This window comes from Elaeis guineensis, chromosome 3, assembly GCF_000442705.2.
Source record: "Elaeis guineensis isolate ETL-2024a chromosome 3, EG11, whole genome shotgun sequence".
In the NCBI taxonomy this organism is placed as follows: domain Eukaryota; kingdom Viridiplantae; phylum Streptophyta; class Magnoliopsida; order Arecales; family Arecaceae; genus Elaeis; species Elaeis guineensis.
The window spans coordinates 118,958,161-119,009,643 of record NC_025995.2 but is presented as its reverse complement, the minus strand read 5'-3'; the positions used below and the strand labels follow the sequence as shown (position 1 = coordinate 119,009,643).

Here is a 51,483-nt window from a genome sequence, read left to right as displayed (position 1 = left end):
TACACTCTTACTGCATTTCCTAGCTGTTATTTCTGCCAACTAATATTACGCTCCAAATCCGAAACATAACACGGCCATACTACCGTGGGATGGAGCCCACGATAACACGAAGCCAATCCATCATAATCATCTAAAATTCATCAAATAAAAAGATTCAATTCTATTATTCATCGAATAATCGAACCAATATTGGTTCAGAGCATCTAAATCCAAAGATGAAATAATTCAAGTCTTAAAATTCATAATGACTACAATCCATAAACATAAACTGAATTTCTAATGCAAAATTTTCAAGCTTGCTTTGCTGATCCTCAAGCCTGGATTCCCTTTCCATCAGTCCTAGCCTTATTTCTCTGTACATGAAAAAGAAAATAAAAAGAATATGAGCTACACCAGCTCAGTAAGTAGACTTCTACTTCCTTACCGGATCAAATATAAGTTTTCTATGATAATGCATCATTTAACAAATAACAATTATTGTAAAAATAAACATTTTATAGAACATATAATAAAACAAGTTATAAGCTCATCATGCATGCATAAATCATGTATATTTCACAATTATGAATCGTAAATCATTTTCATCATGTATTCATGTCATGTTTCAAAATATTGCTCATAAATATTCATGCTAAAGTCACTATTATACCTGTGACAGGGCCATGTTTCTTAATCGACAGAGTTCTTAATTCATGTGCCAACTTTATACCCGCTGGCAGGATCATATTTCGTGTGGATGCTAGCTCCGGATGTCGATCTTCCCGAAGAGATTCATTCATAGCCATCTGAGAGCCTTTAAAATCATTATATCTTTTTCTTAAAGCATACATATACATAGATGGAAAAATAATGAAATTCATACTTCATAATCATGCTATTTTCATAAGACATATTCATGAAATCAATGCTCATAATAAAACATACTTTTTCATATCACATATGCCGATCCTTATTTTATGAAAAATTATAATTTCATCAATAGCAATTCTTTACATAAAAATATGATCATTTAAAAATAAATAAGGAGCATAAGATCCACTTACCTCGATCATCCTGGACCTTTTAATCTTCCTTAAAAGAATCGAACAGTCCTATTTAAAATATTAAATCATCAATAAATTTTATTTCATATATTTAATAAAATTACATAATATAAGGAAATGACCGATTTGATGATCAGTCCAATAAATCTCTCCCTTCGGCTCTAAACCGATTTAAGGTCATAGGTCCCTAGGAGTGGAGAAGATGGCCTAATAGGAGATTCATAGGGCTTCTTAGAGAGAGAAAATGTTTAGAGAGAGAAAGTAGAGAGAGAAAGAGTCCGATTCTAGAGAGAGAAAGACTTTAGAGAGGGATGAGAGAAACTTCTTTCATGTGTATTATTAGTATTATTATTATTATTATATTTTTTTTATTATAATTATTATATAAATATATATTTTTCTTTTCTTTTCTTTTCTTTTTTTTTTCCTTTTTTTTTTCTTTTTCCTTTCCTTTTCTTTTTCTTTTCTTTTTCTTTTCTTTTTCTTTTTCCTTTCCTTTTCTTTTTTCTTTTTCTTTTTTTTTTTCCCGTGGCCTTCTTTGGCCGAAACAGGGGGGGTCCCCTTCCCTTTTGACCGGCTGTTCATAGCCACCCCCGATCATGATGGTGGCCGACGGCGAGGGGAGAGCTTTTTGAATTTGGAGGGGTCAAGGCCGGCGGTCGATGGTGACCGTCGGTGCCAGAAAATCAGAGAAAAAAAGAGGCTGAACAGGAATTTTTTTTTCCGACAAAATCCGACGACGCCTGTCGCCGGCAATCGTGCCTACAGGCACGGGAAAGAAGGGAGAGAAGAGAGGAAGAGGAAGGAAGGCTTACCACAGCCTCCGATGACCCCCACCAGCATGAAATCGCGGCCAGCACGAGTCGAGGGGCCGCGGCTTCAATCGGGAAAATCGGAGAAGAACTCCGACGATCGTCGGTGATTGATGGATCTACTCTTAGAGGAGAGGAGGGGGGTTCTTATAGAGCTCATCCTAGGGTCTTCTAATGGCCCTAGGACTTCGATTCCTGATCGAAACCGAAGAAGGGGAAGACTCCGATCGAGAGTCTTCCTCCTTATTTTCTCTCTTTTTTTTTTTATGGGCTTAGTGGGCTTTTGGCCCATCGGGCCGAGTTAACACATTCTACCCCCCTTAAAAAAATTTCGTCCTCGAAATTTAACATACCTTCATTTTCAAATAAGTATGGATATCTCGTCTTCATATCATCTTCAAGCTCCCATGTAGCCTCTCTCTCTTCATGATTACTCCAGTGAATCTTCACATACAGAATGATGCACCGTCTTAGAACTTGCTCTTTTCGATCAATAATTCGGAAGAAAAATTCTTCATAGGTTAAATCTTTATGAACTTGCAATGGCTCATACTTTATCACGTTATTTGAATCAGGTATAAACTTTCTCAGTAGTGAAACATGAAAGACATTGTGCACTTTGGATAAATCTGGTGGTAAAGCTAGTTCGTAAGCAACATCTCATACTCGACTCAAAATTTTAAAAGATCTAATATATCGCGGACTCAGCTTGCCATGTCTCCCAAACCTCATGACACTTTTTGTAGGTGATACTTTTAGAAAAATATGATCACCGAAGTGAAATTACAATTCTCTTCTTTTTCTATCTGCCCAACTCTTCTGTCTATCCTGTGCTGCTTTGAGTCTTTCTTTGATCAGATAGATTTTCTCTCTAGCATCCATTTATTGTCAGTAAAATCCTTCCTTATTTACAACTAACGTATATCATAATATCTTTTGATTTAAAGGATTAATATTTTTAATCAATTCAGACCATCACGCTTTTGCTGCGCACTCTGATCTCAACTTACCAAATTATCTAAGTCTATCAAAAATAAAAATATCTTTGTATATTAAATCAATCAAAGATAGATCTAACTTTCAGATTTTATATACAATTTAGGATAAAATTTAAGATTTCTTTGTTATTACTATCTCTTAGGCATAGCACATCAAAATTAAATCTTCATCCATCTTCTATGTTTGAACTTATTACATAAGCTTCACCACTCCTCAAGAATCCAATATGTCTAGAATTAATTTAAGTTAACCTTCGATTTACCTTACAATCATTTAGACAACTTTCAAACCAACTTTTCTTTGCAAAGAAATTAACATCAAAATCAGCAAAGTTATCATGTCCTTTATCCGTATAGGTTTAGCATTCTAATGTCATCAAATATACCTAACATAATATATCAATACCTCCCACTTCATTTTAGGGTCAACACTTCTCGTACTCAGGTCAACCTTGCTAATTGAAATCTAAGATATAACTCGTCAATTCTATTAGAGACATCATATGCCACTTATGCATAAATTTTATCATAATACCTATTGATTCGAAATCAAATTATTGAATCCTTTCTTTTATATCTATCATGTTTCTCATGATCTTAGCCTCAAGTTCAAATATCACTAAAGTCATAATCCCGAATAATGATAACCTTAAGTTCAAATACCACTTAAGTCATATTCTCTAGTGATCATAACCTAAACTTTATATCATTCTATCACGTCCTTAATGATCATAATCTTAAGCTACGATATTATCCATTATGCTCCACTCGGTCACATCCTATTGATCATACATAAAGTTTTGATATCACTTTATAATCTCAATGATCTTAAACCTAAGCTCTGATATTATTCTATCATATCCTAATCATTTATATCATTTATATCTCCAATGATTATAACCTAAGCTTTGATACCATAAAATGTCACGCCTCAAATTCGAGACATAACACGGTCATGCTACCGAGGGATGGAGCCCACGATAACACGAAGCCAATTCATCATAATCATCTAAAATCCGTCAAATAAAAAGATTCAATTCTATTATTCATCAAATAATCGAACCAATATTGGTTCAGAGCATCTAAATCCAAAGATGAAATAATCCAAGTCTTAAAATTCATAATGACTACAATCCATAAACATAAACTGAATTCCTAATGCAAAATTTTCAAGCTTGCTTTGCTGATCTCCAAGCCTGAATTTTCTTTCCATCAGTCCCAGCCTTATTTCTCTGTACATGAAAAAGAAAACAAAAAGAATATGAGCTACACCAGCTCGGTAAGTAGACTTCTACTTCCTTACCGGATCAAGCATAAGTTTTCTATGATAATGCATCATTTAACAAATAATAATTATTGTAAAAATAAATATTTCATAGAACATATAATAAAATAAGTTATAAGCTCATCATGCATGCATAAATCATGTATATTTCACAATTATGAATCGTAAATCATTTTCATCATGTATTCATGTCATGTTTCAAAATATTGCTCACAGATATTCGTGCTAAGGTCACTATTATACCCGTGACAGGGCCATGTTTCTTAATCGACAGAGTTCTTAATTTATGTGCCAACTTTATACCCGCTGGCAGGACCATGTTTCGTGTGGATGCTAGCTCCGGATGTCGATCTTCCCGAAGAGATTCATTCATAGCCATCTGAGAGCCTTTGAAATCATTATATCTTTTTCTTAAAGCATACATATACATAGATGGAAAAACAATGAAATTCATGCTTCATAATCATGCTATTTTCATAAGACATATTCATGAAATCAATGCTCATAATAAAACATACTTTTTCATATCACATATGCCAATCCTTATTTTATGAAAAATTATGATTTCATCAATAGCAATTCTTTACATAAAAATATGATCATTTAAAAATAAATAAGGAGCATAAGATCCACTTACCTCGATCATCCTGGACCTTTTAATCTTCCTTAAAAGAATCGAACAGTCCTATTTAAAATATTAAATCATCAATAAATTTTATTTCATATATTTAATAAAATTACATAATATAAGGAAATGACCGATTTGATGATCAGTCCAATAAATCTCTCCCTTCGGCTCTAAACCGATTTAAGGTCATAGGTCCCTAGGAGTGGAGAAGATGGCCTAATAGGCGATTCATAGGGCTTCTTAGAGAAAAATTTTTTTAGAGAGAGAAAGAGTCCAATTCTAGAGAGAGAAAGACTTTAGAGAGGGATGAGAGAAACTTCTTTCATGTGTATTATTAGTATTATTATTATTATTATATTTTTTATTATTATAATTATTATATAAATATATATTTTTCTTTTCTTTTCTTTTTTTTTCTTTTTTTCTTTTTTTTTCTTTTTCCTTTTCTTTTCTTTTTCTTTTTCTTTTCTTTTTCTTTTCTTTTTCTTTTCTTTTCTTTTTTCTTTCTCTTTTCTTTTTTTTTTTTCGCGTGGCCTTCTTTGGCCGAAATAGGGGGGGTCCCCTTCCCTTTTGACCGGCTGTTCATAGCCACCCCCGATCATGACGGTGGCCGGCGGCGAGGGGAGAGCTTTTCGAATTTGGAGGGGCCAAAGCCGGCGGTCGGTGGTGACCGTCGGTGCCGGAAAATCAGAGAAAAGAAGAGGTCGAACAGGGGTTTTCTTTTCCGACAAAATCTGACGACGTCTGTCGTCGGCAATCGTGCCCACAGGCACGGAAAAGAAGGGAGAGAAGAGAGGAAGAGGAAGGAAGGCTTACCACAGCCTCCGATGACCCCCACCGGCATGAAATTGCGGCGAGCACGAGTCGAGGGGCCGCGGCTTCAATCGAAAAAATCGGAGAAGAACTCCGGCGATCATCGGTGATTGATGGGTCTACTCTTAGAGGAGAGGAGGGGGGTTCTTATAGAGGTCGTCCTAGGGTCTTCTAATGGCCCTAGGACTCCGATTCCTGATCGGAACCGGAGAAGGGGAAGACTCCGATCGGGAGTCTTCCTCCCTGTTTTCTCTTTTTTTTTTTTTATGGGCTTAGTGGGCTTTTGGCCCATCGGGCCGAGTTATCACAACTAAGCTATACTGTTGGTAGCTATGATGAACAAACAAGAAATTCTTTAGTTAACCCGAAAGAAGATGAATTACAGCATAGACAGCTATTCAGAAACAAGTTATATTCCAGATCAATAAAGAATGAGAAAATAATAAGTATAATTGCAACTGCAGCAAAAGAAAGCCTATCTCTGGAAAAAGAATGAAGCATGTTCTAAATGCCATGTGATGTGAGTTTCTATGCGATGGTGATGTAAGTCCTGGATTAAGCCAATGCTTGCCTGTCTCATATAATAATATCTATTACCTATCCGGTTCGATGGACTTACATTAATACAATTTGGATTTGGTTTCAATAAATCATCTGTTCTTATTGGATTTGAGAAGTTAAGGTGCCTACTTGTTTAACGTTACATGCTGTAGTGCCATCTAAAGAAAAATGCCTGCTTGTCCAAGCAGTGGCTTTCCTCATTGACTGTGTTGCTTATGGTGTGATGACATATCACAAACTGGTCATTTCAAATGTACCCAGAGGATGATTCGTATATTGAATCCACTGCAGATTCATATAGAATTCTGAAGGTTTATCCAAATATTAGAAGATTTTGATTTTTTTTATTTTTGGTAGAAGAAGATTTTGATTTCTCAAGATATATCACCGCGAGTTCTCTCTCCTCAAGGGTCCAATGCCACAATCATCAAGCAGTCCCAACTGTTTGGAAGTTCTTCATATGCATCCTTATTGTTTAACGGAATACAGAGGTCATCTAGTGTAGTTTGTTTTTCCTCCTCCTTTTCTTTTCAAAACTTTAATTCATGATAACTTAGGTCCTTGCATGTAGTTTCCTAAACCTTTGTTGACATGGATCCTAGAAATCATTCTCATCATAGCCATCTCAAAATTTTGTTGCAATATGTCCTTGCCATCTCAATTAGTTAACAATTGAATTCTCTCACTCAATGCAAACTATCACATGGTTCTCTCCAGATCTTTCTGAACATTTGCATCTCTACTCCAATCATGTTAATTGCACAGACCACTGCAATATTCAGAAGAGAAGTAATGGATATATGCCAACTGCACAGAGAATTTTTCACAAATAATTCTAAACTAGATTCTATTGAAAAGACATCATCAAGTCTTGCAGTCCACTATTTTTCCCATCTCTGTTTACTTTTCACAAAATGAGCCAATATCAGCAGTATGTGAAGTTCACACAAGTTCTTGTGTAACAACAGTGCATAAGATATCATAAGCCGTGTTCAGCAAAAATACCAACATTACACTCTTCAGGTGAGTTTCAGCATGATATTTTGAAAGAGAGCCCAAGTATCATGAAGCTGATCACACTGGAACTATGTTGTTGGATTCTACCACATATCTTCCTCATTAATTGTTTAATATTTTGTTTGTGGACTCTCATGGATGTATTTACACTTATTTGGTTTAATTTATCCATTTTACCTCCCCAGAGAGAGAGAGAAAGAGACCAAATAGATAAACACCTACCTGAGGCAATTGGAATACATGAAAGTAGAACATCTATCTTTTCTTTTCTTTTTTCTTTTTTTTTTGAAAGTGTGCAACCGTACTACTACACTTCCAGAGGAGTAGAGTGAAGTCAAAAGAACAATAACCAAAGGAATAAATTCACAGGACTGTTTGCTCTCCAATAAGCAAATTTCAGACCATGAGAAAGTGCCCCATCTTTCACCAAAACAATGGTCTAAATGAAAAGTAGAGGAAAGAAATGATATTCAAGTTCTATGATCTCCTTTAGCATATTCCTTTGGAACTTCTTCTCGACAAGTCATGCCGGCGTTGCAAAGCCATTAGCCGACATGACTGCTCCTTTATCAGCCTATCAATTGATGGCCTCTCCCCAGGGATGAATCCAAAATCATCATTGTATTCTTCCATGCCTGGTACCAAGAATTGCCAGATGAAGGCACCTGCCCCAGCCCCATTCATCCTTGCAGATGCATATATGGTGTCAAAAATAGACTTGCAGAATGCTTCTCGGTGTGAGTGATCAAAGTTCTTGTTCCTGTTTGAAAGCCCGAATTCAGTGAACAAGACAGGCTTTTTTAGCTCTCTATCCCCATCTTCAATGTGAGAGGTCATCCATTTGGAAATGTACTCAAATTTTTCATCAAGTGCTGCTTCTAATAACCTGCAAAAGAACAGATTTTTCTAGCCTTAACTTTTGACAAGAATAAATGAGACCCAGCATATGAAACCTCCCATCAAAGATGCAAATGTTAAGTTTCATAGCTAGATCTAGTTATTTGCATAACAAATTCATTGTGACAAGTAATTCTTTCTCCATCAATGCAGACTGCTAAGTCCTATCAATGACAAAATGCTAAAAAAGAGAAATATTCAAGCATTTTGTTTGTTACCATTGGTCAGGATAAATGTGCACGGAGGCAAAGTCAATGGCTGAGATCTTCGAGTTACGGATGAAATCTGATCCTATAGTTTTGTACCATTCTCCAGGATTCATACTCAGCTTCTCTGGAGGGCTTGTAGGGCCATAAAAACCCTCGAGTCCAATTGTCAAAAGGTGCTTCTTGTCAATCGACTTCACATATTCTGCCATCTCTTCGATCCAATCCTGCAATTCTTTGCAGCCAATGAGTCAACTTTTTTATTTTTTTTTGGTGTAGAAAAAGCCAATGGATCAATGAAACCTTGTGATGCAACACAATTTAGAGTTAAGTTAGCCTTTGCTTTTGTACAAAAGTGCAAACACAATGTGACTGGAGGATAAAAACAGTCAATGTGGATGATCAATGCCTAGTAGCCTAAAACTGCAAATTAACTACAATCTGGAAAAATTACAAAGAAAATTTGCAGTGCTCTGTTATATTTTTGCACTTATTATTAGATATGCAGGTCTGTTCTGATTATTTATGTATGCACAAATGCATCGATAGACAGATATGTTCCATAAAGTTATTAGCAGCATCATCCTACTATGCTTTGGCCAATCATGAATGGCTGCGGCAAAAAGACCACTTAATTAATTCAAATGCAAAGACCTATTCATGCACAGTTCAGTCATTGACTGAGATCATCCTGATTATCCATTGATTGATCCTCATCACTTTGATTTACCCTTACTAGATGAGTAGATGCTGACAGCAAAATGATATACAAAACTAGGAAGCTGAGTTAGATCTCCCCTTTTTTCTCAATACAGCGACATAAGATCATCTACATCTGGATGTGTATCGACCATGTTTACTACAATGTAATTCTAGCCAAAATTTCAACTTTGACGATGGTCATAGAGAATGGTCTTTTCCAGTCTTAATTATATTAACAGAATAAGCATTTCACCAGTAAAAATCTAGATGCATGGAAATGGTAATGCCAATGCTTTTCTTCCTTCAATTGAAGGATATATATTTGTTTTGAAAAAGTTCTGATAGCTTGAATATCAGTTTCATATTTGATCATCCCTTTTCATTCCATTACTGACTAAAATGTGGAATTGCATCTTTCTAATAATGTCATCGGCAAAATAGAAATTGAAAAGCAGGTTTTGGAACAGGCTTGCCTGGAGAGTGTCACCAGATGCATCAGAAATACACTGTGGTTCATTCATCAACTCCCATGCGAAGATGGTGGGATCATCTCTGTATTCAATTCCAGTCAGGTGGTTCTTCCTTGCCAAGATAGTCTGCGAAAAGAAGAACCAGATCATAAATATAAACTTTTACAACAACTAGATTGAAACCCAGAAACTCCGGTTGTCGAGCTTTGTTTAAATGGAAGCTAAAAGGGGCACTTGCCATTGTTTTTCAGTATAGCAATCTGGGAAAACTTATGAAATAAATCCCCAACAACCAGCAGAATGGCCATCTGGAGGAACTGTTTAAATGAGTGAGCTTCTAAAGCAGTGAATATTACCTTCAGGTAAATCTTAAAATAGCGGCGAATGGTTGGATCAAAGAAGAAGGAATCATTCGAAAAGCTCAATCCAATGCCTTCCTCCCATGCCCATTTAACATACTGTGTCTTCCCACCATAATGCTCTAAATTATTGACCAGGCTGAGAAGCAGCCTAATTCCATGTTTACGGGCTTCCACAATGACATAATCCAATGCCTGCCATCTTTCCAGTTATCATTATAGAGAAACAAATCGCAGCAAATTATGAACAGAGAAAAAATACATATTGAAGTCACAACAAAATGAATGAAAAGCATAGTATCTTAGTTCAGCATGAAGACAATGATCACTAGTATAGATGCAAGACACATTGAACAGAACTACACTAGATCATGATTCAAACCACAGAGAAAGAATATGTTTTTGTTTTGGTATTTTTTCTACAAAGATCAAAGAGAACAACTCCAAATGATGGTTCTCATTTCGTTTTGCAGAGAAATAAGATGTATGCTCCTTCGGAAGACCAAATAGATAATGCTGTTGTGATTATAATGCCGCTGTAATTATAAGGGAAAAGAAAGGTGATCTGAATTTGATACCTTAAAGACCCTTTCATCGAAACGACCGAGAGAAACCTGCAGGGCATTGTGGGCACCATCATTAAAGGCCCAAGTTCTACAGACAGTGAGACCCATCTTTGCAGCAGTATGAAACATTTTCCTGACCCTAGGCCTGCTGAATTCCTCCACAGCCTGATCCATCAACCAGTAAGAATTCCAGCCATTCACATAAAATGCTCTCTCATCTATCATGAAGTTAGTCCCACTTCTTTTCACAAAGCTTATTTTGGATTCCCCAGAATGGAATTCCAGACCCCGAAAGGACATGCACATGAAGGCTATACAGCAAGCGAGGCCAAGAACAGGATACAGTGCCCCATTCTCTGCCTTCATTCTGCTGGGACCAACAAGACACTTGAACCAACTTCCGTGTAGCCAAAAGAATGTTGATGTGATTCCCTGAGAGAGTAATGCAAGGCTGACAGATGAAACTTGGAGGTATCTATAAGTTCTCTGGCACAAATCCTTTACCTTTGAATTCCTTGAATGCCAAAAGACTGCCCATGAAAGAACAAACTTCTTCTTTACGCCAAAAGACAAAGAACAGAAACTCTTATAACTTTGGAATCCAACCAAGATCACACAAATGGGTAGAAGGTTTCTTAACACATCACAGAGCTGCCCAACATCACAAGGAGTGCTCCACTTCCTCTATGCTGAAAGAACCAGAAGATCAATCGAAGAGAAGCGAAGTGTTCCGGTTTTAGGCACCGTTAAACTTGGAATTTTTGTGATGAGGAATGAATTCTGCTGCTTAAGGAGAGTGAAGAAGGGCAAAGTGTTTAAAGAGTAGGTTCTATCTAGTGAGTTTGGTGCAATGTTAGCATCAAGACATGCTAGCTCACCCCACCTGTTTTTGGGCCTTTCTTGCCAAATCATGTCAAAGAATACTACACCAACTCAGCAATGATGGTTGGGATCATTTATATATATATATAGACGAAGGGGGGAATAATCCACCCAAGTTTATTAGGAGGTTAAGGCTCATCAACATGATAGATCATGCAGGACAAATGGAAAGGGATGTGAGCGCAGATCAATGAGGAAAGTCATATGTATGCCCTCAGATAAGTGAGGGGAAGTGCATGAGGTTAGTTTCTTCTCTCTCAAACGATGTGTATTATCCAAGGACTGGCCTTGTTCATGCTGGTCCATCTAGCAACTAACTTATGAAAACCCAAAGAATGGTCTGTAACCTCAGCAAAGCCGAGGAAAGTACCAAATGGTTCACTGTTTATTTTATAGTTGGAGAGAAAGCCTGCTTATATACAACATTTCCCATAGAGACGTCTGATGGTCAACAGGAATATGAGGCATACGTATAAAAAGTTTGCGACTTGCTTTTGGGTTTTGGCCGGTGCTGGCAACATGCTTGCAAGTAGATTTTCTCAGACGAATGGTATCTTGTAATGCATGTCTTCGGCCTTTTGCTACTTCACAGGAATCGTTCCAGGTAGGAAATAGTAGGACAAAGAAAGTTTTGTTGCATAGTGTCTCAACTGGCATCTAACAGCAAATAAGTGTATAATATGATCTACTCAAGTTAAGCTAGTCCAACCAAGGGCACATCAAAGCCTTTATTTAATACGTAATAAACAATGATATGCTAACTAATGCTATAATTTATAGGATGGGATGGGGAGTGCCTACCTTCTCTTTCACCTTCCTGTCACATCTAGTGTATTGCTTCTATTTAGATTTCACCTTTCTTGATGACAAGCAAATTGAAAATGGAACGGAGAATGGTATCGGTCTCACAATTAAACCAAACTCTCTCTCTCTCTCTCTCTCTCTCTTTTTGGTGTGCTACTAGTGTCTAGTGTCGTTGATGTTGCTACTATCCAGAACTATAATACTTTATCCAGTATTTTAATTATATCATAGTAATATAGTGATAATACATTCTTGTTGCCATTATAACAATTAGTAGAAGCCATTAGGGCAGTGTAATATTTTAATTGATTGGTATATTCTTTTCAAACCTGCTGGTCCATCTCTTGATCGCCAACCTATAGGTTGGCTTGCCGCATTCTTCCAGCTCACAACAATTTAATGGGTGGGCTACCCTCCAAAGAGACCACCACCACCGACAGGAGACCATCAAATGCAACCACAAAACACGATCTCCTATTTTTTAATTAAAATTTAAAATATGCAGACCATGTCACTCCGATAATTGAAAAAAATGATCATTAAGATCAATTCTAGATGATTGTCTATGTATATTTTCTATATAATAAAAGTCCAGAATTGAATCACCATCCTGGAACGTTCCTGAGTTAAAAGAATTTCTATTATCTGTACATATTTTGATAAAAGAATCCACTTCTATTTCTCTTTTTTTTCCTCCTTAAAAAAACAAAGAATTGCTGTAAGATTTATTTATAAGATTGAGAACCAGGAAATGAAATTAAAAGAAAATAGGTGGGTTAAACTGCAAGCATCCATTTTATCTATTGATGGTAATGAATCTGCCAAAGTAACTCGACTTCGTGAAAGTCAGAAGGGATAAATTGTTACCGAACATAATAATAAAAGAAAAAACAAGTAGGATGGGGAAAAATATGATACTTGGAAGGAGTTTGTTTGTGGTATATTCAAAAAGAGCTAAGAACTATTTTTCTTTGCAGTACAAATTACATGACCTCTGGCTGAGGACAATTCAAGTTTGCCTAAGCACGCCCACCTTAACATCTGCAGCTCCATCCTCTCACCCTTTCCACACCTCGCTGCCTCCAGCGAAAGAAAACAAAAAATAAAAATAACAAACCTGTTTTCCTTTAATCAGCTTGTATGCAGTTTATTTTGAATCAGCTTATTACCAAAAAAAAAAAAAAAAAGATAAGATAATAACAATTCCACGCCTGCTGAAGTGCAATTGCCATGCACCTTGATCTGTGGTTAGGCACCCTGGAACATGAAAAAATGTATTGGAACAATCTACAATGTGTTGCTGCTGGGGTGTCGATGTCCCGAACGTGGTTTCTTATACCTCCCATTTCCAACTGGCTTCCTCTGTTGAAATCTTGTGGTCCTGTCTGATTGTGACTTACCAGATGATTCATTAGATGATACCGGTGGACGATGACTGCTTTTTTGTTGCATCACATCTTTATGATATACCTTACATGCCAACAATAAATTAATTAAATTAATTAAATAGAGAAAAGAACAAATAAACACCAATTTTTAGTATGTATCACATAAAAAGGAAGAAGTTTACCAATACAACACAGATTGTATTGTCTAGGATTACAGAGAATGATGAGAACCTGAAGATTGGGATTGAAAATGACCATGAAATTTCACTAAAATAACAAAAAGACTGTTGCTACCTGATTAACAAAGTTACGTCTTTGACAGTCATCAAACATGTTGAGCTTCAAATCTACTTTAGCCATTATTTTGTCCCTCACCGTGCTGAAACTAAGTTGATCCCTTGAAGTAAAACGGTCAACTTCATTGAACCAGAGGCATGTGAAGAGGTTGGTAATGGGGATATGTTCTCTGAGTATTACACAGCCTTCAGGGACATCTGCAAGCCTCAGAAGTCATAGAAAGAAGTCATCAGATGTAAATGAAAAGAAAATGCCAAAGCATGATCCTGCACTCACCACTTGTTATAGGAAGCTTGTCTGGAGAATAGTGAGTCAAACCCTCTCTTCTATAAAACTCGAGTTGTGCATCAATGGAGGCATTACCATATTTTTTAGCAGCTTTATTAGCCTTTCCTTCCTCAAAAACATCAAACCGTCTATAATGCCTAGAGATTGCAAAAGTGGCATTCTCACGCCACAAGAATCTGAAACAGAGAAATAACATCCTCAATTTATTTAAAACGAATAAATAAATAAATAAACAGGTCAGCATATTGAAATTGAGAAAACTGTAGGAGTAATAAGTTGCATAATTACTAAGGTCATGGTACAACAATATTCAAACTATAAATCCAGAAGTTTTAGTTCCATATCTCAACCAAACTAGTATGATAATACAACCAACAAACAGACATAAAATGCAATTTGAATAAACGAATAGCATTACAATCAGATGTTTTTTTTTGAAGGGCAACTATCAAAAGAAGCAGATGCCTATGTATATACTGTTGATTGTGCTGCAAGAGAAGCAAGCTTAGTAGTCATCATATTTCTTGATGAGAAATATAAAGAAAATCCATAAATCCACCCAACTCTGAGCACATTAGCTGGCCGGTGCACACCTAATCTGAGTCCAAAGATGGGGGATATCTCTCTTTTCTTGCTAAAGAGGGATCTTACAAGGGAAGCGCATCAGAAAAAATGATGTCCAGGGTTTGATGCACTCAAAACGTCATGGCAAAACATAAATAAATAAATAAATAATAAAGCTTGAGGACACTGATTTATCAATTGTTAATATTGAAAAAGATGATGAGGTAAAACTCATCATGCAAATGATCGATGACTATTTTAGGCTTTTAGCAGGCACGACACATATAGGCATGACATGTAACAGAAGTTACAATCAAAAGCCTTCTCCGATCTACTGAGACTTTAAAATTCTTGTAGTCATGCAGTCATTGAATTCTTATGAGAGATAAAGCTGCTAGCATATTGAGATTCATTTTACCCTTTCTGGAAGACTGCATCCATGCCATGACAGGCAAAAGATCCTTTTCACTGGGAGGCCCATGAACCCAGAATCCCACTTCAATTCCTTGGCCAGCATTTAGTTATCCATCATTTTTACACATAAGCATACCATGTCAGTTGGTTGTCCATCACATTATGCATGTAAGCTGAAGGCTCTAAGCATCTTCTAAGCTTCATCAATAAATTTTGTTTTTAATTTTCTTTTATGGTTTTACACAGAAATCTACCTCAACGTCCTAATCACTACTAAAACTATCTAAACCATTTCAACCCTTTTCTTTTTGCTATATCTTTCCATCATTGAAAAGCCAACTCATGTTATATCCTATCGAGTTCTGCTAGTAATGCAATTGGCATATGGTATACAAAGTGCGAAAACAAGCAACTGATGCAAAAGCTTAAAAATATAAGCCCATGCAAGCATGCCCCATTAACACATTCAAAGGAGCTGCATCCTTAAAAATCCTTATCCTTTAAAACTATCTAAAAGTGGATCCCAAAAATATCCTAATCAAATGACTCCATATAGGCTTCTACAGTAGAAGGGCTTCTAAAATTGCTGGAATTTGAGAATAAGAAAAGGAGAATAGTACATAGTAACAAAGCCACTCATGCTAACTTCAAAAACAACAGGTGAGAAATTTAATTTAGCAAGAAGAAAGAATTCAAAGACTAAAAAAGATATCTTAGCATATCTGGACTCTAATAACTTTTCAAGAAAGGAGGAGAATACTTCTTACCAGGAGGTGAAGATGAGACATTATGCATTAGAAAAAATGGCAATAAGTTCCAAGTTTATTTAACTTATCCTAAATCTTAGATCTTTAGCAGCCATGCGTCTACACATATTTTACGATATAATATCCTGTAATGTGACCATGCTTGAGGGTTTATCTAACCATCCAAGGCTCCCTACCCACATTTTTCTATCCTGCTTGCCATCTTTATTTCTCATCCCATGTTGGTTAGAGCACGTGGCTTTTTAACCACAAGGTGGAAGGCTCAAATCCTTCGTCTGGCATTTATTATTTATTTAGCTGAGCATAGTTTATCTTAAACAATTAAAAGCATATGTACATCGCATGTACTGCACTCTAGTGCATTACAACTAGTAGCAAGAAATGTTCCCTTTCTGTTAAATCTAGTCATTAACTTGAATTGAATTCTCAATTTAAAAATGCCTGCAATAAACTGCAACAGACCTATATATGCTTCAATGAAACTTTAAACATGTCTACAAGCATTCCATGAACATTTCTAGGTTGACACCGATCCCTTCTCAATTCATTCAATATAAATGTAGGAAAGATGGACACTAACTGAGGGCAAAAGTGATGGAGATGTATGACACAGGTGCTGTGGTCATGGTGGTGGTAAGTGCATTAACACCCCAGATACAATATAATGGAGGAGATCATACACCATGTGTTTGTCCAGGATAAGAAGTGTTGAATAGTAAGGAACTTTATAAAGAAATAAGGGAGTGGATGAGATGTAGAGTTTTGCATGATAACAGGCCTGACATTATTCTTGCCAGATCATATCAAGATTAACCCAAATTCAGTAATATAATATTAAAGCAAAAAAACATAAAACAACACTAACTTGTGAAAGTGTTTTGACTAGATCAATCGACATCAAGGACACAAATCAAGATACTTCTGTAAGGGACAAATAAAATGCATAACTAGAGTTACATATTCAAGTTAAAGTTTAGCATATATCTGAACCATAGGTTCTGAATTGTATGCATGAAGCATCAAACTTGGCACAAATGAAGTTTACCGCTCTAGTATAAGATAGGGATCCACAACAAGCTCAAGCTTTCCATCAATCCATATTGAATATCGTACATTAGGAAAAAGTCTGTGAAGTAGAAGCTTGGGAACCTGTTAAACATAAATAGTATCACCAGAATTATACATATAAGTATAATACATTTAGAGTTAATTTAACTTATTAATATGAAAAAGGTAGGATGATAATTTTCAGGTATTGATCCATCAGCAAGTCATTGGATGATAAAAGCTTTTTTAAAGCAATAAAGAATCCTCAAAGCATACATACAAAGAAACATTAGCTCTTTAAAGTAAAAATGACTATGAACTTCTACTAAGATATCAAAGTAGCATATACAAAGAAACTAGCTTTCATACTGCAATTGTTCATCCACCAAATTAACAATCTCAAAATCCAATTTTGCCAAAATATATCCCAGATCCACTATCTCAATTGGTGCCTTTTATTTCAGAGAATAACAGAGGGTGCATGACCAATCATCTGAAAGAAATGACACCTCCTCAAGGTTTGAAGTGCAACATTATTCAAATGGAGGAGGAATGTGACCGATAGCATTAAGCCTAATTCATTAACAATCTCCTTTGGCATCACTAGAGGCTTGTCGTAATACACACTTACTAGCAAAACCGCATCTCAAACACCAAGACTGGTAAATTCATAAGCAGCAAGAAATTTTTTCCCATCTCCCTCAAATGTGTACTTTGGTTACTCGACAAAAATCCAAGAGATTAGAGCTCCATACTCTGAAATAGTACTTAAGTCACAATTTTATGAATTCAGAAAGCAGGCTGCCTGGTTTTAAGCAGGCTAGTCTTTAGAAAAGTGGAAATGTGGAAGTTAGAACATAAGTCTTGGAGTAAAATTTTAGACCTTGCATCAAGTCAAATTCAACATATACGTCTTTGTTTTTTTTCAAAGAAAATGTTTCCTTAAATGGTTGCCCCTTGGTGCTACTAAAATAACTAAATGGAATCAGTTCCTTGTTGCTTTTATGAAAGTATAGTTACTATATTTTGACAGTCATTTTTTCTGTTTTCGCTTTATGTCTCATTTCCTGATAATTCCCCTCCTTTCTCTTTCCTCTAAACTCATTATCCTCCCCTTTCCAATGGTTATGGCATGCAAATATTTGCATAAAAAGATCTCTTTGTGCAAGTATGGTTTAAAGTATACCAAGACATTTTGTTTCAATCAACATGTTTCAGTTATTTACTTCTAAAATCCAGAAGAGTATAGCAACCATTTCCAATTTTGCACATTCCCAATGAAACCAAAATGCATTATCTTTGGGCAAGAATATCAACTTCTGCACGAAACAGCCTTAGGCTGAGCCTGCATTAAATACACTACTTCAGATTCATTCTTCATTATTTACATATGAGACTTTGGTGAAAATAAGGAGGAGAGGAAAACCTACATCTAGGGTGATTGGAGAACAGGCAATTAATTTTGAAATAAATGAGCTCAAGATGGTATCAACTTAATCCATGAGATTAAACGTATCAAAATCATATCAATTCAATCTGTACAAACTTGGACAGTCTATTTTAGTTTTGAGTTTTTCTTGTACTATAGTCTCAAAAGTGATATAAATAGACAGAATCAACAGAACTGCTTGCAAGTTGAACTATGGGTATTAAGAAAGGTTGAATTTCATAATTTAAAAAAAAAAAAAAAACATTGAAAGGCAAGATGTGGATAAATTGCTCAGAAAAAGGTAAAATTGTATTTTAAGCTTGCATTACCACTTATCCAACTTTATCCTAACGTTTGTTCTGTGATTATGGAGTGGAGGCTATATAGCTGACTTATAAAAGAAGACTATGAGAAGATGGCACCTTTCCATTACGCCTTGGATCAACATAGGGAAGGTTCCGGACAACAATCACTCTCCACAGCCCAACTCTTTTTGTCCTGTCCAGTTCTGTTGAGTTGTTTATGTAGGCCGCAGTCCGTTCATCCACAAACATGTAAAAGCATGCACTCATCTTTGAAGCTTCACTTATATTTTTGGGATGTTGCATTATATCATAATTTCCTGGTCAAAAGGATAGTCATGAGAGGAAACATATCATTTAGCATGAAGAAGAAGGTGAGTAGGATCAAGAAGAAAAAAATTGCTGCACAACTGGTACCAAATATAGCTGAGGCAACAACTATTCCATGACATTGCTCCATCTCAAGAAGATCAGCATCATTAATGTCAAACAGAGTACCACATCCAGGTTTTTTCCCTTAACAAATCTGATCGATGCCAGGAAATGTTGAGTGAGTTTGGGTATCAATGAAAAGAGTTTCTACATACTGTTCTAAGTTCTAACTAAGGTAAGAGTATTTTACCAATTAACTTAGGCAAGAGAAAAAAGTGAAGATACAAATAAACATACCCACAATGCACGGTCATTGACTCTTTTATATCAAAGGACTCATTCCGCTGCTGCAGAGTCGGATGTCCACCAAATGTGGAGCCTCCTTTCGATTCTTTTTGACTGAGTTTTCCTCAATGATATAATTTAGATCCTTAAGGACAGGTGATACTGATGATGAAGTTGGCATGGAATTCATTGCTTGTTCCACAGGAACATAACAAACAGGACAAGCTAAAGAAAGGTGATGAACAAAACGATCAGAATCTTAATATATTTTTACAACAATTTTTTTTTTTTTGAGTGAAACTTTACCACAACTTGGACAAGAAAAAATGCAGTATAATCATAGACAAGTTCAACTCACATCGTGGGCCAGTACGCTTCTTATCATGTGGTGGAGGAGGATATGAGAAATTTCCACAGGGATGTGGTGAGGGAATTGCCTTTGTCTGCCAGTATATCCCAGAATGCCGAATCCCAGGTTCATTACTTGCTGGGTGTTGATGAGCTGTGGATTCCATATCCATCCTAACTTGACCTGTCACAGCAAGCAAGAAAGCCCCCATGATAAAGAAGTGAGAATCTACTAGAAATGGGTTTAAGATATATGATAGTGGTCTCTTGTTTGGGAACAGAACAATCTTTCCATATATATAACAAGTCTTTTTTTTGGAGGGGGTTTTCGAAATAAAGATTTCGGGAGCCACAATGACTGGCCCAAAACAGATGCTTGACAGTGATCAATACATATAGTTTCTCTAACTATATGAACAAATGAAACATAAACATCTGGTTGCATGATTATATTCTACAAAGGAAAATGTGAATTTGCTGCAACCTTTCTTACTTCCCATTGATCGCAAAAAAAATACAAATAAAATACCCCCATTCACAACATTGCCATCATCACTGAAAAGCAAACAAAACATGATCAACTGGCCAAACCAAGGCATCAAGATAATCGGTATGTTCCAAGATTACATCTTTGAAAGTTAAAGACAGACATAAAACTCAGGAATTGACAGTGATGCAATTAAACTAATAGAATCAATGTAATACCCGTTCAAATCATGATCAACTGTTGAACTGAGGCATCAAGATTCAAGATAATGGATATCTTCCAAGATTACATCTTGAGTCAAAGAAGCGCATGAAACTATATAGTCAACAATAACTCAATCAAACTAACAGAACCAAAGTACTGCTACCTCTCAAATTATGATCGACTGATCAAAACAAGGCATCAAGTTAACAAGTTAACGGGAACGTACAAGATTACAAATTTGAGTTGAAGAAACATAAGAAAGATCAAGAATCAACAATAACCCAATTCAAGTAATATAATCAAAGAACTCCTGCTCTCAAATCACGACCAACCGGCCAAACCGAGCGATAAACATGATGGAAAAAAAAGCTCCAAGATTGCAACTTTGAGTTAAAGAAACGCACGAAAGATCAAGAATCAACAATAATGTAGTTAAACCAATATATTCAAAGTAGTATTAACTCAAAGCATGATCAACTGGCCAAACCGAGGCGTCTAGATAATGGATACGAATCCAAGATTACACCTTTGAGTTAAAAAGAAACAAAACGCATAAAAGAATCAAGAACGACCCAAGAAAGAACGACAAGAAGCAATGAAGAGAGAAGGAGGGACGGAAAAGGAGAGATGAAAAGGGCCAAAGTTTGAACCTTCGCTGAGGCGAAAGACAAAAGAGAAGAAGGCGGCGGCCAAGACGAAGAGCAGGAAGAAAAGCCCGACTTCTCTCCCTAAAAGGGTCCTCCAGATCCGCCGGAAGAAATTGGCCTCCTTCTCTCGCGACCCCGAGATTGACGCCCTCGGACGGCGTCGGACCGCCTTGATTGGCAATGCAGCGCCGCCGCCGTAGATCTCCGAGCGAAGCGCCGGTAGCCCCAACGTCATCGCCCCGCCACCGCTGCTGACCGCGATGACATCTCTCCCTTCTCTCTCTCCCCAGGCCACACGCGCGTATAAAAGGCGGATGAATTCCAAGGAAAGTGATATTTTATATGGAGGGGATTCTTTGCAGGTTGTCGAAGAGCCGAGGGAGGAAGCAGGAAGTCGAGTCCGGCCAGGACTCTGAAAATATGGAAACCGGCAACCTATGTGTAGGATTCATAAGCATCAAATCATTGCAATGACGGCAGCCCGTTTGACGGATTTCAGGAAACGGTTAGCCAAGACTAACCAGAGCGGGACGGACTATACTCCAACTGCGAGTAATTTTAAAATTATTGCACTCTTCTTTAATTTAGCAGGGAGAATTTTGCTTTCTGAATTTTTTTTTTTTGTCTGATCCATCTTCCTTAATTTGGTAGGAAGAGATCTCACTTCCTAAACTATTTATTTTTCTATACATGGTGATCTCTAACATATTTAAGATATATATAGCTTTTTTAAATATTTTTTCTAAATAACTTTTATTTTTTTTTTTAAATATGGATATTTCGTATGATTTTTTTTTTTTTTTTTTTGAATTTTAAAGAGGGTTTAAATTTTCTGTCTCCTTTCTATTGAATAGGTATATATAGATTTATCAGGAGGGGCTACTCTTCGTTTCTCAACGATCTAAGCGGCATGATGATATCATTGGAAATTTTTTTTCTTTTGATTGTAACTGAATTTGATTGGTCCAACTTGACAATATACCAATAGCCCAAAGGACATGGGAGAGTGGTTTTTATTAGGAAAAAAATAATTAGATTTTTAATCTCATGAAAAAAAATAGATTTTTTGGGAATTAATGATCCGATGTAAGGATCATGTTGTATAGTTTTCCACCCTCAATCTTCTATGTTAGCAGTTCTTTTTTATATTTGCCATCATCAACCTTCTGATAAGTATTTTTTTTGGTATATAAAGGATGGATTAACAAATTAAGACAAGTTTCTATCAAAAGAAAAAAAAACAAATTAAGACAAGAATGTATACATCCATAAAAAATCAAAAAATAAAATATCCAAAAATTGACATGAAGAATGTGTGGAAGAATCTCATATTATAGAGTATGATTAACCACTATAACGTATCATCTAATCTACAATACTATTACCTTCCTGGTAGATATGTAAAATTTCGATAGAAAACAAAATATGCATCATTCGCCGGTAATCATATAAAAAAAGATGGGTATTGGCATCAATAAATGGTGGAGCCAATAACCATCGAATAATTATAAAAAAAAAATCTTCCTCAAATGAATGTAAGAAACATTCAACTTTTGCATGGCATAAATCAATCTTTCCCGTAGAACTCATATTTCTATCAATGTAATGATAGTCTCAAAGATCTTAATGCCTCCAGCAGCTAATAAGTATATTTACTATTATATTTGTTTTGAGATTTTTTGATAATTTTTAAGTAAATCTGGTTGAGCCAAAATTTTAGAATGCACGTTGGTCAAGGATAGGTCTGCATCTAGGATAATATATGGTTTTTAGGTAAGTACTTTAAGAGTGTTTTATCATGTATCCTTACAAAAAATAGTTTGCATATTTATCTTCCAAAAATATACCCTCAACTTATGATGCTTTACGCCTCTTTTATTAGACTTTTGGCTAACAGCATTAAAAAAATAACCATTTTTTAGTTTCATTTCACACTAATGAATAGATGGATTTCATTCGGATTCCTTCCATATTATTCATGCACCAATTAAAGGAATTTAATGGACTTCTTTACCAAAAAAAAGGAATTTAATGGACTTTAATCAAACAAGTGAATTCTATAAACTTTATTATGAGAACAAATAATACTAGCAAATGTCCAACAGCACATGCTTCTAGTTTTGTGGCCTCGTGGGTCGGCACAGGCCTTTTCCTGTTCAGACCAGGTTCAGCATGCGTAGCAATTGTTCCATAGAAGGCCGAGTTTTCAGTGAACATGGTTCATTTGTGGTCATATTTTTTGTTATTTACTTTTTTTTTTTTTTTGAGTCTGAATTAAACTTACTTTTACGCGAGACACGCGGGGACCACAAGCATTGGGCACATACAACCACTTTGTCAAGCTCTTAACGATGTCGACAAGATCTCGAGACCTTCGTTGTTGACTCGTACAATTTTTTTTCTTTTTTTTTTCCCCTTGATAAATACAATGCAATCCGAGAAACTTTAACCCTTCAGGGCCTATTTTTTATGGATAAAAAAATTATTTTAAATTTATATTTTTTTGTTAAATATTTTTAGATAAATATTTCTTAGATAATATTTAGATAGAAAATTAATTTATTCATATTTTTTTATGTATAAAAAAATAGCTTCGAAATCTATTATCATTTTTCTGGATAAATTACTAAAATTTATTTATATTTTTTATAATATTTTTTTTATATTTGTAAAAAATTGATGTAGATAATTTTTTTCTCATTTCATAGATGAATACTATCCATAAAAAAGTAACTTATCTATTTTAAAAAATATAAGAATATAGATAAATCGATCAATTGAAAAGTTGATCAATTTTTTGAATAATATTTATCTATAAAAGAATGAGATCTTAAGAAAATTATTTCTGGATTTTCTAAGACCATCGTCTGGGTTTCAGATTATGTAAGTCAAATCTTGGATAGTCTAAACTATCTCCAAATCTGCAATCACGTCATATTTAATTCATGCACATAAAATTTTATATTATATTTTTCGCATGAAAGAATGATCGTTCTTCTTTTGTAGGGATGTGTTGGTGCGCAACCTACGTAGGTTTCAAAGTAATCCAAAGTCCAAAACTCTCTCAGCCACGTGCATACTTTAAAGCGGTTATTGCATGATTCAACAGTTGACTCGTATGAAGGTAGGTGAATCTTTCTTCTGCACGAAAGATACAATCCTTGCACTTTAGCTAATGGGTTAGCCCCTATTTATGTATAACTTAAAATTCACTTAGCCTAAGTTTTATGGTGGTGAGATCTTGGTTTTTGATGTTTTTTGTTTCCACCCAAATATTACATCCAAAACTCTCTCAGCCACTTGTGCATATTTTAAAGCAATTATTGCATGATTCAACAGTCGGTTCGTATGCAGGTAGGTGAATCCTTCTTCCACATGAAAGATGCAATCCTTGCACTTCAGCTAATGGGTTAGCTCCTATTTATGTCTAACTTAAAATTCACTTAGCCTAAGTTTTATGGTGGTGGGATCTTGGTTTTTGATGTTTTTTTGTTTCCACCCAAATATTACTGGCCTTTATCCCCAAGAAATAAAGCAGCCAAGCATCCTTTTGACGTTCAAATCTTGAATAGCTTATTCAAAATCATAGAAAAATGTTAGCCTTGGGATTAACTACTAATTATCCGAGAGCTCAATAAAATGATCAGACTCAAAGTACGTTATCAGGAAGAGAGGCATCCTAGACTTCCTTTTGGCTGCCTTTAAGATCGTTACCTACTACCAGAGGAAGATTAATAAAGGGGTTTCTATCCGAACTAGATTTTGTGAATGCATTTGACAAGCTAAAAGGTGACTTCATTCTTACGTCCCTTTACAAGAGAGGATTTGGACAAATTAAAATGGATCAACGACAGTGCTGCTTAATGGATAGTCAGTGAATTGGATTCGGTGCAAAAAAAAAACATCAAAATCCTATCGTCTGGTAAATCCAACTCCTCTCTGACCTCATTCGGTCAAGTAGAATGTTAAATGCAAAAATAGAAGAGGACAAGGAAGTTTGGACATGGTAGATTTCAAAAGAGCCCTGCTCTTGAGGTGTGCTTGGAGACCACTAATTAAATGGGAGAAACCTCGAAAAATAAATAAATAAGAATGGCCTACCATGATAGAAGTATCTTCCATAGCAATAGGAAAAGGAAAACGTATGGAGCATCAACAATATGGAAAAAAAACACTGGCAAAAATATGGAGGCACTCTCATTCTGGGAATCTCTGCCTTGCTGTTTCCAGACAAGCTTCTGACTTGTCACAATTCCTTTTTAAATATACCAAGAAACACAAGGAGAGGTTAATTATCCTTATACCAGTCTTTTCGTCTATCAACCCCCTAATGTAGAGGTTGTTTTGTACCACCACATATAATCCGGATAGCGCTTAACCCCACCCGGATAGCGTCCGAAAATTATACCAGCATCATCCGGCCACTTGTCGCCTCTGCCAACTTCAGTAGAGAAGACGACAAACGTTATGCTCAAAGTTTGAAGGCATTAATGGACGAGAAAGCATCCAACGGGAAAGAAAAAAAAAAAAAAAGGGAAGCATAGGTTTGCACGCCCATTGGCTGCTTTATTGTCTAAAATTACGGCAGCCAAGTACGGTTCATACTAGAAAGTGGACTGGGACAATTGCCTGCCCCCGGTCCGAAGGCGTCCGAACGCCAAATGGATAGAGAGGTATCCTTGCTGCTTTCTTGACCCAAAAACAACTCACGCTTCCATGCATTTGCTTGGAGGTCAAATAGAAGGGAAGCATTGCATGGCACGTGATCTCAGGGATAAGAAACAGAAGGGACTGCAGGCGAATCCACCCATGGCCTCGTGAGAAAATCTTTGGGAAGCAATACATCGCTTTCCCTGTTCAGAGGTCAATGAGGGAAGGACATTCTAAAACTCTGAGCACCGGCCATATGGACTGGGAGCAATCAAAATACTATATTTGTTTTAAATTGACTAGATTAGCATCTGCGTCAGGATTTATTTTCCCTCCTAGGTTTGAACCTGGTCATTGTGAAAGAATATCATGTGCAAAAAAAAAAAAAAAAAAACCTTGTTGCATATTCTATTTACGAATGGTTAAGAGAAAAGCTCAATTTGGTTGATGGAGATTTTGAGAAGACATTGCGATGACTATATGGAAAAATATGCGTCTATGCATTTCAAAGTGGATCAAATGGCACTTATTGTGAATAAAGATTCACATTCTCACTACCTATATATACCATCTTCTTTAGGTAACAAGAAGGAAAAAAAAAAAAAAAGTGGGGAAAGGGTGAGGGGTTAGGAAGAGATGGGATAGACATTCATATAATATACAAACTAGTATATAACCTGCGGTGCATGGAATGCAATTTTTTTTTTTTTTCTTTTCCACCTCATAAATAAAATATAACAAAGGAAGATATAAGAATCTAATTATTTTTTTAATTTTTGATATTAGTATTATAATATGCTATGACTATATAAAATTCTAATTCTAATGGTGTACATACATACATAGATTTGATAAAATAATATATTATCATAAAATAAGAAAATCATGATCCAATCTATATGTAATAATTAATAAGCAATATAAAATATTGCATTTAGTGCATATTTCAATATAACATAGTATGCTCATTAATTTCAAAAAACAAAGTATGTTCACTGATCACCGTACTTATACTTTAGATAAGATCATAATCATTAAAATAAAATAAAAATTATAAAAAATATAGTATAATCTAACGACATGCGGGCAAGGTTTAATATTAATAAAAAATATTTTTTATTAATATCACCGGATATTAAACAAATATAATTACTAATAATATTATTTTTTTCTATATTTTGATTTAGCAATACTAATGAAAAATTCTTTATTTAACACATTTTATTTTTCGACAAAGAACAATATGAAATAAGAGTCATGCCTAATATTGAAATTAAAGAGTTCTATTAATAATATTATCCATATATAATTTGGTATTACTCATAGAAATTTGTTATTTAATATTATTTATATTCTGATAAAGAATTGTATTAAATAAGAGTTCTATTTATAATTCAGATTAAAGAGTTCTATTAACAACCTTATTAATATAAACAAATGGATAGCTTTGAGAATCATTGCTTTAGTATGTATACTAGATATGCCCATTATAAAACGCATTCATTACATGCCTTGTAATATTAAATTGTATTTTTGTTATAAAATTTATAGTGCCTTGCCTAAAAAATATTGATGCACTAAGATAGTTTTTATTCACGTCAACAAAGAAAGGCACCACACACACCAACAACAAATGTATTCTAATCATAAAACAAGATATGAGGAATCCAATATCATTTTAAATATTTTTTTCAGTAAATTTATTCTTTAGAAACAGAGAGTAGAATCAAATCTCATGACCTACAGAAAAGTCCCGTCCCTGCCATGCGGTTATAGATTTTGGATAAGGTTATCTGGACCATTCCATTTTTATCGCCATTCAAAACTCAATAAATCCAAAAATATATATTTTGAATTATGTGGACTAGGAGCATCCAAATGAATAAAAACGGGACACGTGTACTTAACGGGAGTCCTGTGGGGTGGGGGGTGGGGGGTTTGAACTGGGCAAGTGGAATAGTTAAAATAAAACAATGTAGAACGCTTGCTTAGTGGACTATCAATAACGACCGGCCACGTTAATTCAACAGGGGATCTACGATTACGAAGAGAGACTTTCGAGTGAAAAAAATTAGAACAGAATAACGGAAAATATACGAGATTCGTTGTCTCTCCTTCGGAACTCTATTCCGCTGAGGCGGGGGAAAAACGGAAAGTTATTATTCTCCCACAAAGTCACTTGGTTTCGGCTGCCCTAGGAGCAGAGGTCGCAGATCCCCACTTCTTCCAGGAATCCAAAGACAAGAGAAGAGGAAACAGCCTAGAAAAAGCCTTTAGGGTTCCATGTCTCGCTGTTCTGATCCCCGTGCGTCTCGATAGAAGGGCGGGGGTTCGGCGTCTCTCTCCGCCGCGAATCGGATGGACGCAGCGGTGGACGAGGTGGTGGCGGGGGCGCCGATCGGGCGGCGGCAGGGGGCGTTCTTCTGTATTTAATTTGGGCGGTGGTGTTATCCGCTCTCGTTCTTGTAGAAGCCATGGGCTGCGTCTGTGGCAAGCCCTCCGCGATTGAGGACAGCAGGGAGAGCCCGAGGGGGAGGCCGTTGGCTCCGTATCCTGTCTCGGGGCCGGTGCTGGCGGTGGCGCCGGCGAAGCTCTCGTCGTCGGTGGAGCGAACGGCGGTCACGGTATCTTCTTTGAGGCGGGAGGAGGTGGTGACCGTTAGGGGAGATGGAGGCGCGGTGTTGGTCGCGGAGAAGAAGCACATGAGTGGTCCGATTAGGGTTAATGCACAGGATGGTGAGAGGAGGAGGGAGAGGCAGGTTTACTCCGGTCATCCCATGAGGGTGCCTGGCGGTGTTCCGAAAGCTATGGAAGGTGAGCAGGTTGCGGCTGGATGGCCGCCCTGGCTTGCAGCGGTGGCCGGAGAGGCCATTCGGGGTTGGGTGCCACGCCGTGCGGATTCCTTTGAAAAACTTGACAAAGTGAGTTCTTTTCTTTTCGCTTTGCTTTTCTTTGGAGGCGCTCCTTTGCTTCCCTTAACAAGGAAAAACATTACGGCAATCTTTTTCCTCTAATTAATTTTCTTGCAAAAGAAATTGTGACTCTAGAGTCTGTCACTTGATAATGTGTAGCCAAATTCAAACTTTCTTGGGTTAACATCCCACACTGCCGTTGTATTCCAAGAACTTACTAGTGGGTTGTCATAAGCCATTCGATTTGAACAGATAATTCTGTTGAATTAGCGATGAGCAATTGGGGATCCTTGATAGGTCGAACAAGCGTTGTTTGATGTAGTTCTTCTTTGTTTGTTGTATGGTGGATTTCTCCTATTTTTGTTTTGGAAAGAGCAGTTTCCAGGGTGTGTAGTTAGAAAGTTTGTTATGGCATTTGTTGGGTTCTTCTTCAAGACGGGGGAGGGACTGTTTTTAAGGAGAATGTGGCCAGTTGTGATGTTGAAAGAAATGGATGATCACATTTTTAAGGTTCTCTCATAAATTTCTGAAATACGCTCACTGCAAGCCTACTTTATTTGGATTTCATATCAGCTGAATCATTTTTCCTGTTAAAACTGATGAAGGGACTGTGGTGGAGGGACTTTTCTTGCGGAATGGTCATGCAAACTAGTATCTTTGAGTATCATGCTGAAATAAATAAATATAGTCGGTTACTTCTGGAGGGAACTGCAGTGGGAATTGGAAAGACGGGAGATCATAGACTGCAGAATTGAATTTTGGATGAGATCTTGCTAATTGCAAACAGTGGCGTCTGACCTTCAGTGAGTTTTCAGTGACCTGGGCCCATTCTTCCCAATCAATACAGTGGGGAAGCTAAAGGATTTTATTTTATTTTATCTTTTGGGGCAAGGAGTGGTGATGAATACCATCAATTTTTTTTTATATGCTTAGGAAAAAAGTAAGCAGGGAAATTTTCTTCTAAGAGTTTACTATGGAGGGTAAACATTTGTCTATTTGCAGAGGATGGTGGTATTCTTAAAGTTCTCTCTTATGAATATGAGTCCTCACATCTTGGTTAGATCCATTTGAGACAAAAGAATTATAGATGCAGTTTTTCAAGCAAGTGACTTGAGTTATGAAATTAGGGAAGGGCAGTGCTATTGGTGGTTGATGTCTGACAAGGATCTTTGCCTATTTTTGTTAGGAAAATCAAGATGGTAGTGGTGGCATTATTACTAATGGTTCTTTTTTTGTCAAACAGGGAAATCTCTACCATATGGAGGAGGTTAACTTTGTACAATTGAATGGAGATCCTGGCAGCTGTCTCTTTAAGGTGGAATTAAGAACGCAGTAGAGCTTGTGCATAGGATGTAATTTTGTTAATAGAAATAGACAATCTTCATCTTCAATGCAGGATCCAACATTCATTGGCATAGTTCTTCTTTTTTCTTTTTAAGGTGGGGCAATGTATTTCACACTAATTGCTAGGTTATGAAGCCTTTCCATGCAAATCACCTTGTTGATATTGCTGTGCCTGCTATAACTTTCATACGAATTTCTGAGGTCAGGGTTCTTTCCCTCTTTTTGGGGAAGAGAACTTTACTACTGCTTTTCTTAGACCTTAGATCTGTTTGTTCTTTTCTTATTTTTCATTAAGAAGGTGATTTTTTGCTGAGTTGTTAGATTTCTATACTAATTCATGATGTCTTTTGGCTGAATTACCATATCCCTTTTCTTCTTCTTTTACTCTTTAGGTATGGCCTAATGAGGATGACTTGTGGCATTAGGGTAGGGTTGGAAGTGGGCAGGGGCTATTTCATAGCCCATCAAGCCGAGCAAACTTCACGTTGGGCTAAGGCTACGCCTGGCTAAGTTTGGAGTAGGTTTGGGCTAAATTAGAGCTCATATGCTTTTTAAGCTAGGCTCAGGTAGTTGTGTGGTCTAGCATGGGCCTAGCTCAGGCTTGAGCTTGAATTTAGGTTTGTAGCTGATTCCATATATGTCTCGAGATCTGGCCCAGAAAATTTACATGTGATGTGGTCTGACCAACTAGACCCACTGATGTAGGGCCTAGTGAAGATTGGATTTGCCTAATCGCCTGTGAATTTAGGTTTATTGGGCACTTTGAGGTCCTGAGTACTCCCAATCCCTTAAACATCTTCGATTAACTAGGGGTCTGGCATCTTCTAATCTTTGAATATCTGCCTTCACGGTTTCATGCCTCTACCGGTCCATCGTCTTCGATAGCTGGTTGTCAGTTCGCCTTCGCCATGTTTACCCTTTTCCCCTTCTCCAAACACACATTGGATCTTTCCCTTGTGCGGCTTGTTGTTCTCCGGCATCGGCAGTTACCTTACACCATTTTCGATCTCCAACCGGTGAGGTCCACCTCGTAAACCCTCATCTTGTTTGGGTAGAGCAGCCCCTAGTGCTGCTCCGTCCCCAATTTGGGTTTCTGGTTCCATTGTAGAATGTGAAGATGAACACCAGCATCACCACCTCTGATCGTGCTGGCGTCTCCACCATTGCCTACTCCGAGAGTTGCTTGGCCAGATTTTAGTTGTATGTCACTGTGTTGTATATATTCACCCCAATCTAGTCTGGATTGCCGACATTGGGTCACCTGGTCTCAACGATGGCTAGCCAGACTCCTCCAAACTCTAACTTCGCCAAAGCTGCCATTTCAGAATCCAGTATCTAGTTGAGTAGATTGGTGTAGGTGAAATTGATTCTAGGATTGAAGTAATTGGTGGCTGAATTGCCTTGAAAGACGGCATCATCGAGAGAGATGGAGGAGGGACTAGAGGCCTAGATGAAGTAGGGGTTGATGTTGACGAAGTATGAGTGGGTGCGGTGCCCTAGTAGGTTTGCTACAGTGAAAATCGAAAGACTAAACTTCAATTGAGTTTGGTCCAGCCACGTTTTTGGTCCAAATAAATTATTTGGGCCAGTCCAAGGGTCTAGGTTGGGCCTAGGTTTGGGCTTATGTCAGGCTGGAGCTTGGATTTTTCAATAATTTTCAGGCCTAAGTTTGGCCTGAAGCCCCAAAAAGATTTCGGGCTGGGCTCGGTTAAGGGGTGTAGCCTAGCCCAGCTCAGCCCATTTCCAACCCTATTGGGGGGAAGTGGAGCATTTGGACACTCAGGTTTGGGCTTGTTGTTTTTGTAATTATGGAGATATAGTGTTTGGTCGAAGTCGCTTGTTGGAGTATAGCAAGTTTTGTTTAAAATCATAATTGCTTCTAAATATCATGAGGGCAATTACTAGGATGCTAATACAAGATTCAGGGGTGCTAATTGTTCTTAGAAGCTACGTCACTTCTATTTTGCAAGAGGTATGGAATGGAAGTCTCAAGTTGCTTGTGCTAAGTTAGGGGTCTATCCAGGTTTTAGAGAAGGCTTTTTGGGAAGTCAAGATGTCTGAAGGATGACTAATTAGTGGGTTGATGCAGACACTAGCATGCAGCTAGTGATTTTTCACACATGTGCATTTATGCAGAGTTTTTTTTTATAAAAATTTGTACGGGTGTTTGATGGAGATCAGATGAGGTGGTATGACCGCAAAATCCCAAGTGATGCAGGAAATTGTAATGTTGTTATTGAGAATATGAAAAAAGTCTTTAACTTTGGAATAAGAGACAATCAAGACCTTAGGGATAGATTCAATTAGAGAAGCTTGATATGAAGTGAGACTGGAATCGGAAACTTGTTAATTTTGGCTTTGAATGCCTTGATATCAAACAAAGTGGTGGAAAGGAAATGCTGTAGTAGGGAAGGGGATGTCTTAAGGTGATTAGGTAAATGTTGATGTGTTTTTTTGAAGTGCAGTGGGTTGTGGAGCTATGGGAAACGTAAGATAGTTAAGATGCTGATCTACAGGTTTTAGGCTTTAAAATTGCAATGTTTGTGTTAAGGAAAAAAAAAAAAAGCATATGACTAGTGGTTGATGGATGAATAGACTTGGAGATTGGGTTGATGGATGACTAAGGGAATGGAATATTCAGATTTTTCAGTGGTATAATAGTTATTTATGATAAATATGAATGTATCAAGAAGTTTTTGCTTTGACTGATTGAGAGAGTTTCTAAAGAAGACCTGTTTATTTTTCCTTTTTTGGCCGTGATATGTTGACTTTCAAATAGTCTCCATGAGAGTCAATGTGGAAGAATTTGTTGTATAGGAGGTGGTGATTTACTTCTATATGATCTTTTTTTTCAAGATTTATGAGTGCCTACTTTTATTTGAAAGTTTATCTAACTTTTGTGGCTCTCGTATTTATTTACTTGGCCAATTGAAGGACGAAGGTCAGAAACTTGAAACACCATTATTTTTCTTCATTTATTAAGTGGAATTAACCCTTCATGATGGTGCATTATTTGAGTTCCTTTTACCTAGCATTGGTCACAAAATGGTTGCTTTAGATTATGTTAGAAGGATTAGAGCATAGACCTTTTAAATTTGAATGCAGGTGGTTGGCATTGTGGGATCTAGAGGGAAAATAATAGGGATAATGTCTTACTACTACAAATATAGTGAGAACAAATAGTTGGATTTATGAATTGACAAGAGGGAGGATAATTTAAATGCAGGGGTTTAAGCAACTGCAGGAAGTTGTGTGGTTGCACGTGACTTTCAGCATGAGTGCCTTAATATTGATCTATTTAGATGAAAACAAAGTGGAGTTTTGTGTTGAGTTGTTGGGGTTTGAAGGTTGTGAAACTAGCATATCAGGCCTTCTTGAATGGGGTAAATCCGAGGCTCCTAACACCTAACGCTGGAAAGGCATGATAGAAGGAAGTTAGTTGGAAGATGTGGATTTTTTTCACTGTTGGGGTAGGATATTCTTTCTATTTCTTTCTGTTTTCCATGTCAACAAGCTGAGTACATGTAAGGCCTTGGAGACGTAACTTGGAAACATTTAAAATTGTTATTGGGAGGCGTCAATGGTAGATCGAGCCGCCATGCCAACAAAATGGATCTGTTGTTAGGGTTAGAATAAAGGGAATATTGTGTGAGGCTTTGTCTGAACTGAAGTCAATGCTTTTGTTTATTTGGTTATGAAGGACAGAGTATCAGGATGTTGAAAAAGTGATGGTAGACATATATTTAATGGGAACAAATGATTGGGATCACACGGCTTCTGAGATACAATTCAGGAAATTAGAAGGATATTTTAGTTAGTCCAAGAGTTTTAATATAGAACTCGTGTTTTTTAACATAGATATAAGGGATTTCTAGATGGATTGGTGGTGTAGGAAGAGAACTTTGCCCTGTGTCCATTATGCATATAGAGAAGCTGACCAACTTCATTTTCTGCTTGCTCATGTCATTTTAAACTTTTTGGTGATATTAGAATGTAAAAGTGCTTGGATGGTAGTTTTCTGCTAAGTTTATTATACCTTGCTCACTTGTAGGCAGACTATATTTTGTTGGAAGAAGGTCTAATATATACCAAGCATTACATGTTAGAGTCAGCCTTTAGGTAGGTTATTTGTTGATTAGAATTGATGGAAACTCTTTTATCTTTTGGGGGACAAGCGGTGGTTCGAGTTTGTCCTTGTACGTTTCTTCTTGATGCCTTCAAGAAGAAGCCACAAATTTTCCTCCTTGTTGACTTAGCCATGTCAACCATAGCTTTCAGCCGAAACAGTGGATTCTGATGCTGCTTTGTGGAAATCATGGAGCATCATCTGAAAGTTTAGAAGGAATTGGATTTTCAAGCTTGTAAATTTAAAGGTTCACAATGACAACAAATGTTTGGTTTTAGGATGCTACCTTCTTCATTAACTAAAATAAGATTTTTCTATATGTATCTCCTATCATAGTTAGTTTTAAGGGCTAATGATATTTAAACATTGGGATCTAACTTTTTATTCTCTCTTTTTTTTTTTTGAAGTGGTTGATGGTATGCTGACATATGTAAGAAAACTTCATTCATAATCTCTATGAGGATCCTCTATCAAATTTAGTTGTCTCTTGAAATGTTTATGCAATTAAAATGGATATTCTATGTAGCACATATTGATAACTGTAATCTAAACTAAGTTGTTTGTAAAGTTACTCAAATGCTTGACATCTTTTTTTAATATATTTTTTATAGAAAATGACTAGTGTACTCCATTTTCATTGGATATAAACAAGGTTTGTTGTCTCGGTACCAGACCCCCTACCAGTCCTATCCTATTATAGTTTGGTATGTGGTTCGGTGTGGTAAGTTACAGACAGCATACCGAGTGTTGGTATGGTACAAGACAGCATACTGGTACGAGATTGGTATGGTATGGTACACTCCATACCAAGCGTTATGGGGTGGTACGGCAAACATGGATATAACTAGCTTATAGTCATGCCTTGTGCATGCAAAGTTTTGCTTATTGTGAATATTTTTCTAATATTCTTTTCTGATTACTGTTTTAAACTGTAAGTCAGTGGATGATGCTCTTCTTCCAATAAAAAAGAAGTATATTGTGACCATTCCCACTCATTTTAGCTGCCTTATAAACTTTACTGTTATGATTTACAGAACATGTCTTGTAATGACATCTTATTATGCAGATTGGCCAAGGAACTTATAGTAATGTTTATAGAGCCCGCGATCTTGAAAATGACAAAATTGTGGCTTTGAAAAAAGTGCGATTTGACAGCCTGGAGCCTGAAAGTGTAAAGTTTATGGCTAGAGAAATCCTCATTTTGCGCAGGCTTGACCATCCAAATATAATAAAGTTGGAGGGCTTAGTAACATCACGGATGTCTTGCAGTTTGTATCTTGTTTTTGAGTACATGGAACATGATCTTGCTGGGCTTGCTTCTTTCCCTGGACTCAAGTTTACTGAACCCCAGGTATCTTGGATGGCTAAAATAATCTTTCCTTTTTTTCTTCAAAAACTGCGGCTAATTTTTTATTTTTCTCTCCTCTCTTTTCCACCTTTCAATGGGCAAAAGGTATTTGATGCCCGGATATTGATTATGGTATACAGTTACTTTCCTTCCTGATTGGAGTAAGATTATGGAAGCAGCATTTATAGTGCTTATGGTTACAAGAGGTTCTAGCCTTTTAGTAAGGCATTATATGCATTTTCTGATATTTTGAAACATAATTATGTACATGATACCATGTTAGTTTCATTTTACAGGTAAAATGTTACATGCAACAGCTGCTACGTGGGCTTGATCATTGTCATAGTCGTGGGGTTCTGCATCGAGATATTAAGGGTTCCAATCTCTTAATTGACAACAGTGGCATCTTAAAACTTGCAGATTTTGGCTTGGCAAGCTTCTTTGATCCTGATTATCGACACCCATTGACAAGTCGTGTAGTTACTCTGTGGTATAGACCCCCAGAGCTCTTACTCGGAGCCAGTAACTATGGGGTTGCTGTGGATTTGTGGAGCACTGGCTGCATTCTTGCTGAATTATACGCTGGCAAGCCTATAATGCCAGGAAGAACAGAGGCACTTCCTTTTTCTTAATTATTGTAGGGAAAAGCTTTTTTTTGCCTAACGTACATTAAAAGTCTGATGGTCATGAGAAATGCATACCTCAAATGTCTAGCTTATATATTCATCTTGTCTTTTCTAGTTAGAAGTCAGTAAGGACATATCTATTTATCCATCCCTGATAAGTATTTTCATCCTGTATTTTCTAGCTCATACATCTATTTTCATTTTTTATCATCATCATTATGATAGTTTGTGGTTAACTAATTTTACCTTTTTTTCAGAATTATGATACTTTAAATTTACATTTTTTTTTTTTAAATATGTATCTATAGGTTGAGCAGTTACACAAAATATTCAAGCTTTGTGGTTCACCTTCTGATGAATATTGGAGGAAATCTAAGTTGCCTCATGCGACCATTTTCAAACCACAACAACCTTACAGGAGATGTGTCGATGAAATATTTAAAGACTTCCCTCCATCAGCTTTAGCATTAATAGATGACCTCCTTTCAATAGATCCAGCAGATCGTGGAACTGCTGCTTCTGCCCTTAAGAGTGAGGTATGTAGTTTAATGATCTGTTTCGTTTTGGGGATCATCAAATTTTGGTTTTTTTCATCTATCAAACATGTTTTTAGATGCAGTTTGTGAGTCTGTCTTGTTGATCTTTTTTGATATTGATCCAAAGATTTACCAGTAATATTATTACTATATTTTCTTTCTCAATATATTTGTTTAGGTAGTAAAACACCAGGCTAAGTTCAAAGTTTTATATGGAGAAGCTAGTGGTTGAATATAAAGATCAGAACAATGCCTGTCCTGTAAATTGACGAGACAACTCATCTTCCATAAGAATCTTTACTATTGCTGTACATTACCATGTCATGGTTTTACTATTCCTGAGCTTATTCTCCATAGTCTAATCCCCGAAATTGAAACCTACTAGTTGTCCCAGTAGTCAATACTATGCCATATGTAGATAAATATACTTTATGTAATATGAGCTTGCTCATTACAAATCAGTAAATGAACTCAAACAGTTCTTTTATTGCATAATTCCATAAACTCTCAGATGAGGACTTGTTCTTATGTAATTGAAGGTGGGTTTCCAAGGAAGGTGTAAAGGAATTATTTAGCTACTACTAACAAGGAATGATCATTTGTCCAAGGGAATGGCTTTTTCCAACTCATCTTTTTGTCTGACATGTTTGTAACATAATGATATCTATTTTAGTCAGCCACTCATGATTATAGACTAGAGAAGCCGAACATTTTGGTGACCTTTTTCTGGAAAAAGGGCAAGTCCTTTTACTGGAAAAAATCAAGGCTAGGACGAGATAATTATTCAAACACATCACGTTTCGCAACTTGCGGATTAGCTCTCTCTTTTCATTCTGAAAGACTTACCAGCCTGCGGTGCTGCTGCTGCCAAATGGTGCCACAAAAATAGATGCCATTTCCAAAGAATACCATGCCAAATAATATGGCGTGCAAAATGCTTTTTGTACCTTTTCACTCATTGAATCATTGTCTTTATTGCTAACCTAGATCATAATCATGTAGTTAAGGAGCTGCAAATTTTTTTGAATTCCTCTGGTGTTGAGGTGTTCCTCCTTATATGTTATTTGTGCAAACACTTCTTTATTTCAAGTGTAATGTGTTGTGTTTATTTTTTTTCTCCTACCTCACCATTATTAATAGGTAAGAGTGATATTCAAAATAAAATACTACTTACCAAATCATTTAATATTTTAATTGTTCTTAAATTGTTGCATTATGGGCACTTTGTTTTGTGGCTTTTCTTTTTCAAGCAAGATAGACTAGTTATGCTTTTCATTTTGTAGTTCTTTACAATGAAGCCACTTGCTTGTGATCCTTCAAGCTTGCCTAAGTATCCTCCAAGCAAAGAATTTGATGCAAAACGACGGGACGAAGAAGCTCGAAGGTTTTGTGCCCTATACCTGTTCATTTTCTATTTGCACAATATGTTTGAGCTTAGAATACATGCTGTTTCCCTAGAAAAAGCTTTTATATTTTTTTTTCCTATAAATTTTTATTTTGTCGGTATCTCTAGTTCTTTACTGCTGCAGTCTTTTTATCTTAGTTTCTTGCTTGGAATTACTAAACAAAATTATTTTGCGACCTAGGTGCTCATTATTGACTTTCTAAAGACTCATATGGATGATTTTATAAGAGGTATTCGTATATCTGCATATGCTCAGTATTTATTTTGGTGTGCACAGTTGTGCCAATTTAAGAAAAGAATAGCTAGTCTATCTGTAAGGTTGATGGAGAGTAAGCTGGGGACAATTGCATGCAGTGGTGAAAGAATGGATTTTGGAGGTGGATTGGGTGGGTGAAAATTCCTACAATGATGATTTTTTTTTTTTTTGACCCTTCTTTTGACCGGTGGATCCACCTTTCAGTATTTTTGATCTCGTAACGGCCTTTGGCATGGCCCTGTAATTCTCCCTCCTTTTACACCTGTTATTTAGTAGGTTGTGCATTAAGAGTAACCATAGATTTTAAGGGCACTAGAGGAGTGTGGTAACTTCTCATCCTTCTTTGCATTTAACGTATCCACGGCTTGTGGGGATGATCAGGAGAATTTAGTCAGCTTTGGCTTTGTTTTCTCACCTTGTTTGTGTGTGTACGTCTGTGTGTGTGCTTGCATGCTTATCTGTGTCCTGTGCATGCGCATGCATGCATGTGTGTGTGCGCGCGCATGAGTGGGGACATGGGGCCAAAAGGCCAATTACGTAGATATTCTTTTCTTAACAAAGGCTTTGAACAGTAAAGGCTTTGTCATGGTGCACATCTTGCAGAACTGATGCCTGAGAGGCTTCTCACAATTTACTTGGGTTTATTTCTTTAGGGATTGTTTGGTTGCTGGTGATTTAACATGCTTTTGTTCCGGCTACCATAACTCCAGTATTTGGTTTCATGTGGTTAGATATCTAATGTGTAATTGCATCCACATATTTTGCCTCAATTGTAAGTTGTAACAATTCAACCAACAACAACAAGACTATAGGGCTACATTAGTTGGGCAGGTGAGAGTTATTATGACAACAAAAATTAGTTTGATTTAGTGTTGTAATATTATACAACAGTGTATAAACATAGTTACGTTATATTATATTATATCTGTAAATATTATTATTAACAACCTATTTACTTCTTACAAAAATATTATGTAACATGTAATATGAAAAAAAATACTAAATGTATCATTTTGTTGTCTTATAATATTTTTAATCTAGTAATATATGAGATATGTAAATATTTTAATATTTTATATAATGATATGGTCATAAGTATTTATTATTGCTATAATTACTATGTCATGATAATATTATTACCGACTATGGTGTTTTTATTGCAAAAGGCTGGACAAGGTTCTCCTCAGAGACCATGTGGAGAGAGATATGCCTTATGATATTGAGATTGCCTTATTTTCCTTATCTTTTTTTCTGTATCTCCTTGTTTCCTCAATCTGGTTAGCCTTGGCTAACCTTTTGTAGTTGCATTCTCTTTTAATAAATCTGAATTGACCTGTAGCCTAATTCTTTTCGTAAAAAGAAATCATGATATATCACTCACACTACAATAATATAATATAATATAATATGTCATGTTATGTTGACATTATAAGGTGGTAATGACATAATATCATAATGATCAAAGTGCACTTATAATTTACAATTATATGAATCAATAATATAACGCATTGTGTTACTATATTGTAATAATATTTATAGTTGACATCAACTTATATACTATTCCCTCTAAAAAGACATGTATTAATGCATTCATTGTAATTTTATTATAATAAACACATGTTGCTAGAATAATATATTATTAAATGTGAACTGTAGTTATAAATTTTTGTTTAAGTAGAAAAATGGATGAAGTTTTGGGTAGAATGATGGTGCTTGGAGAATGATGGAGTTAGCAAGGTATGGTGGGTGTGGGGCACCATCTTCAGATCCTAGTCACAGAATTCTCAGAATTTTTGAAAAATTTATGAATTATTAATACTTGGCAAGTTTACTGAATTATTCACAAGTTATTTATCCCTCGTGAATCTTTGATGATATACTGAAAAGTTTGTATAAATTCACGTGTTTTTTTTTTTTTTTTTTTTTTTTTTGTGGGGGTGGGGGAGGGGGGTGAATTCAAGAATAATTCACTGTTCACTGTCTTGAATCCCATGTGGTTTGTGTTACCAAGCAGCAAAGTGCTGAAGCAAGGTAGGCAATGGCACCAAGAAACGGGAAGCGGGTCCTCATTGATTTTGGAATTTGATTAGTTATTGAATATTTTTTTTTCCAAAAAGAAAACCAACAGTTAAACACAAACTCCTCCCATTTTCTCTTACCTTATATTCTTCTTCTCCTCAAACTTCACTTTCTTCTTCTCTCCTTGTCCTCCCAAGTTCCACCTGCCACTCTCCTGTGCACTTCTTTCCTATTATTCTTTGCCATCATCATTCTTCTCCTACATCTTTTATTATTCTTGTTCTTCCACTGGCCATTGCGACAACTCTTTATACTCATGAACACCCATTCCAATCTAGAAAGACAAGGACCCATGAGAACAACCCCACTTTTGACCTATCTTCATCTTCTCCACTCAAGGGTTTTTTAATATTTTTGGCATATTCTGAATTTTATTTGAATTTGTCTGTAATTAGCTATTTTTTTCCAACCTTTCTGAATAATTTCAAACACTGGAGTTGTGATTATGCTTCAGATTTAGTAGGTTTCCTTAGGGGAGATTGTTTTTTAGTAGTCCTGCTGAAGTTGGAGGAAAGATGTTTAATTGACCGAGTCTAATTCTAATTTTACAGCATGTTAATTTTGGGGTGTCTATCATTTGGTGGACTGTGGAATCATTGGATCTTTTCAATCCTCTATAAGATTCAAGCCTGGTTAACCCCTTCAGAGGAGATCCTTCCCATAGAGTTCCTTGGCTAAAGAGGATATTGATTTGATATGACTTGAAGGATGAGAACTTTAAAACCATTTTCACTTTGAGTCCACTTTTTTCTTTTCTTTTCTTTTCTTTTTTTTTTTTGGGAATGTATTGACAAATATAAACATATGTGTATATGCATGCATACATACGGAACGCTCACGTATTTTGCTGGAACATTTCTTATTTATGAAATTAAGATATACATATTCTATCATTGCCTGCAAGTGGTTTTAACTTTAGATTAAGTTTTTAGATTATTCCATATTGATTTTTCAGGTCTTATGGATATTTATGATGAATTTAAGGACATGTAACTTGGTATTGGTTTGGATTCAACAGTATTTAGTTTTTCATACCAAGAATAACTCATATTTGTTATTTGCAATCACCTGCCAAATATTTGAGGCGAGGAATCATTTTTATGCCTTTCAGCATTGCATTATCATTACCCTTATGTAGTCTTTTAATGATTCTTAATGATTCGACCTAGAGACAGAGTTTAATAGATAATATTTTTGCATTATCCTTTCCCCCAAGCAGTTGTTTGGGTGTCGAATAGAAGTTTAGAGCTAGCTCTGTAGAATGTGTACTTTTAAAGTGTTTTCCTTTAGGTCTTAGCTGAAATCTTGTTCTACTAAAGTTGAAATTGATGGTCCCAATTTCTATTTTTACAGGCAAGGGGCTGCAGGAGGCAAGGTGCATAGACTTGACCTTGAAAAAGAGGACTAAGAGAGTCTAGAGCAATTCCTGCACCTGATGCCAATGCTGAGTTAGCCTCATCATTGCAGGTAGTGCTCTCTCTCTCTCTCTCTCTCACTCACACACACACACACACACACACACACACACACACACAACACTCGCACTAGCACATGTTCATTCTTTATCATTCAGTTTCTTTAGTTTAATATGTACTACACATTTTCTTTGCAGATCCCTTGGCCTGCCAACTTCATTTTTTTTTGCCTCCTGAGCTGTTTCCTTCATTTTAATACTTGATTGAGTCCATGATTATGGAAACTTTGACCTTAAAACTGTCTGGTTAAATTGTTGTAATCAAGAGAGAGAAGTTGATATGAGTGAATAAAATTGCTAAATCCTCATGATCTGTGCAGGAGATATCCTAGTACAACTCCTCCCCCCCCCCCCCCCCCAACATTTTCCTGCAGCTCCTATGGACATTGCAAAAGACTTATATATCTTCACCTAAACATAAACATGTGAACAATATAGGTACAATAAATAACCTGGCCATACATTCCTATACCAATTTGTGCAATGCTTGGAGCCAGCAAACAATATCTTCTGAGCACTAGGAGTAGATCCACATGGGTTGCTTTTTTTTTGGTCCTTTATAAAGCCTGGAATCATGTTTTCTTTGCTTACTGAGACAATATTTTAGAACGTATAGTGAGAGAATAATACTAAGATATATTCAACTAGATTTCTGGATCAATCTGGTGACTGACCTGTTGCCTATCCACAAATTGTACAAAGTGCCTGCCTGCCATTCTTCAATTTTTTACCTGTTATTGTTTTTGCTGGTTTTTATTGATCAGTTATCTATACTTAAGATTTGGAATTGTCCAGCATCATTTTGCAGATTCCTGCTACAATATTCTGTTTTTCATTTAACTCCAATTTCTTCTCCTTCTTTAGATGTTGCATAATCATTACTTGCGGATATTTGTTTTGTGGATCATTAAAATAAGGTAATTCTAATATACATTAGACTAGTATTTTTCCTAATATATATCTGAATTTCCAAGATTAGATGGTTAATACTGCCTGGCTGTTTAGATCTTTTTTGCGGCATATGTTACTCTGGAATTCTTTGGTTGGTGTAATATATTTTATGCTGATAACTGTCATTTTTATTTTGAAACTAATTACAGCTGATCATAATCCGTGGGATTTTTTTCAACAACTTGTAGAGTACTTAATTTTTTTTAATATGAATGTTCACTTTTTTTTTTTAATATGAATGTTCACTTTGATCCCAGAAAAAGCAAAGCCAATCCAATATCAAAAGCAGAAGTGAGAAGTTCAATCCACGTCAGGAGGAGGTTGTTTCTGGATTTCCAATAGAGCCGCCTCGGCCAACTCCAGTCCTAGAAGTAACCGAGGATTCTCAGTCTCATTTCTCTAACAGGTCATCCCATTCTGGGCCTCTGGTCCATCAAAGTCAACGGTCAAAAGCTCGGAAGAATGAGGATGATATACGTAAGGCTACTGCAACTGCTAATATATCAGATTCGTCTGGATTAGTGGCAGGAAGCAGGAACCTTTTGTCAGATGATGGTGGTGAAATAATTGGTGCACAATTAAAAGCACTTGCCCCAGCAGGCAGGCTGTCCGAATCTGGTAATGAGCCCTCAGATGCTATCACAAAGTACGATCAAATATATCATGGGAAAGAAGATGAAAGGAGCAGCAACATGGATCAATCTATCGTAAGTAGTTGTGACTGTCTGAACTGCCATTGCAATTTTTTCATCTATCTAAATTTGATTTGAATTCAATAGGATATAGAAGGATGAGTGAATCTTCCTTGTATAGGCGTCTTAGGCAGAAAAAAATCAGGCCATCTATGCGAAATACACTGTTGCCTTGTCAATCTTTGGTTTGGATGATGGGCCCACCACTTGCTCGAGATCCAGGCAAATTGGCTCCACCAATTTGTATATGTGAGCTGATGAGTGGTTTCTGTTCCAATGACACATGGGTCTTAGACGTTTATAGAGTAATAAGTTGAAGCATTCAGAGTTAGAAATGCATATGGTTGGGGGGGGGGGGGGGGTTGCGTGCATGTGTGTGTGTGTGTTAGAAACCATGCCTGGTTGTTTCATGTTCCTTTTCAACTGAAATATGTTCCAAGCCTGTGGCTATAAGATTTCCAAAAATGTTTATATTGACTAATAAGCTTAGCCTGAGTTACAAACCATGCCTTGGTTGTTTCATGTTCCTCTTTTTTTTGTAACCATTTCATTTTCCTCTTCAACTGAAATAATTTGTTTCTCATCCTGTGACCCACAAGATTTCCAAGAAGTGTCAGGCAGATGTATTGTGCTATAATATGTTAAGCATCATATATTGTTTTTTTTTCATATGGATGCTGATGCAAGGTTTTTCTTCAATGGGATGCATAATTTTTTTTGAGGTTGTGACATTGGTTAATTTTAGGTAAATTTGCTGGACTTTGACCTTACTGACTCATAGACTGAGATTTTTGAAAATGTGGATCTAATTTTATATTCTTCCGCTTTCCACATGCCTGATGATGTTGTGGGACCTTGATTTGTTGTCTTATATCTAGAACTAGGTAGCATCATTTCTTCTTATAAGTGCACTAATACTTGTAAAAGTCAGTGGTTCCCTGCTTTCCAAGTGCTTAGTTTATTAACTTAGCAGGTGCTAGCCTCCTGCATACCTTCTAATCGGATAAGCAATTGAGCTTGCTCTGTGTGTTGTGTTTTAAGTCCGCATGAAATGCAGCATTAAATTTTTCTGTTTGCAAGTTCTATTCATGACCTGTGAAGCCCTGACTAGAAGATTTGTTATATCATGTTTACAGCAGCAGAGTTGCGGAAGTAAGGGAAACAAGATCCACTATTCTGGGCCCCTACTGCGCCCATCAGGTAATGTTGATCAGATGCTCAAGGATCATGACCGCCAGATCCAAGAAGTCTTCCGACGGGCTCGGCTTGACAAGTCAAAACTTAGGAAAGTTCAGGGCGATGGTAACCAAATTGGTGCCAAGCCACGTGATTTTGGTGCCATTCCAGTCTATCCCTCCAGCCGTGGGTCATCAATCCCAGTTTTTACTTCGAATCGTGGACCTGTGCAATAGAAGCTGCAGAAACGACTGCTGTAAGTTAAGCAGTTGATGTGTAGTTGAGCAAGAGGAGCCGCTTTGGCTTCTTTATAAATCGGGGAATTGCGGGTCTTTTGGCTGTCGGATGAGATTGCTGTCAGGGCATGTATAGAGGTCCTTGTATTTTATGTCTAGCATGAATCGTAATGGAGAAATTATTTATTAATTTGAGGTGAATCTTAGCCGTCCAAGTCAAATTTAATTGGAGCTCTATTTTGCAGGGTCATTGTTTTATCGCTTTCCTTTCTCACGGTTTGGTTTTGGTTGAAGGATTTCATCAACACAGTAGCTGATTGGGCGTGGACCGTCCTCGATTTTCTTGGGCGCTTTTGCGGTAGGAAGATGTTCGAATAAAATTGAGGTCATGGATACAACGGTTTCATCAACTGTAGATAATTTAAAGAGTTTATAGTTGAATGAATTGGTTGAAAGATTTTTTTCAATAATAACAATAAATATATGTGTGTGTATATATATATATATATATATATATATATATATATATTTTCACCTGGCATGATGTTGGTCTCCATCATACTTGCTGGTCAAGTTTTAGAAAATCTGATATTAAACCTGTATTGTATATTTAGAGAAATGTTTAGGCCAAGCATGTAAGAAGCTCCATCGGCAGTGGTGCAATGGATGTGCGGCCTTGCAGCTCATGCACTCCCTCCGGGCCAGCATTCAAACTCAGGTTGTAGTCTTCAAATGAGCTCAGATTCTCTCCGTTTCGGTACTTAAATTGAAGAGGAACGTCTTTGCAATTACAAATGTTCATGCTTGGCATGATAATCATGATAGGAGGGTCCTACATGATGCATGGGTCACATGGGATCCATTTAATCGCGTTTATCACGTCAATCATGGATGGTCATCATGGTCCATGGAGAATCCACTCTCGCGTTTGATACTGAAGCAAGAGGATTCTGATCCTTCTACAATGTGTTGCTTTTTATTTTCCTTTACTCAATGCTAGCTGCGGATCGAAAGATCTGATAGCAAACTGTTTTGAAACGTGATTTTGGTTATGGGAAGCGGAAAAATACGAAGGCTTTTGAGCTAGGATTTCGGTTTCTACTCCAGAGTTCCATCAATGGAAATGGGGGTGCTTTCAACTATATTAGTAGTAAATCAAGTATTGTTATAACACCCAAATCTACCACTTATACATAAAATGTTTTAATAATAGATTTTTAGTATAATAATATTGTACTTATTATTAGTATTATTATATTGATACAAGTGGGTGTTCATACCACACTACTCTAGTGTAAGTACATCTCAAAAAATAAAAAACGAACACATCTGGAAAACATGTTGAACAGATACCATAACGAAGTCATGCAGGGAAGTCTATATATCATGGAGTGGATGGGCCTCCAACTACTTCGTGTCGTCTCAGATTTAGTTAATAACGATGGTAGAATCTCTCTTAATGAAGATTCTCTCCGCTTGAAGCTTCTATCCGGTATAGATAATACCCGTCCATGCGTCTTGAAGCTCAACTCCTGGGATATAAGACTCAAAAGGTGTGAGACCCCCACCGCCAGCAACCTAATATCCGGATCTCAGATGACAAAACCAGTACCATTCCTGCCCTTCCTAATGCTGTCGTCGAAGTTAATCTCAGCATACCCCAATGAGGGGGCTCCTAAAAAATAAAAAAAATCTATTGGGTCTGCTCACCTCCCATGACTAACCACCGGCCCTTCAAATCAACCTCACCCACAGATAATGCAGAACATGTTCCATTGACTTATCCTCCAACCTGCAGACTGGATAGGAAGTCGAAATCTCCATACCCCTATCTCCAAGTAGCGTACACATTGAAAGTCGATCTCAAGCAATCTTTCAAAAAAAAAAGTCTCACCCTGAGATGAGTAGCCACTCTCCAGATGCAAGGTGCTTTGATTCTCCTACTCATCATAGGCCTGCATATCTTAGACAGACCCCTCATGGGAACCTTAGGGCAACATGATCGGCCCTACATCCTTAAATCCTAGCTATGGTGGATGGGAACAGGATGGTAAAGATTCAATCAGTGAGCGGGCCACCAAAAAGATGATTAATGTCTTGTGCTCTTCACCTCTTACTGTCGGCAATGATTAGGTTACAAACTTGAACCTGATCGTCCACTTCCATGTTCATAGGTTGGCCAATGGGCAAAAGGCAAGCTGAAAATTCAAGCATCTTGGTTCACATTCACTGACTCTCCATCCCCAATCAGCCATTTAACCTCGGCCAGATCTACAGTGGTGTAGACATAGATCTCCTTCCAAATGAAAGAGCAACTACGACCAATCAGGACTTTGCATCCCTGACTCTACATCTCATACCAAGCTCTTATCATTCTGCTCCACAAATAATCCGACTGGATAAGGAATCTGATAGCAAGTCTAACAATCATAGCTTCCTCCTGATGAAAAGAGATAATCTTCGGATCTCCATCCCTCATGCTGGGAGACCACTTCCCATGACAATAGATGGAGCCCATAACCATCATGCCTTGAGCCCCACAGGAAGTTTCGAAATAGCTGCTCTAGCCTCCTAAGATAAGAGCTTGATACAATCGTGTTTGCCAAGAGATAAACCAAAATAGAGCTTAAGATTGATCTCACGAGTATCATCTTATCTATCATGAAAAGGGTGTTGGCTTGCTGTCCCTCAAGATGGTCCTGAATTTGCTGCTACATAGACCTACAATCGGTCCTCCAAAGATACAAATGATAGGAACCTCCCGGATTGGTCCACGTCTCGATCTGCTCTTCGATCCCCAGGCGGTCCCAAATAACCTGATTCATCTGGATCTTCATCTTGAGGTTGAAGATGATTGTAGACTTTTGTAGATCACACGCTGACCCGAAGCATGATAATAAGTCTCGACAATGGATGCAAAGGACCTCATATTTCGGATCAAGGTCTAACCAATTAGAAAGTAATTATCTGCAAAGAAGAGGTGCGAAAGAAGTTGAACCTCAAGGGCAGATCAATAAGACACCATCTCCGACCCATGAACGACCACCCTCAACGTCCGAGATAGAACATCAGCACATAAAATGAATAAGTAAGAGGAAAGAAGGCAACCTTGGTGAAGTCTGACCATCGAGTGAAAGGACTCTATCGAGATATCATTGATCAAAATAGTAAAGCTCAGGATCTCCACACAATCCATGATCTAGCTAATCTATCTATTCTGAAAATCGAACTCCTAAAATGTCTAACACAGTAAGTGCCAACTCATTTGGTCGTAAATTCGCTCCACGTCCAGCTTGATCGCCATAAGGCTTCGACGAATGGGAGCATGTCATAGATCATGTATGCACTCATGGACAAGCAAGATATTATTGGTGATACAACGGCTGCTGACAAAAGCATCCTGCTTCAGATTGATCAAGCATGGCACAATTGGCTTCAGCTGTCCGACCAAGACCTTGGTACATACCTTGACGAGAGTGGTGCAGAGGCTAATCGATTCGAAGTACCTCGAGATAGACGCATCGGGATGCTTTGGGATGAGGATGATTAGAGTCCTTTTCCACTCTTCAGGGAGACCTCTAGAATCGAAGACCATCTGCACCGGCTTTACCACCTCCCCCCTAATAATAGGTCAATACCGACAAAAGAAGAGAGGAGAAAACCCATCCGATCCTAGAGCCTTGTCCTCTCTAGGAGACAATATGACCCTCCACACCTTCTCAGCAATCACTGGATAAGTCAGAACCTCATTCTCCTGATCGGAGATAGGGGTCATGAGCTGGAACCCCTAGAATGGGACATCCTCGCCCAAAGACATCATCCATCTCGATCTGAAGAACTGAAAGATCTACCCCCTCATCTCTTCATTGTCATCCACAGTGGTGTGCCATCACTCTCCCTCAGCTACCTGATGCGGTTGTCAGATCTCTGGATTATAATGGATTAGTGAAAGAACCTAATATTTCGATCGTCCTCTTTGATCCACTGATCCTAGAATTTTGCCTCCATAGCATCTCCTGTAGTCTCAGTAAGGAATGGTGTATTGAGAGCTTGTGATAAAGCTCCCTCAAGTCAGGCTCCTGGAGGCTCCCCTCCAAATTCTTTCTCATCTGCAACTTTGTAACATTTGCCTCTACTCTCTCGATCCATCTAAAGATGTCACCAATCTCAAGTCGATTCCACCGAAGGAGTCTACATCTGGCAAGCTCCAATTTTTGAGTCACCTAATATCTCGCATCCCCACAAATCAGCATCCTTCATACCTCCCTAATCAAGTCCCATGATTATGGATAGAAGGTCTAGAGCCTTTCAAACATAAACAGACCCATAGGCAAGTGCAGGCCATCAGTGGTGATAAGAATCGAACAATGATCCGATACAATTCTCGAGAGGTATTAAATCTGGTGTCCCAAAAAGTGCTGGATCCAGTCAGCGGTGGCAAGCACCCGATTAATTCTCTTCCAAATCCTAGCTACCACTGTTGATTATTGCACAAGGTGAATCTGGGTCCAGAGTAGCCAATGTCAATCAGGCCCATATTGCCAATAAACTCTCTGAACTCTCTAGAGTCAATGCTATCCACATGCTGCCTACCACCCTTCTTCTCGTGGGACCTCACAATGCAATTGAAGTTTTTGACAATAAGGGAGGGCAAACCCTGCGACATAATCCTAGAGATCTCAGATGAAAGCATCCTTCGCGTTCTGTACTTAGTGTCCGTGTACACCTTTGATAGAAGCCAAAGTCCATCAGTTTGCTCTGAGATGATTAAGGCCACATGCTGCTTGCATCTATTGAAGGCATCCATCCTGATTGAGCCATGCCTCTACATCACAAGGATCTCTCCTAACAGGCCCCGAATTTCATTGTGTAGGTGCTCTATGCCACTAGAATCCACCGTCTAGCATGGGTAAGACTCATCTTTGAGAGTTGTCTCGAACAAGACACAAATGTCAGGATCATATTGTTAGACCAATCTACTAAATGTTGATCGAAACGAGGGCTTCCCCTCCCTCCAAATATTCCAAATCAGCATCCTCATAGGATAGACTAGTAGGGAAGGGGGTCCGCACCCATACCCCCTTGGTTTGAAGATCTGCCTCCATCTCAGCTACTGCCAGGTCCATTGCCACCTGACCCTTCCCCTCCTCTTGGATGACCAGTCTTAGCTAGACAACAGCATCCTCATGGCCACTATCTTGATCTCTCGCCACCTCATCCATATGCACAAGATCCTCTCCCCTGAGAGATACAGGGTCACGCACCCTCAGAGTCTCCGACCCTTGCTTAGAATGCCCCTCCTTGACTTGGGCTCCAAGATCACATACCAAGTCTTCCGGTTGAACCGGTGCCCTCCCCCCTCCCTTGGGATCCTGGTAGAGAAAAGAAGGCCCCAGGACCTCCAATGCCGATTGTGGACTCTGCCCAGGCCTCTAGGAGGACCAGGGCCTCACAGACCCGCCCATTGGACTTCATAGGTATCCGATCTGCATCAAAATCAGGGGGCCAAGCCCTTTTGGGCTAGGATGAGCCCGTCCTAAGAGCTCCTATTGACCCGCCTTCAGATGGGCCCATGCCTATACCCTAGCCCAGCACCGAGGGCCAAACCGATTAGCGGACCGAACTGCACCTGGGCTTAGGCTCCTGATAGCAATCTCAATGCCTTTAGAGCCCAATCCGACTATTGATCCAGCCTTGGGTTGGGTGGGCGAGCTCCGTTGTGCGATCTTGGCTTGCTGGATCCAATTGTTGGATCCCGACATTAAGTTAGTCCAATCCGAGTCCCCTTGACTTGCCTTTGGCTTGGACTCAGGGGGCTAGGTTGACTCGACCTCCTTCTTCCTCAAACTATTTAGCTCCTCCAACCAGGACTGCCACCGTCGGACAGCTACCAACCATGGCCTTATGCATGGCCCATCAACAACCGCTTTGAACTCTACCCCTTCGCCTTGAGCCTCCATCATTGAGCTCAAACCAGCCATCGGGACTCCACCTCCCCCTCCGACTAGGCACACCTCCTTCAGAAAATATAACCAAACCACATGGGTGGCAAACACCATCAAGATTCTCGTACACAAACCTCTGCCAGAAGGGGTCCTCCAAGTCCTTGATCTACATCCTTGATCGCAACGGCTAGAAGATGTCGACCCTCATGCAAACCTGTGTGAAGCCGAGCCTCCTTTGCTCTGCCATGCAATCATCTAGCGAGGAGGCTCCCCTGTCCAATGAAGTATTTTTGGATCATCGCCTCTCCCCAAAACTCCACTAGGAGCCACGATAATCGGATCCAAATCAGAGCCGATCTGATGGCCCTTTTCAATGGAAAAAATCGAGCCCCTAGGGCTCCACCACCAGCACTTGTCTCGTGACCATCCACAGTCGGTGGAGGACTATATCCCTCTCTCCCACCTCCTTAAACTTGAAAAGAAGAAAATCCCTCTCAAGATCGTATCCCACCACCTTCCCTTTCAGCCCAGCTCACATTCGGAACTCCTTCACCACCACCTCTGTCACCACTCTCTGGCCAAGGCTCCTTGCCACCACCATTGAGGCCACTTAGCACTCTAATATCTCCCTCAGATCCTCCTTCGAGATCTCAACCTTCGAAAACCACCAGATGAGTCCCCTTACCTCCTCTGGTGATGACTCTGGCAAGATCTACATGGTGTGCTCTTGCACCATCTTTCTCCAACTCGCATCAGACCCCTCTCCTAATTTGAGGCCCCCGAGCGGTTTCTAGAGACGCCCACCATCCTCTCTAGTGCCGATAGTCACTACGGCCGGTTAAATC

At 37.7% G+C, this 51,483-nt stretch overlaps 4 protein-coding genes across 4 annotated transcripts; 1 reads left to right on the top strand and 3 right to left on the bottom strand.

Annotated features, from left to right (window-relative positions):
- Positions 1-7,394: 7,394 nt before the first annotated feature.
- Positions 7,395-11,164, bottom strand: LOC105040553 (mannan endo-1,4-beta-mannosidase 2). Its single transcript, XM_010917118.4, has 5 exons — positions 10,370-11,164; positions 9,789-9,986; positions 9,436-9,558; positions 8,273-8,487; positions 7,395-8,043 (listed from the first exon to the last, which is right to left on the bottom strand). The coding sequence occupies exons 1-5, from the start codon at positions 10,721-10,723 to the stop codon at positions 7,647-7,649; spliced, it is 1,287 nt and encodes a 428-aa protein (XP_010915420.1). The 5' UTR covers positions 10,724-11,164; the 3' UTR covers positions 7,395-7,646.
- Positions 11,165-13,124: 1,960 nt separating this feature from the next.
- LOC140856635 (probable hexosyltransferase MUCI70) lies at positions 13,125-19,049 on the bottom strand. Its single transcript, XM_073254619.1, has 6 exons — positions 18,957-19,049; positions 18,660-18,859; positions 16,807-16,910; positions 14,005-14,192; positions 13,726-13,925; positions 13,125-13,513 (listed from the first exon to the last, which is right to left on the bottom strand). The coding sequence occupies exons 1-6, from the start codon at positions 18,997-18,999 to the stop codon at positions 13,331-13,333; spliced, it is 918 nt and encodes a 305-aa protein (XP_073110720.1). The 5' UTR covers positions 19,000-19,049; the 3' UTR covers positions 13,125-13,330.
- A 184-nt stretch (positions 19,050-19,233) lies between these two features.
- Positions 19,234-21,294, bottom strand: LOC140856337 (uncharacterized). The gene is made up of 3 exons (XM_073253445.1): positions 20,886-21,294; positions 19,555-19,728; positions 19,234-19,421 (listed from the first exon to the last, which is right to left on the bottom strand). The coding sequence occupies exons 1-3, from the start codon at positions 21,115-21,117 to the stop codon at positions 19,234-19,236; spliced, it is 594 nt and encodes a 197-aa protein (XP_073109546.1). The 5' UTR covers positions 21,118-21,294.
- A 6,271-nt stretch (positions 21,295-27,565) lies between these two features.
- LOC105040554 (probable serine/threonine-protein kinase At1g54610) lies at positions 27,566-44,924 on the top strand. Its single transcript, XM_010917121.4, is given in 9 exon segments — positions 27,566-28,453; positions 34,981-35,265; positions 35,559-35,876; positions 36,197-36,424; positions 37,708-37,808; positions 41,518-41,560; positions 41,563-41,631; positions 42,847-43,296; positions 44,418-44,924. Coding segments are annotated over 9 exon segments (2,217 nt in total). The 5' UTR covers positions 27,566-28,006; the 3' UTR covers positions 44,694-44,924.
- The last annotated feature ends 6,559 nt before the right edge of the window (positions 44,925-51,483 follow it).

What these genes read in the sequence shown, in the direction of transcription:
- LOC105040553 (XM_010917118.4), bottom strand. Translation starts at nt 10,723, where the DNA reads ATGAAGGCAGAGAATGGGGCACTGTATCCTGTTCTTGGCCTCGCTTGC. An exon ending in TCGATGAAAGGGTCTTTAAG is followed by an intron (nt 9,987 to 10,369) that starts GTATCAAATTCA and finishes GAAAGATGGCAG; the next exon opens with GCATTGGATTATGTCATTGT. An exon ending in ATTTTAAGATTTACCTGAAG is followed by an intron (nt 9,559 to 9,788) that starts GTAATATTCACT and finishes TTCTTTTCGCAG; the next exon opens with ACTATCTTGGCAAGGAAGAA.
- LOC140856635 (XM_073254619.1), bottom strand. Translation starts at nt 18,999, where the DNA reads ATGGAGCAATGTCATGGAATAGTTGTTGCCTCAGCTATATTTG. An exon ending in ATCCAAGGCGTAATGGAAAG is followed by an intron (nt 16,911 to 18,659) that starts GTGCCATCTTCT and finishes TATGTTTAACAG; the next exon opens with GTTCCCAAGCTTCTACTTCA. An exon ending in GACGTAACTTTGTTAATCAG is followed by an intron (nt 13,514 to 13,725) that starts GTAGCAACAGTC and finishes TTGGCATGTAAG; the next exon opens with GTATATCATAAAGATGTGAT.
- LOC140856337 (XM_073253445.1), bottom strand. Translation starts at nt 21,117, where the DNA reads ATGACGTTGGGGCTACCGGCGCTTCGCTCGGAGATCTACGGCGGCGGC. An exon ending in TGTCTTTCGCCTCAGCGAAG is followed by an intron (nt 19,729 to 20,885) that starts GTTCAAACTTTG and finishes TTGCTGTGACAG; the next exon opens with GTCAAGTTAGGATGGATATG. An exon ending in GAAGCGTACTGGCCCACGAT is followed by an intron (nt 19,422 to 19,554) that starts GTGAGTTGAACT and finishes ACCTTTCTTTAG; the next exon opens with CTTGTCCTGTTTGTTATGTT.